At 40.9% G+C, this 72,089-nt stretch overlaps 2 protein-coding genes across 2 annotated transcripts in view; one reads left to right on the forward strand and one right to left on the reverse strand.

Annotated features, from left to right (window-relative positions):
• The window catches only part of slc25a26 (solute carrier family 25 member 26), a 54,957-nt gene extending 51,927 nt beyond the window's left edge, over positions 1 to 3,030 (forward strand). The window contains exon 10 of the mRNA XM_053484698.1: positions 2,651 to 3,030. Coding sequence (XP_053340673.1) covers positions 2,651 to 2,747 — 97 coding nt within the window. The 3' untranslated portion in view covers positions 2,748 to 3,030. The remainder of the gene's footprint in view (positions 1 to 2,650) is intronic.
• A 4,683-nt stretch (positions 3,031 to 7,713) lies between these two features.
• On the reverse strand, positions 7,714 to 46,952 carry lrig1 (leucine-rich repeats and immunoglobulin-like domains 1). The gene is made up of 18 exons (XM_053484110.1): positions 45,796 to 46,952; positions 30,603 to 30,674; positions 28,525 to 28,599; positions 25,150 to 25,287; positions 23,529 to 23,672; positions 21,258 to 21,401; positions 20,600 to 20,743; positions 20,334 to 20,477; positions 18,199 to 18,279; positions 14,719 to 14,790; positions 14,203 to 14,274; positions 13,925 to 14,088; positions 13,315 to 13,638; positions 12,145 to 12,426; positions 10,826 to 11,260; positions 10,601 to 10,732; positions 10,263 to 10,499; positions 7,714 to 9,648 (listed from the first exon to the last, which is right to left on the reverse strand). Exons 1-18 carry the CDS (start codon positions 45,999 to 46,001, stop codon positions 9,476 to 9,478), a joined length of 3,039 nt encoding a protein of 1,012 aa, XP_053340085.1. The 5' UTR covers positions 46,002 to 46,952; the 3' UTR covers positions 7,714 to 9,475.
• Between the last annotated feature and the right edge of the window lie 25,137 nt (positions 46,953 to 72,089).

A 72,089-nucleotide genomic window follows, 5' to 3' on the forward strand; every position in this document is an offset into this window, starting at 1 on the left:
TAGGCATGCTGGGACGTCCAATGAAAGATTAGTCGGTTTAATTTAACACCAATTATATATGTTTAATTGTATATAAATATGTATCATAAGTATATATGATTCAACAACATATATATGTATAGAAATGTATTTATTTATTTTAATGGACAAGTCTGTGCATCACCTTCTGTCAAGTTTTCCAATATTAAAATCCTTTCTGGCTTGCGTATGAGTTTCATTGCACCAGGGCACCATATGTTCTCGTAATTGTGCGAAAGATCTGCCAGATGATGCTACAGGTACTCACTCTCCTGAACATGTCGAAAAGAATCACAGTCTACCTAAAAGTCCACAATGTTGACATCTTATGATATAAAGTTCAGCATGCAGTTTGATTTATGTACAGTGTAATTACAGTGCAATTGTTGAGAAAGAGTCAACCTTAATTTCCTTAAAAAGACGTAAATGTTGATGTTCCTCATGGTTCATGGTTCATCTTGTCTTTGCTGTTTTTCTGCCTTTACATCGTCATAAATAAATAAAAGACTCTTGAACTGGGTTTAAAGACTTTTAAAACCTTTTTTATATTTTAGGAAAAAAAATAAATAAATTTGAAACATGCCTTGAACTCGATAGCTAAACTGTATAATGCTGAACTGTATTTTTCTATAATGATAGTGTGCTGCTATGAATGATACGGCTTTTCTACCTTCAGTATGCATTGTTTAGTATCCAATACATTTACATTAAGGCATTTGCCAGATGCCCTTATCCAGAACGACCAACATTTTTATCTCAATGTGCATCTGAGCAGTTGAGGGTTAAGGGCCTTGCTCAAGGGCCCAACGAGGACAACTTGGAGGTCATGGGTTTTGAACCTGGGATCTTCTGAACCGTAGTCCAAGCCTGCATTTATGCTTCTTCTTTTAAAAGATCCTTCAGCGTCGCATGTAAAATCTTCATTTCAGGGCTTACTTAATGTCGATAACGTCTACGTTTTTAACTTGATTAAAAAAAAAAAAAAAAAAACGTTTGATCTGCACTTGAGTCGTGGCTCAGATCAGGTCCAAGCCTCTGTGGGAAATACTGAATAGTTATACAGTCATTAATTTAGGTCCTGATTAGATATGCCAACTCATAACTGGATGTGATAACGTTGGTTTGAGTCAGTGAACAGGTGCAGGAAATGTGAAAGTCGAGAACTCTGACTCACTTGACCTACCGCCAAGGAGCACAGAAACCGAACGAAAAGGGCATGTCTAATAATAATTAAAGCAGAAGATTTCCTCAATACAGCTGGCTGCTCGTATGTTCCCTAAAACCCAGGATGACATCATGTTTTTTTTTTTTTTGTTTCACTTGACACAAGCTTTGAGTGAAGGGGTCTTTTGCTGTCATCACAGACCACTTGGAATCCGTGTCTTTCCACTTGGCAGGATATATATTTTTCTTTTTTTTTTTGCATGCTATCTGACCTGGTGGCATTAGACTGAGGTTGAGTTTCCAGAAGGCTTTTATAGTTTCCATTTAACCACCGCTGACTCAAAAGGCGATACAGCACGCAGCCCTGACGCATACTCACCCCCATTGCCTAACCTATTCCAAGATGATCTTGAGCACTAACAAGCCGAGGCGAGCACGTCGAAGGCCGCAAACACATGACCCCGAAAGGCTCGCGCAAGATTCTGCAAATGGCCGGAATAGTTGAGAGATAGCTGCCGTGCTTGGCACCTTGTACAGCTTTGCAGTTGACAAAACTAATGTATTAGTGGGCATGCCAGGGTCACTCGTGACCCTCGTTCTAAATCGAGGCTCGTAAACTGCCTTGTGCCTTGCCTTCTGACCTTGCTCATATCACCCACCCACCCTGCAACTCCAACAGGTGTTCCTTAGTTTTTTTTTTTTTGTTTTTTTTAGGGCTCAAACCGAGACGTTTCCCATCAGACACATGGAAGAGGTTTGAGTTCTGTGGAAAAGATTCGGAATGGGTTAAATATACAGAGATATAAAAAAAAACAGGCGAGGATGAGAAAGACAACGAGTGTCAGAGAGAGAGAGAGAGAGAGAAAGAGGGGTGGGGGCGGCTGCATGCTTGAGGGACGTGTGCGAATGTCATCTGGCTATCCGTCATGTGGAGAGGCCCCGAGGGCCAGCGCTAATACCAAAAGCAGCTGTGTGGAAAAGAGCCCCGAGGGGGAACGGACGCACTTTCATGGCCCGCTGCATCCTCCAGAATCAACGGTGCGAATTCCTTCCTGATCGGAACTTAAGCTTCCCAAAAAACAACAACAACAAAAACATTTGTTTTATTATTGCGAGGACCTCTTACAAAACATGTCAGATGTTAGAGGAGGGAATCCAGTCATGTTATCCTGGTCAAGAAATGAGTAATTCACTTGCTTATTTTTTTTTATTATTTCTTTTCACTTTTTAATGATCGGTTATGATGCAGCAGGTACTTATTATGCGTCACAGCTCCAGCTAGAGCCTCGCGTTCTTTCAGCTTCCCCGCCCCCTACTTCTACTTTTCAAAAGCATGCTTGTAGATGCCCTGGCGATTCTATATTGGCCCCAGGTCTGAAATACATGCGCATGATGCCGGTGTATAACCTCGACTCAAAAATTAATGATTTGCTCCACACTACTTAACTTCATCTGTTTTTTTCCGCAGGCTCTTCGCGGGTAGCATCCCCAGGATGACCTTCATCAGCTTGGGCGGGTTCATCTTCCTCGGAGCTTACGAAAAAGTGCGCCAGTTGCTCCTATAGAACTTTCGATAGCACCCTAATATCGGGCTGTAAGGAAAGAAAAAAAAATCCCTGTCTGATCTTAAGCCTGAAGCACCAGCTTAAAGGTCTTGTACAGGGGTGCTGGAACACCTGGCACTCGAGGACTCGCCAACCAACCAATTTGCATTCCTGATCATCAGTGCACAGCATAATGACTTTAACTACACAAGTTGCAGGTACTTTTTAAACCAGCGCTGCCGCAGTGATCACGTTCAGCATGGAAGTCTTCTGTTTTAAATAAATGTTATTAAAAGAGTTTTATAATAAAGCATGGTCATGGTTGTGATTTCTTTTTGAAGTGTAATGCAACTGCAATGCACTTATATGCTCTATATACTGATCCGATTGAGTCATCTCTACTGTAGGTCGTCATAATATAATCTATTTTCAAAATGAAGCCGAACCTTCTATTCTCTGCAAGCCGCAAAACATTTAATAGACTTCACTGTTTGGTTGCCAGCATTTTTCCAGTGCATTGGAGGATTTCATCAGCGCATTATGCTTTTACACATGAGCTCAGATCTCCTAAAATAGTGCACTTAATAGTGAACAGGGTGCAGATTTCTCTGCAGAGTTCTCAGGCAAACATGCTTCAGATTTGAGCCGGAATGTAAACCAGGGCTGTGAGCTTTGTTCTGAAAGTTTGAAAGGTTGTGTTGAAATATACAAAAATACTTCATTACTCCTTGCACTACTGTTGTATATTTAGAATCAAATTTTAATTCAACAGAGTCCTACTCCCCGTGGAAAACTATTGGTATTTTCTAGTTGCTCCAAATGCAACGCTAGCTAAGCCGGTTAAAGATAGTATAGCTTAGATTACTTACTCACTTGTGTCAATAAATCGAGTGTTTCGTCAGATTCCTAAATCCGGATCTTTATAGACGTGTTTATAGACTGCTCTGAGGCTCTGAGAATGAGTACTTTATTAAAAAGTAAGTGCACTTGGTGGTGAAGTTCCATCCTTTATCTACTGTTTACCACTCATGCTGTGTAGGGCCACTAGGGAACCTGGGGAACCTGGCGCACAAGTTGCATGCACACACCCAGGTGGTTTGGTGCATGCACGAAGAAAAAAAGCCCAGCCCGGACGTGAAAGCCGATCTCCCAACCCTGGAGGTGCCGGGCGACCACAATGCCATCCATTTTTAACTAAAATACAAATTTTCATCTCACTTAAACCCATGCCATGAAGTTTAACCAAAACATCACATAGTTAAAGTTCTGCTTTATATCGTTACATAATTATTGACAGCTGCTGCATCTTAAACCTGACTTATGGCTCCCTTCTGTGGGGACCGGATGATATTTTAAGTACGAATATGTTTTTTAAGCATTGGCACCATTTTTACAAAATAATAATAATAATAATAATAATAATAATAATAACGAGATCGCTAACAGGCCAGACATTTAGCATTTGGAGCAGAGCTACAGCCGTGGCCGAAAGTGTTTTAGAATGACACGAGTATAAATTTTCACAAAGTCTGCTGCTTCAGTTTTTAGTTTGTAGATCTTTTTGTCAGACGTTGCTTTGGTATACTGAAGGTTAATTACAAGCATTTCACAAGTCTAGAAGGTTTTTATTGATAATTACATTAAAAGTCAATAGTGTTGCCTCTTCTTTCTTTTTCAAGACCTCTGCAATTCACCCTGGCATGCTGTCAATCAACTTCTGTTCCACATCCTTACTGATGTCAGCCCGTTCTTACATAATCAATGCTTGGAGTTTGTCAGAATTTGTTGTTTGTCCACCCACTTCTTGAGGATCGACCAATGGGATTAGAGTCTGGGGAGTTTCCTGGCCATGGACCCAAAATTTCTATGTTTTTTTTCCCCGAGCCACTTAGTTGTCACTTTTGCCTTATGGCGAGTTTCTCCATCGTCTTAGAAAGGCATCGTTTGTCATCAAACTATTCTTGGATGGGATCACTAGCAAATTTCTTTGTTTTCCAAAGAAAAACACATTTTCATGCAATTCACAAACAATTTAACCCTTTCACAAACAATTAAAGTTACTATTGAGCTGTTGGTGTTCAGAGGAACCTTATGGTACGGAAGAAGACTCCATCAGGCCAATCCATCTTGTGGGAGACGCTCCAGGAAGCGTGGGGTGAAATCTCATCAGATTATCTGGAACAGCTAGAATGCCTATAGTCCGCCAGGCTGTGATTGCTGCAAAACGTGTTTGTTTTTTTGATGAAGGCAAAATTTGAAAAATAATTTCCATCAAAATCATAATTTTTATCTCTGACAACGTCAGCATGTCTTGTTCTTTTTCTATATTTTCTATTCAGACTAATTTTTCTTGGAAAACAATATTATTACCAAAAGTGATCCCAAACTTTAAGCGGTAGTGTATAGAGTACGTAGCAGACAATAATCCTGACTTCGAAATCGCAAGGGACGTAGGGAAGCTGTTCAGTTTCCAAGTCTTGAGTCTAGTCGCTTGTTCACTTCTTAGCAGTGAACATAAAGACCAGGAGTGATTTATAAGAGCATCAGTAAAACAATACGGGTAGCGTGCTGTAGCTCCTGGGCATTTTGATAACTTTATGAGGTAGAAGCCATGGAGAGAAACCGTTAGGCGAGTCTACAGGTGTAAACATCAGCATAGGATTTAGTCTTCATGAGTTGTAAAATGGAATATTATACGTACAGTACATGTTGTCATGTGATGACTGTACAGGAGCTGTCTCTCCGTGGAACGGTGCATTCATACTTAAAAAAACAACAACAACTCATGCATGCAAAATAAATAGGAAAAAGCGATAATAACGCAAACATTTGCTGACCTGAATTATCAACAGCCGTAGCATACTTTAGTGCCATTACTTGTTTGATCATAGCCCGTTCTAGCAAACAAAGCATTAGTGAACTGTATCTGAGTGCACGTTAGTTCAGTTTAAATATTGACCAATGTTAAATCCTGATAGAGGGCTAATGTTCTCATTGCAACGGAACTAAGGTCAAGCTTAATGTTTGCTCGTGTAAAGAGCTCGGCGACTTTGCAGAAACGAACCCAAGCAACAAGCTGAGACGTTCAAGAGCTTAAGAACCTTGACTTGTCCTTTTAGTCACAAGGACATCTTTAACTTCTGAGCTTCCGGTGCCTGGTAACAAAGACTGGGTTCAAACTTTGTCTAAAACTTTTGACAAATTTTTAGATGAAAAAAGAAAAAGGTTTAAAAAAAAAAAGAAAAAAAAAGGAAACTTTAGTGCCTCCTTTTTGAGAAACCTGATGAGGTAATGAATCAAAAAGAATATCGGTTGACGACCATGGATTAGTATATTTATATCGTACTATTAAAATGTGTCAAAGTGATGAGCATGTTTTTTTAGGGCTGTCTGAACAATATTATTATTATTATTATTATTATTATCATTTATGGCTGTCAGAATGCAAAAATCAGATGTTTCTCAGATTTAATATTATTATTATTATTATTATTATTATCATTTATGGCTGTCAGAATGCAAAAATCAGATGTTTCTCAGATTTAATATTATTATTATTATTATTATTATTATCATTTATGGCTGGCAGAATGCAAAAATCAGATGTTTCTCAGATTTAATATTATTATTATTATTATTATTATTATTATTATCATTTATGGCTGTCAGAATGCAAAAATCAGATGTTTCTCAGATTTAATATTATTATTATTATTATTATTATTATCATTTATGGCTGTCAGAATGCAAAAATCAGATGTTTCTCAGATTTAATATTATTATTATTATTATTATTATTATTATCATTTATGGCTGTCAGAATAAAAAAAACGGATGTTTCTCAGATCTATTTTAATTATGATTATTATTATTATTATCATCATCATCATTTATGGCAGAATGCAAAAATGTGATGTTTCTCAGATTTTTTGTTAATTAATATTTAGAGGCTGTCTGAAAACACAAATATGTTTTTCAGATTAAAAAAACATTTTCAGTGTTAATGTTTAGGGCTGTTTGAATGCAAAAATCTGATGTTTTCAGGTCAGATCAATCACTTATTTATATGTGGTCCAAGATCGGATACATATCCAATACGTGGTCATGTGACTTGAGAATTAGAGCATTCAGATTGGAATTCATGCGACCTTTTGCACTCGCTGATGTCATCAGTTCGCACCTGCAGCGTGGAGATTTCACCCAGCGCAAGCAACAGCTGCTAAAACAGCTAAAGCAAGGCGTCTTCCTTCCTTCCTCTACTGGACCTCAACATATATGATCGATTATTTGCTTTCTGTCCTCTAGAGCAAAATCTCAAGCATAGTTTCATTAAAATCACATCCAGTGTTTGAAATGAATGAATAGACTCATAAGTTTTTTTTTTTTAACCCAGTCGCACGATCGATGTGTGCATACGTGTCGTTTCAGTGAAGATGCATTATCATTTAAGTCACTTGTAATTATGAATGTGAACCTTCATGACATGCAAATCTGATCTGAATTGAACAAATTCTCAGTATTATTATTAATACTTACTATAAAGGCGCTCTTTCTAATGCAATACTGCTTAATTAAATATTACTCAGGGACTTAATATAGCTGAAAGCTTAATATACTATATTATGTTATATACCACATTCCTTCATTAAATTAAATAAAATGTTGATTTATAAAGTGCGAATTTATAACACAACAATAAATGTAAATTGTGCCAATCGTTCTTAATTACATAAAATTATTATTAGTGCTGTGTGTATAATAAAACGAATAAAACGCAATGTGTTGTGTTGGTGTGTTAACAATAACTTGTTAACCGGGGGAAACAATAAATAAATAAAAACTTGTTTTACGACAGCTTGTTCCTTTTCTATTTTGTTTTTACCATATTACCATTTATTTATGCTGTTTTAAAAACCTTTTTTTATTTATTTAAAAAAGCAAAGTTATTTATTAATAAACTCAATGGAGAGAACAAAGACGACAGAAGTCAAAGAGCAAGACTGTGATTTTAATAGACATGTCAACTTGCCACGCGTCAACATTCTCAGCACTGCAAATGTACAGTCGTTCAATAAATTAATCCGGAAAAAAAGGAAGGGAGGTCAATAAGTCGGCTACGCCACACGAGCTATGGTAAAACCTTTTCGTTCTGAGTTAGCTGGTTAGTGAAACGCTGCTGTAGCTTTGTAGACTAGACTAGTTAGTCGGGTAACAGAGAGACAGACATGCTGTAACCTAGAGCGCTAACTAGCTCTGACGCAGAAAACAGAAAGTGATTCCCTCAGTTTGGTTTCTGTAGAAAATAAAAAACAAACAAGCAAAATGAGTAGGCTTAAAAAGCCTCAGAGGTTTCAGTTATTTGCTCAGTACCTGTTATTTGGTTTAAAGAGGCTAGAGTTAGCATTAGCTAATGAGGCGTTTAGTAACGTTGACGTAGCATTATCTAATGGTGTTTACTGTAGATACTGGCCGTTCCCTGTGTGTAGACATTGAAACACCGGCTAAGACAGATAATGATGCCCTTTCCTCGTGTAAGTAATGTTTATCTTTATCCCTTTTGTCATGCGCTAAGATATTTCTCACAGTGTGTTGTGTTTTGTATTTTTTTCTTTCCCCAATGATTTAGGTACTTTTATTTTCTCAGAAGTGTCAAAAGTGTAACTGATTTTAAAAAAGCAAACAAACAAATTAAACCAGAACCGTACAGTTTAGACAGACGACCGGGTGACTGCTAGCATTTGGTGTACCTTTAGCAAACGGAAGAGCTGAATATTTCCTTTTCCCCACACCCTACCTCCTAAGATTTAAGGCTGTGCAAACGATAAAAAATTTTTTTTTTTTAAATCACAGTTTTATCCTCTACAGTCAGTAGGTCTCACCTGCCGGAATGGTGAAACCGGCTGCTTAAACGTTTATGTATTTAACCCTAGCGTAAAACGTACGAAACCTTCCTATGTAACACGCAGTTAAATTTCTGTCAGATCTCCTCTTATTCCTACCAAAGTGCTGATTTGCGTTTCGTCTCCCCTCCCCCTACTTCCTCGCCCTTGAGCTTATCGTACCGTACTGCGCCTAAACAGTGTCACCAGCAAACTGCATCGTTAAGGCCGTAGCTGAAGATTGTAGCGTCTATCTCAGATTCAAGTGCGGGAAAAACGTTTCCGTTTCGCCAAAGTAGAAAAGAGTCTCGGCTCCTGAGACATGGACGACAGACTCTTTGTTCATGCTGTAAGGCACCGGGGCTGGGAGGTTTATAAAAAGACAGGGAAAAATAGCATCACTCTGATCGGACCATGCACAGAATAGATTCAAATACTCCTCTGTAAAAGTTATATAATAATAATAATATAGATATAGATATATATATCTATATATCTATATATAGGAAAACTCTTATGTACAATTTAAAGTCCAACATTATAGCACTCTGTTGTATCATACAATATTCTCCCTACATTAACATGCTTCAAATGCAAGTCACATTATTATTATTTTTTAATAATTTTGCAGCGGTGAACGAAGCCTCCCTTAGGAGGATTTAAAACACTATGTACAGGTGTAACGCTCGGACCGGGGCACGGACGGCCCCTTATTCAAGCTTCGCCTTCAAACCCGGACGCCTAGACTCCGCGATCGGACGCGGGACGAGCTCCACGTGCGCCCCTCAGTGTGAGGTAGCAGTTCACAGTGCAAACAGGATATAGCAAATACGAAAGTTTTTTTCTTTTCGCTTGGTACTCCGCGAGGTGCTAGTCGCTAGCCCGCCTGAGGGGGGCGGTCTCGCTCGAGTGCGTGTGGCCGTTGGGTAAGAGAGTCTTTGTGAGCTCAGCGTCCGTGCAGGAAGAAGAAGTGGAGCTCGTCTTTATAGGGCGATGCTGGCTCTCGCTCGGAGATGAGGTTCCCGTCCTGCTGGCCACGGATCCTGAGGCGGGGAGAAAAAAAAAGATCAATTGAAGCAGTAGTCGGTAATCTGTTTTTAGTAATTAGTCATCGATTCGCAGAGAGATCGTTAAAGCTTGAGGGAAATTTTTTATCATTATAATAAGCCTATCCCAGGAGAATTAGGCCAGAGACGGGAATCGAGCCTGGCCGGGAATCGAACAAGGCACAATTGCTAACCACTACACGATACAATATGTGGCTAATTGGTAAATATCAAAAGATTTCATTTATGTACTCCTAAGTGAAAATTTTAACATATTACACTAAACCAATATAAACCACTTTTGCACTGATTAAAAATACAGCGCATCTGCACCACAGCCTCTAGACTCCCTGTCCTGTTCCCTCGTTCAGCCCTGAGGCCATGGAATGTACCATTTAAGCTCTCTGTGTTAAGAAAAACCAAGCCAAACTAAATCATTAAATCAATCTGATGTTAGAACAGAGAGTTCCTTTATTAGGAGATGATGGACGGCGAGAATTCCGCTTGTGGGCGGAACACAATAAATCAATCCCAGTTAAAGTATGACAGACGGACATTGGGCAACGGGGCTCTGCAGGTCGGTTTTCCTCCCTCTCTCTCACCGTCCTCACCTTTTCTATCGCCGTGTTTCTTGTGCGACGTCGGCGTCGCCTCCTTCCTGACGCTGGGAGTGCCGTTACATTGTCCCTCGGGTGGCTTGTGGCTAGCGAAGGTCGACGTCGGTGGAATCTGTTGGTACTCCATGCCTGGAGGGGGCACGATGCCCTGGCAGAAGTAGTCTGGTGGCCTGGAGTAACTGTTACCGTTTTCCATGCAGTCAGTACACAGGACTGGGACGTCAAACCCACCTAAAAAGTGACGAGTAAGAGAAAGAAACATGTTTATAAGAATAGAAGTAAGCCCCCAAATTAAACCTCTTACCACCCTACGCTGCCGAAAGAAGGCGTACCGTTACTGTGCGTGTGGCCGCCTGGCTGGGATCCTGCGCTGGACTCCACTCTTATGCACACGTCTTGCCTCTCAGACAGCGTCCCTTGTGAGGACAGGTAGCTTGGGACATCAGGAGGAACGATGGTCTCATCTGGAGGGGGAAAAAAACGACAAGGAAAAACTTCAGCCCTCGAGGCTTTACGAACGTCTAGAACGCCTACTCGGGAACTGTTTTATCACGCACCGGTGTTGACGCTGCACTCCTCACTCTTCTTCCTCGTCTGGTAGATGATGCACACCCACACCAAAGAGGTTGCCACAACGCTCGTCACCACGGCGATCACGACAATGCCAATGGTGACCGCCCCTGAGCTGGCGTTCAGGTGGCAGTTGGCACCAGGTAGCGAGATGACGGTCAGGCTGGACTGGGCGCGCTCGGTGCCCAGTGGGTTTGACATGACGCATGTGTAGCGGCCGGCGTCCTCCAGCGTGGTGCTGCTGATCACGAGGAGCTGGTTGGCGTGGGTGAAGTGGTGGCGCTCGCTAGGTTGCAGCGGCTCACCGCCGTGCAGCCACGTGATACGAGGAGGGGGGCTACCCATGGCTTTACACTGGAGCGCGACTGCCTCGCCTAGCGCCACACTCCGGTCCTCCATCTCCTGCAGCAAGTGGGGCATTTCTGATGGGAGACCAGAGGACACGGGTAAGATTTTTATTCAGCCAAAAAGCAGTAAACATTCAGCAAGATCGACCAAAAGGTAACATTCAGTAAGGGAAGCTTCAACTCAGGAGTTTCTCGTGCTGAGAAAAGCTCTATAAGACTATACGTAACTACAATCCATTAACTAAAACTGGCCCTACTTCCTCGGATGGACTGCATGCGTCTTTGAACCCAGAAGGTTCCAAGCTGCATGCAGTCTGCATGCAGTCAAAAGATGGCATTGTTTTATTGCGCTTAATATGTACATGGAAATCCAAATATGCTACTTTGCTACAACGATTGCTTAATAAATACACAATTGTGGTTTGAATTTAGTGCAACAAATACCCGATGCCTTGTGATTATTTTCCAAAGAAAAGATTAGACCCTAAATCGTCCAAGTGTAGTATCTGATTTGGCTTTGTGTCCGAGTGTGGCCTGTGTTTCCTGCAGGTAGTTGTGTAAGGCGGGGATTAGTCTGTGCGTCCGACATCCTGTTTTGTACTTGTAACCACAGACTTTGGGACCGTCCCTCAGGCTCGAAAAAAAGCTCTCATATCCCACTGCCTAAGCCCTCTATCATGTCCCTGAGCCTCTCTTTGACCTCCTCTGTGCTCTTTGACCTCTGACCCTAGAAACAAGGCCACAGCTGCACCAGCTAGACCAAAAGCTGAAAACATTCTTTTATGCAGTGGAGTGGATTAGGGGTTTGCCAAATCCCAGCAGCGTTGGAAGCCCCAGATGACTCTTGCTTGGATGTATAACCTAAACCCGACAGGGCTTTTAACTGTTTCTTAACTGATTCTGTCAGTGTCTGAACTGCTTACTTCGTCTAAACCCTTAAGAAAAACCCAAAGTCTTACCCAGCACTGTGAGCGTGACGTTGGCGGAGATCATTCCTGCTGTGTTTTTTGCCGTGCAGCTGTACACGCCCATGTCCTCTGGCTTCACGTGCATTATGAAGAACACGTCGTCATCAGGCATCACCTCCATGCGCCGCTCGCGGGCTGCCGGGAAATCCGTGCCTCCGTCCTTCTGCCAAGCGACCTGCGGAGGCGGATAACCTTTCGCAGCACACTCCAGACGAGCTTTCGCGCCAGCCCGGATGGTGAGGTCACGTGGGGTTTTCACAAAGGAAGGCAGCACTGTTTGTGAATTTGTGTGTGGGTGGGTGGATGGGGAAAAAAAGCAACAAATTAGCCATGGTCAAGTATAAACACCAACTAAATTAGCTGGATTAGACAAAAAAACATAAAATAAATCAATAAACAGAATAGAATCTCCAAATACAATCAATTTGCCTCTTCTGGTCTGGCTGATAGGCTGTGTAATGGAGTCACTGTCTGCGCCGGCATTGCCGCTAAATCGATTTGTTCCAAATGTGCTCGGACGGAGCAGGTCAGGAAGGACGGAGAAAGAAACGGAGCGGCAACTAATCACATTTCTGTCCTGAACCTGAATAAGTCCTGGTCAGTTTCTTAAATTATCAAATAAGTCCTGAAAGTAAATGCTATCAGGATGAAGAAATCTGAAACAGAACAAAAAAGGTGCATTTATGTTTTGTTTCACTTTGAGCTATTTTCCGCACCATAACTACGGGAACCTATAACAGCAGCCGAAAAACCTGGACTTGTGCTTTTTTTGGCTAGTCGTCCAGCAGGAAAGGTTACAGCTGTATGGATTGGAGAAGCTGTTCATTAATTCAGCGACTAATGTTTAGGCAAGTTGTTGTTCTTGTCCAGTGGTGGTGCACAATAAACAGTTCACACTTTTTCAGACAGCACACATTTTTCTTATCATTTGCGAAGTTTGATTGAAATAATAAAAAAACAATTGCGATAAAAAGATAAAATTAAGATTAAATTGTGATAGTTATAAAATCGCAATGTGTATCGAATCTGCACTTGGGTATCCGCACGTGATGATATCGTATCGGGTCCCCCCATGTTGATTTCCTAATGTAAATAATCGATGAGTAAAGCATATGATTAGGTTATATACAGTATTTCTAGCATATATAAAATAAAACTCACCGCTAATGCTGAGGCGTGCCTTGTTGGAGTAGGTGGAGCCGAAGTGATTGGAGATGACGCACTGGTAGCGACCCTCGTCCTCGAACTTGACGTTGCGCAGATGGAGGACGGTCGTGTACTCCATGATGCCTGCTCCGTCTCTGGAGGAGGAGTGGGCGAAGTTCTCCACGTGGGCATGAGGCAGCGGCTCCTGGTCTTTCCGCCACGTGAAGGTCATGGGGGAGCTGCTGCTGCTGACCGCCATGCACGTCAGACGCACGTCTTTTCCCAACACACCGGCTGTGGGTGTCGGGTGAACCGTGATCTGAGGTTTGGGCAGGTCTTCTGTTGGGGAGAAAAGAAGGAAAAGATTTAAGTGGCATAGAAAGATTCCAATGTCGTTCAAGTAAGAGCTTTTGACTAAAATTGGATGTAAACATGAGTCGTCCCCCTCCAGTCGTAAACACACATGCTTTTATATTTAAACATTCTGTCCTATATTTACATGAACGTCAAATCAAATGTTAGATCAAACTCTCCTGTAGAGACTGGTCCAATCCCAAACCTTATCACACAGTCCATCAGGACAGGAATACGTAATACAACAGAACTTGTATCGCTCAATGCCTACCACAAACGAAGCTCTGCGCTGGAGCCTGGAAGATGCTGGTTCCATTCAGGCTCTCGGGGTGTGCGCACGTGGCGTGGACGCCAGACTGAAGCTCTTGCGCCACCACCCAGTCAGGAAACCAGTGCAGCTGGCAATCGCACAGGAATCTGTCGCTCGAGATCTCGCTGGAGACACAAAAAGAGAGTTTTTTTTAAGGAAACAGGGAATGAAGACAAGGTTTCGTCACTGAAAACATTAACTTGCGCCATATGTATTTTGTGAACTGATCTAAGACTCACAGCGTGCGGAGGTTCTTCATATTGTTGAAGGCGTCTGGTAGAATGGAGAGGATGGCATTTCCGCCCAGGTTTCTGTTCAGATGCGACAGAGATGATTTTGGAGTGTCCCCAATGCACACATGGTATACACACAGTATATATCACACACATACAGATTCCATCTGTCTTGTATACACATGTACGCCAGGTTTTGTCTGTACAAAGGTTTACTTTTGCCCTGGCATAAAAGAGACTAGCATATTTCATGTTACCTTTATACCCTCAAGCTGATTCCCTGAGACTAAATTTCATTTCTTTGACAAAATGTTCGTTTTGAGAAAAAGGAGAAAAGGCTGAAGCTGGCTGGAGCGATACTCCGAGCAGCTGGCTGAGCGAGCAAGGAAGGGAAAGAAAAAAAAAACATACAGCCTCGCTCTTCTCCTTTTACAAAGACGCTATTAAATTGCTAGCAGCCCTCTCAAGCATCTGTTTTTGGCAGAGTGCGCCAGTGGCCGCAATGCATTCTGGGATACTCACAGGTGCTCCAGGGCTTCCAGGCCAGAGAAGGCTTTCTTGGCCACTGACTTGATCTTGTTTCCGAACAGCGTCCTGCGTTTGCAAGAGATGGGACAACGGGGAGGGGAAAAAACAAAAACGGGGAAACGTTTAATAAATGAAATGTCAGAGAGAGGGAGGGAAAGCACAATTAGTGAAGCTTAATCTGATAAGACACTGGAAATTCAAACTGTGCAGAGATTAGGAAGAGGATGAGAGAATGGGGTTCCCACACTGCCCTTCAAAGCTCACTTTTATCTTTATTAGAATGCAGCGGTGATGACAGGGCAGGGGCGAGCCCATGAAAAGAGGCCTCAGACAGAGAAGGGAGCAAGTCGGAAGCTTATAGATTAGTAAACCGCCTTGTCACGGGTTGGCTATCAAATGCTAAACAAGCTGCTGGCGACCTTCTAAGAGGTTAATCCTGCTCGTTCGTGATACACAAGATTTGAGGACCCCCAGGAATTTCTTGGGTACCTGCTTGAGTCGGGTCTGGTACCTGCTTATTGCTGACTGGTTTCTTTTCATTTAGCATGGGGTTGAAATCAAGATTTCAAGTTTTTTTTTTGTGTCATTTTTATGGTGGATGAACTTTAACAGCCGTTATCAACAATGGCTTTCTGTCAGCCATTTATTTTTTTTGTTTGTTTCAGTAATCTGGTTAACCATCAGTCTGTCAAATGAGAATTGCATGTCATCACTGTTTTCGGTCGTCTCTCCGGTTTCAACAAAGACAAGTTGGTCAAACAGAACTAAAAACACCAAGCTACACGTTTCGATGCGCTGTACGACAATTCCCAACAAGAAGTGCTAAGTAGGTTCAGGCTAACTGGTGGTCATGCTTCCAGAATCTTGGCCCTCGTTCTGTACGATTGTGGTGTTGGCAGGCTGGATGCTATTGTTTGAATTCTGGCTATGCAAGTAGTGCGCAATCCTTTACTTGGTCTCTCCTCCAGACTGAGACTAAGGCACTCTGTAATGTCTGTCATCAGGCTGAGTGTGTGCGTGTATGTGACAGCGAGACAGGAACTGTAAACTCCTAACAGAAAGAGACATCACTTTTCCGTCATCTCCTTTGGCCGCTAATCACCAGGGCAGCCATCCAGATTCTTCTGTGTCCTCGTCCTAAACCTCCACGCTAGGCTGCGTTGACGCTGCTTCTGCCTTGCCCTGAACATCTGTACTGATCTTTCGTTATTTTGCGTTTTTTTGTGCTTAGACTGATCTTTCTTTTTCCCCAGCCTCATCCTGAACGCCTGCCTTCAAGTCTTGTCACTTTTTGCATCTTTAATTTGAGCTGCATGAGTATTTAGCAGCTAGTAAAATAAGACACATCTGCACCGCCTGGAAAAAATATGGTATTATGTTAAGAGAAAAAAAAAAACTAAACTAAAATTGAATAATGAAAGTAGAGTTGATCTGCATTTAAACCTCAAGCGATCCACGCATGATAAAAAGGATTAAAATCGTAATCTGCCCAAAGGGAGATCAATGAACTTCATGGAAGACTGAAAGCAAATAAAGGGACGGTGGGTACTTTCTCAGGACGAACGACGGGAACAAAGCGTCGGCGAAGAATCCACTCGGACGATAAAACTACGCACCCGTCCCTCATCCGCACCGCTCTATGGGAATGTCCACAGGCACAAAGCAGGCGGAAGACCCTTCGATGTTTCGTTCCGTCATCCTCACTCTCGTTCCCAGGCCGGCTCAATCGCCTCTCCGGCAGGAACCCAGAGACTGTAGTGGGATTTTATCCTGGCTGCGTATCACTGGATGAAAGAAGCAGGGCAGGGGGCGAATGTGGTGTTTGATGAGGCCAGATGCCCCTTCACCTTAGCATTTCACACCCTCAGGATTAATTGGCACGACTGCGGGGACTAGACGAAGCTCGCTTAATTTGCTACAGAGAACCTTCTTAGAAGTCCCTCCAACTACTACTGTCCATCCCGAATCCACTCTTGGTATCCAAATGTTCTCATCCAAAGCATGGAGAGACCACGGTAGCCTCTGTAAGATGTTACGCCATGCTTCTGCTGTGCGGTAAAAAGATATAGGACTGCAGGTTTAGCTTCTGATGAGTGCAGGGCATGTGACAACGAGTTTAGAAAGAAGTTTTGCTTGGATGTGACATTGTTCTTTTGGTCACATAGCTCAAATTACTGATGATAGATAGCAAGTTTTTAGTAAAAATACTATTAGATCCTATAAGTACACCGGTCTTGAACAAATCTCTTTGGAACTTAACCAATGTCAGTGTCTTGCTGCTTAAAGGTGTGGGACTTCATGGGTCACAGGTTCACTACAGAGAAGATCCTGAGAAGCCCACCACAAGGACACCTAGTTCTAAAGAAGTTGGCCAACACTAAGGGCGTTTTCACATTAGGATGCCGGGATCGTTTTTGAGAACAGTTGACCCCAAAGTCTGGTTTATTTTGATTAGTGGGAACACAACCGTTCCGTGCTCAGAACCCACTTAAAGAAATGGTCTCGGGCACATATCCAATCAGATATGGAAGCCAATCGTACCTGAGAAGGGGAAATCTCTGTATGCGTGTGAAAAAGTTAACGTCCTTGTTCTCTTGTTTGATGGCGACTCACCTCGGAGGGTGAAAAATGGAGCACAAAAATCAATGCGAATGCTGGCCAGTGGGGAAGTGGCCATCAATCGATCCTGATCCTCGATCCTGCTGCAGTCACACGATAACGAGTTTATAAAGAGTTTAGGTCAACTTAGCTCAGATTACTGATGCTCTTTGATCTTCTGAGTTTTTAAAATATCAAACTACCTTTGATTCTTGGGCACTTGAGCAATGGAAGCGTCGATAGATTGAAGAGTGGGGGCAGGACACCAGTTGACCATAAAAAGATACTCAGAGCAAGCCCCGAACAAGCAAGACCTGTTACTAAAAACAAAAAATTTATAATAATAATGGGATGTCTTGTTGAATTCCATCCAGGTTATAAAGAGATCCAGGAAGTTCAGAGATTTTAATGTTGCACATACAAAACAAGAACCTGTGTCAATATGAATCAACAAAATCAGTGAAGTTCTGGATGTTTTTCTAACATGATGGAACTTTCAGCTCAACATGGAACGAATGCTCCGATCCCATCTTGTTGCCTCGTCTAATCATCTGCTGATTGGCCGTCTGGCGCAAACCGGCTGCAACAGCTATACCCAAATCTAAAAAATTTGCTCATGCTGCTTCCTCGTGTTACACAGGAACCTTTGGCACTCAACCTATGACCAACGATCTCCTAGTGTCTGTCCGATCGAACTCGCAAATCTGCAGTGACTCAGCCCAAAAAAGTGAAGTAATCCCAAACTGTCTGGTTTTGATCATGGAGAGAGGGCTTAAGGTTCACCGGCATGTTCCAGTTACTTGGCGAGATGAGGGATGGAGAGAGTGAGAGAGGAGAGAAAAGAGGGATGGAGGAGGATGGGGGAAAAAGACTCACAGCTTCCGGAGTTTCCTCAGGCCGGCAAAGGCACCGCTGGTGTCCTCGATTGTTCCAGAAATGTCATTGTGCTCGAGTTCCCTATAGACAGACAGAGAGAGAAAGAGAAAGAGAGTGTGAAGTGAGAGTGAGTGAAGCAGTCTTGGCCCTGGCTCATTTCTCTTTGGCAGACATGTGGTTGAGAGTCACAGGTTGAACACACTTGGTCTGAAGAGCTCTTTCCCTCCAGCTTCCTCCCTTTACCCCCACCCTTGAGCACTTTCAGTCTCTCTCTCGCTCTCTCTGCCAGCCAAACACATTCTTTCCTTTGTGAAGCATGAAGCTGCGGAAAACAGCCATGCACAGGCTAACGCATGCATAATGCATGACAGCTGAAAGCTACTGACACACACACACAAACAGTGAGGCCTCAGAATCTTTCAGCACCATGAAACTGTTGGCAGGATCATGCCAGACAGAGTGGGCAAGTTGCGACCGCGCCAGCGTCGGGATACAAGTTCCCTCGTATCATTGCGGCGTTGCTCCAGAGAGCTCACATGCTAGCTGAACTCACGCTCGAACTTCATCTTTAAGCATTTAAACGAAAAGTGTGTGTGTGTGTGTGTGTGTGTGTGTGTTCGGGGGGGATATTTCCTTTTCGAGACCTGCTTTGTGTGTATGTGCGCCACTCTAAACCTCCATTGCGATTTTTTGACAGCTCCCTCTTTCACACAACCTTGGCTCTGTTTCTCTTTTATTCTGCCTTGGCTGCCAGTTTCCTTTTCTTTCTGGCTGGATGGTCCTAAATGAACGGTGGGTCGTTAATGGTGGTGCCCAGGGCCTCCGGTTTCCCCCCCCCTGCTCCTTCCCCTCTCTTTCTCTCTCTCTCTCTGACCCGCCGCATTCCCAATTAAAGCTTGCCCTGCTCCCTTTCAGTGCCGCACACTAAAGCCATGATTAGATTAGAACTGTCTTGTCAAACAGTACTGAGATAAAAAGATGGAGAAAGAAAGAAAGAACAAGCAGGATGGCTGAGCAGAGCAGAGCAGAGTAGCAAAGCGCACATATTAACCCCACAGAAAACTCTCAGCGGAGGCGCAGAGAGGTAGAAAGATTAGCACATCAAACGGGAGGACAAGCCGCGGGATGAGGGAGCAATGAAGCGAGACGGACGGGGAGAACGGACAGAAGAAAAGGACGAGAAGAAAGAAGAGGTGGGGGTCAAAGAGAGACCCTCTCATTCCCACACGAGGAGCCCCCTTCCCCCCATGGTTTAGCCATCGGACGTAAAAAGGGGCGCTAAGGCCAAGGTCTGGCACCCTACTGGGAGAGAAAGCCTTCATGCAAAGGCGTAATTCTTTGAGAGAGAGTGAGAGAGAGAGAGAGAGAGAGAGAGACGTAACAAGAACAAATAATAGTACACAACACAAGAAACAGTAGAGGATAAGTGCGTGTGTGTGTGCACGACCCTTATATTTTTTTTAACCAAGCTTGAAAAAATAAAAGAAGTGCCTGGCTCTCCTGAGATGCCTGGCACAGGGAGCCCGTGCACCCAGGAAGCCCGGTGGGAACCAACGAGCCAACAAAGACGAAAGAACAGTAAAGAAAAGAGCTTTCATGAAAAGAAACAAAACCCAAATGGCAGCTTTTCCCAACACGTCCATGCAAAAGAACCGCTTTCGAAGCCATAGCTGTCATTCGAGATTTAGTACCTTTAAGGAAAAGAAAAGAAAACAAAAAAAAACAGGACAGCCCAGATCTACACGCAAGCCTCATCTATCTAGAGTCGCATCAGAGACGTGTTTTGAGTGTAGGTGTGTACGATTTTAAGGGCTAATCCGAACTCCAAACAAGTACAGTGAGTTCACTATAAAGCCACGCCCCCTAAATAAACACACTTGTAATCCTCATTTTTTGTTTTCGGATGACTTGCAGGAATCAGTAGTGCGACAGTTTGATCTATAAAATAATACCGAGACGTCTGCTTGTCTTAATGCTTGTTGGTTGTCACATGGACTGGACTGGGTTATTTTTTTTTTCTTCCCCCACCAAATTTTACAACCTTTTTCAAAGCCATGGTACGAAAGAACACCAAGACTCAACGCTACTCGATGTGTGTAACATAAATCATTCATAAAATGTCATGTTGCACTTACAGTAAGCGTAAGGAGCTGAGACCTCTGAAGGCTCCCTCTGCGATATAGCTGATGGAGTTGTGGCTCAGCTGAAGAGTCTGTAAGTTGGCTAACTTAACAAAACTGCCCTCGGCCAGCTTCGTCAAATTGTTATGGCCCAGATGCCTACAAGAAATGCCCCAAACCTCATTATTAAAACTTGACTGTGTATTCACTGCATTTGTATCAATATTTAACGCATTAATGTGAAAAAGAAAACAATAAATAAATAAATAAATAAAGCTTACAGCTCTCGCAGCCTCTCGCAGAAGCGCCATCCCTCGGGGTTGAAGCTCGCGATGGAGTTGTTGGACAAGTGGAGGTGTAGCAAAGACTGGAGGCCGTACAGAGAGCCACTGTTCACCTCTTTCAGACTGTTATAGTCCAAATGGCTGCGGGAGCAAAAAAACACCAGAGCTCGGTTATTACAGCTAAACGACTAAGCCGGCTGCAATTTACCTGTCAGGGCGCAGAAATGAAGACGGATGGCTCTAAATATGATTTAGCATTAAGGGAAATTTCACAAATTGCACTTGGCTTGTGAACGTCTTGAAGGCAGCAAGTTTGAACTTAAGAGTTCGGTAATGTCTCCCAGATTTAATGATGATTCGAACTACTAAGCCAAGACCGCGTCTTGGCTTTTATCCAAATTCAGCCTCGTTATAATTAAATACCAGACATGAAATTACCCTAATTAACAAGACCAAGAACGGTTCATAAAACAAACCAAATTGTATGCACTTAGTATGCAAATTTTTCCCCGGTCTCTATAAATATTCAGGACTTTTTCTCCCCCCCCATAGAATTGCTAGATAAACAGAACTGATTATGTTACTGAGTGTTTGATTTCTGATTACTGCCAGCACTGTCCTGTAAATATATCCAATCACATCAAAGAACACTCACAGGGTTCTCATGCGCGCCAGGCCGAAGAACGCTCCATCTGTGAGCTTGCTGATGTTGTTCCTCTGGAGCTTTAACACCTCCAGGTTGGAGAGACCCTGAAAGGTCAGGCCTTCGATCAAGCGCAGCCGGTTCCTGCTCAGGTCCCTGCAGAAACACACACGGAGAAACAGGGTGAAGCCCAGAATCTGACCTGAATGACTAGCAAATAAAATTTGTAGATTGTATACATATAAAAACACCAAAGTTGTGTAATATTGGATATTATAGATTATGTGTGTGTAAATAGTGTTCCAGTAAAGTAAAAAAAACTTTTAAAAAATGATCTCTAGCAGTGCCTCTTATTTATTTTCTTATTACTTGCATGAGAAATAAAATAGTTGGTTAAATGGTACAGTTTTACATCTTACTACTGTCTGGGCCGCTGATCTAGAAAATTAGTTAGGAACTTCTGACCAATCAGAATTCAGTGATTTAACTTCTTGACCAATTAGAATTTAGTGATTTAACTTCTCACCAATAAGAATTCAGTGTTTAACTTTCAACCAATCAGCATACATCGTTTAACTTCTTGACCAATCAGAATTCATAAATTAACTTTTGACCAATCAGAATGCAATGATTAATTTCTGACTAATTAGAATTAAGTGATTAACTTTAAACCAACCAAAATCTCTGACCAATCAGATTTCATTAATTAACTTACGAATTTAATGGTTAACTTTCGAACCAATCAGAAAACATCAATTAAAATCTGACCAATCCCATTGTAATTAATTTCCAAATAATCAAAACACTGTGATTAACTTTCAATGAATAAGAATACATCAATTAACTTTTGACCAATTAGAATTTAATGACTGATTTCCAACCAATCAGAAATCAATAGTGCTGTGGAATAAATCTAGATTTGCTCTACAAATATCAAGCTCATAACAAAAGGACATCAGTGACATAGAGCCAGTTAACATTCTTTTAGCAGGTGTTCATCCTCCTCCGTCTCATGTCACCATTCCATTAGAACCAAACGATCCCTCCAAAACACACACACACACACACACACAGCTCTGGCTTTGAGGAACCAGATACAACACCCAGGTGTGAAGGACTAAAGTGTGTGTAGCGCCTGAGAGCAAAGCGAGACACAAACATGCCGGTGGTGGCTTTGTGTTCTCCACCCTCCTGCTACACGCAGACGACAGATACAGTAACCCCCGAGCCTAAAGAACAAAGCATGCCGAGAGAGAGAGTGTAATGGAGGTGAGGGCACCCTCTTCGGATGAGCGGCACAGGTGTGAGGTGTGTGGTGTGACAACTGAGAGCAGAAAACATTTCCAGCACCATATTCACACATTTCTGAAAGAATCAGAACTCAGTCGTTTTTCACGAACTAAGTCACTTTCAGAATTTTTTTTTTCCCCCGAGAAGCTTGGAGAACATTTTCAAGAACTTTCCTGAAGAAACCCTTTCTAGATACACATTTAATTAACAACGGAACATTCCTGAACACTCATGTCTATCGGAGCTCAGGATCTAAAGTTGCATTAAACTTAAAAAAAAAAAAAAAACATTTCAGGCACATTTTCAACGACTAGGGAACTAATCCTCAAACTTCATTGTAGAATCGCTCTCAGAAACCCGAGAAACTTTTACCGAACTTTACGAACACGTTTTACCACAAGAACCTTGGAAATTTCTTCAAGAGTTCAGGAACTAACTCAAGGATTTTATTGCAGAAACGTTCTCGGGAATGTGTACAGAACCTCAGGAATAGGTTTCTACCACAAGAACCTTGGAGGTTTTTCAAGAACTAAAGTTGAACTTTCACTGTATCCCTTAATTTAAAAAGATTGAACTTTATCAGGAAATCAGGGACTTCAGGCTTGTTTCCATTATTTTAAGTAGAAACTTAGAAATGCGGAAACATTTTTAAGGAACTTTCCAATGAGGCCTTTTTCTCTTGAGGGATTTAGTTCCTGCATCAGGGTTTCAGGAAAGGTTTTAGATCCTTTAGACTTTTGATTCCTGGGCCAGGAACGGCTAGCATGGAGAATCCTACATGTAACAATTTGTTTTCTATTTTATTTCATCCACATGTTCTACAAATTTTGTTATACTCCGAGATATACTCTCAAAAAGACTAGTGTGGAAATCAGTCCCGGTTGATTGATGTATGCAGGTGAATTCAGGTCATGTTCAGTCTAAGGTGTGTACGTGTGTGTGCATGTGTGTGTATATATATATATATAAGTGTGTGCGTGTGTGTATACTCACAGCTGCGTTAGTCTGGGAAGCTCGAGGCCTTTGACAGGCAGCTGGGTGAGCCGGTTCCTGCTGAGCCTCAGGACCTGTAGAGTTTCGTTCAGGTTCCTGAACGCGCCAAACTCCAGGTGTACAATTTTATTACCGCTGAGCGACCTGAGAGAGAGAGAGAGAGAGAGAGAGATTCCATACATTACAGTCTAATCTTCCGTAAATGCTTCATCAGGATCAGGACGGATCAGGAGACTGGGAGTCCTGCGTAAGAATACACTCTGGATGGGATTTCGTGCACCGAGGTGATAAGACCAAAACGACAGTTTGAACGGATGTTAGTTTAAAACGCTTAACTGTATGTCTAAGAAACTTACATAACTTCCAGGTTTTCAGAATTCTAAAAAATATCTATTCGCAATTTCTTTTCCCCTTTTGTGTGAAAGATTTGATCATTTTTAACAACATTACTTCCCAACACATACAGTATGCACAGTGCAACTATCTACTGATAATTACTATCTATCTGTCTGTCAACCTATCTGTCTGTCTATCTATCTATCTATCTATCTATCTATCTATCTATGTCTGTCTGTCTATATATTGATCTGTCTGTCTGTCTATATATTTGTCTATCTATCTATCTATCTATCTATCTATCTATCTATCTATCTGTCTATTTATCTATGTCTGTCTGTCTGTCTATTGATCTGTCTGTCTGTCTATATATTTGTCTATCTATCTATCTATCTATCTATCTATCTATCTATCTGTCTGTCTGTCTGTCTGTCTATTGATCTGTCTATCTGTCTGTTTGTCTATTGAACTGTCTGTCTGTCTACATATTTGTCTATCTATCTATCTGTCTCTATCTATCTATCTATCTATCTATCTATCTATCTATCTATCTATCTATCTATCTATCTGTCTGTCTGTCTGTCTGTCTATTGATCTGTCTATCTATCTATCTATCTATATATATATCTGTCTGTCTGTCTATTGAACTGTCTGTCTATCTATTTATCTATCTATCTATCTATCTGTCTGTCTGTCTGTCTGTCTGTCTGTCTATTGATCTATCTATCTATCTATCTATCTATCTATCTATCTATATATATATATATCTGTCTGTCTGTCTATTGAACTGTCTGTCTATATATTTGTCTACGTATTAGTCTGTCTATCTATCTATCTATCTATCTATCTATCTATCTGTTATTGATCTGTCTGTCTGTCTATATATCTGTCTACCTATCTATCTGTCAACTGTCTGTTTATCTGTCTGTCTGTCTATCTATTACTTGTAAAGAAACGTATGAAAAAATAAATAAATAAAATAAATATTATAACACAAATCCGCGTCAAATTGTTAAAGGACTTTAACCTAAATATTACTAGATGACGGTTTATTAAACGATCTGAAAGACTGAGATCTCTAACTGACATGTCCGGGAGAACGTCAGACATCGCGGCCTGATGAATGTTCCAGTTTTGCGGTGTCAGGAACATAAAAAAAAACAAAGTGCAAGAAAATATGTAAAAAAAAAAAAGGAGGACATTGGCAAACATGTCAACAGATGGGAAAAGAAAGAATCATGCTGTAGAGAGAGAGAGAGAGAGAGAGACAGGAGGATTGACTCACAGCTCTCGGACACGGAGGCCGCGGGGGAAGCAGTGTTCTCTCACATCGATGATGTCATTATTACTCAGGTCCAGAGTCTCCAGGTGGGTGAGGTTTCGGAGACGGCTGCCCTGCACGCTGCTGATCTTATTATGGTGCCTGTGAGAGAGATAAGAGCGCGCTGTTAATATATCTGACACGGTTTATTTGTCATAATTAATACACTGGGAAAGAGATATGGCCCTGGGAAGTGAACTGTAATGCACAGGCCCGGAAAAAAAACTGGCACACTGAGAGGTTTTATGGGCGACGAGGGGAGAGAAAGAAAAGCTGACGTGGATTCTGATATTTGTCAGATTTGGGGTTTTAAAAATTGTTTAAAAAACAAAAACAGGACAATTATATCTCTAGACCTTTAGAGAATTAGGAATGAATTAATTTAATAGAAGTCTTTGGCTTTATTTCTTCATATCTACAGTCACTAAAGATATATAAAAAAAAAAAAAATGATCGTTTCCCCTCTCGTCTGTTCCAACCACTCACCAGGTCACCAGGATACTAATTACCAGCCTGCACCTGTTTCTCGCTGGTTCAGGCCTTAAGTTAGATGATTTTTTAACACAACAATGATTCATTGGTTACCGTGTGGCTTAACAAACATGAAGGCTGGAATGGAGGCATTAAAAATGCAAAAAACGTCCGGATCTTTATAAGCGAAATATAACGGAACCGGGGTCACTGTTAAATTACTCTCAATGATTTCCAGAGCAGTAGACGAACTTGTCATTACACAGTATAACAATGCTAACATAAACAATAATAATAATATCTTAATAGCAATTTTAATACTTTTAGCCATAAAGGCTAGATAACTTGGCTTAGCATGCAGGCTGTGTACCTGTACGTCTAAGTCATCGTGTAATCATTTGTCACAGGTCTGAGTTTATTTTGTGACATCACAAACTTGTGCTCATACACACACACACACACACACATGGCCCCTGAACCCAATCGGTGTCCAGTGGGTCATTAAAAGAATTTCGCACACGACGTGTCTGGCGTCCTGTCAATGATAATGATGCAAAAATAAAAAAATGTCATCAAATGACTTTGATTGCTGCAGTTAATAAGGTTTTGTCGGAATAACATTTCAGCACCGATTGGCCAAAGGTGAAATGAAAACATCTGGGATTGTTTAGGGCCAAATTTAGACGCGGAACGCATCATATTAAAATGGAAAACATGAATAACCGCACATTAGGAAATTTTCTCTTAATATGGGCTTTTTTCTTTGTAGGTCGTTCCCAGCCGGTCAAAGTGACAGCGCGGCGGCGCGGCTACCATAACAGCCGGCCCTCCAAGGGAATACGCGTGTTGGCTATTTGGGTCTTCTTGCTTCTCTCGCAGCCGTGAGAATCGGCTCGGGGCTGGGAATCGGCGCTTTGTTTTCCAACGCCTTCGCATTTGAAAAGCATGAAAGGTCGGAGTCTTTCGGTCAACATCTGGAGTTGTTGGGTTTGCGTCCAGTGCCGGAGAAAAGCAGCACAAAACCAGTACGCTTGAGTAAAATATACATACTGTTACCTAAAGATCCGAGGAGCGGCGCTCAGCATCATATAGTCTCAGTTACATTCCAGATGTGTTAAAGCTTAAAAGTGAGATTTTTCACGGAAAACGTTTGAACTTTAACTTCGTCTAAACCGGCTGCCCAGATGTGCTTATTGCCGCTGATCTGCTCGCAACTATTACGCCTTAACTTTATTATAAAAAGCTTTTGTTACTATATTTAATCCACTGGACTATTTGAGGCCTTTCCCACGAAGATGCACACACACACACACAAACACACACACACGCAACCCCAGAGCCGGCTGTTTTAAACCAGAGGACTGACGAAGACTGACGGAGAGCGAGAACGAGACAGAATAAGAGAGCATTCCTTCCACCGCTGCACCTGAATAAACAGAAAGCGAGGGGGACGTGATGGTGAGGGATGAGAGCGGGGGCGTTCCTCTTGCTCCTGGAGCTCTGAGTCTGCACTGAACAGCAGGTTAAACAGCTGCTGAGATTGGGAAAAAAAAATAATAAAGCGAGAGAGAGAGGGGCCTGGTCTGCTTCAACACAGAAACTGAACCTGCTGTGACTCCAGCTCTCGCCCGCCCGCCCGCCATCTTACTTCCGATCTCTTTCCCACCCGCCTCTTCATGCGCGTCATGATGACATCACGCATGACCCCTACCGCCTCCCGCCCCCTTCCTCTGATTCATTTTACAGTAATCCGTGTGTATGACTGACGGCCCCAGCTGTCGCCCTTCTCTCGGTAAAGATAGACTTTTTACCCAGCGTGCACCGGCGCTTCACGGCAACAGGCCGCGACCCAGGACGAAAAAAGCAACTCCGGCCGGGTTGGGGGGAGGAGGAGGAGGAGGAGGGGGGGTGGGGGTTTAGGATGAGCTCGCATCCCAACCTCAACCTGAGCGACTGCAGAGTCTCAAAAACCCCACGCAACCTGTAACACAAACCCAATGTCAAACAACTGCATTTCAGACGCTCGAGCTCATCCACGCTGTCAGCAAATCAGTGCGAGTAGGTTTTTTTTTATTTTTTTCGGTTGTTTTTTTTTCTCTCTCTGAAAGAGAATGATGAATAAATGTAAATCAATAAGGTTACACCATGACTGCACAGCCGAGAGCAATCAGGACAGGGATCATTTGACTGCTCAAATGGATGACACATTGGCAGGGGAGATATATTACAGAAAGAGGGAATGTGATATGGGAACGATTGATGCACACACACACACACATACTCACTCACGCTGTATAGAGCTAGAGATACATGAGGACATGAACTGTAGTGCTGTATACGCACGACTCTCTATACGCGAGTGTTTATAGAGTTTAGGATGATTATGACTCTGGACGGAGGTCCATGTGATAAAACACATCAGGGCATGCAGTTGTTGGAAAATAATCAACAACTGGATGATGCAGAAGTTGTCAGTTTCCTGTTTAAAGCAGTTGTTTTATGATACGATCATAAATCTCTTAGCAGAAGACAAGTCATCCGTCCGTGATTGCGTGTGATGTTGGTTCCTGTTTTTTTACGTTTCTCTCACGAGCCTCCTCACCTTCTGTCCGAATGCACCTTGTACCTTGTGCATGTTTTCAAACACTGACACTGGAGACTCCTTCCTCAAAACGTTAACCCTATGACCGAGCACCGAATCCCATTATGGACATTATACACGGTACAGGACGCAGCGCCGATCGAGTTCCATCCTGTGTAAAATTTCTATAAAGGACAGATCTTTAAGAGAGGGCCTGGAGCTTGGGCTAGTGTGTGTGTGTGTGTGTGTGTGTGTGCGAGAACACGGCTCGGAAGGTGTTCGCTTACAGATGGAGAGTGACGATGGCCGGCGAGGCGCTGCCAAACTCGGGGATTGATGTCAGCTCATTGTGGTCCAGTCTCCTGGGGGTCAAACACAAGAAGACGGTTTAATTACACGTCGAAACCAAGGCCAAGGTATTTTATCAGAGACGTACAGAAAGCAGAAATCGATGTGGAGCTGCTGGGTGTGTAATTGGTTATAAACAGGAGGTTGATGGGGATGGGGATGGTGGTGGTGGGGGGGGGAGGTCATAAAGAATTTTGATGAATTCTGAGAGAAGCACAGTGAAGTAAGACAGGAGGAGGAGGAGGAGGGCGGGAAAGAGTGAAGCGCTCTGGCCGGTGGCCAGCTGCAGCCCCTCTCCGTATAAAATATTTACAGCGCAGGTTAGTGAGTGGTGTCGGGTGATGATGGAAAGTCCTTATTATAGCAAACCTCCTCTTCGCTCCCAATTCCCCCCGCTTTGAGAACAATAGCCTCCGACAAAAAGCCTTAAGTGCCCAATAAAGCTGACTGACAGTTGGGCTATGAAATCGTTAACTACCGAACTGTAAGTGACACATGCGATTAGAGCCGTGTCTCTACAGAGCTTCTAAACACCTAGACGTGAAAAAAAATAATAAAATAACAGGCGCAAACGATGGCCTTATGGCCTAGGCTTTGTCGGTCTGATAAGGCTGAGTCAGCGCATGTATGTGGAAGAGGGTGGATAGCGCTTTTTAAACTCTCCAAAGGCCCAATGAGATGAAAGCACTGGATAACTGGGAGTTATAAGGTAGAGCTGGCTGATGGGAATGAACTGGCGAATATCACTGTCAGTTGTGTGGGAAAGGATAATAATTTGTTCAATTTTTTCAATGTTATAATAATAATAATCCTTTAAAATTTTTCCCAAAAACTCATGCTTCCAGTCTTATCAAATATATTAGTTTTATTATTAAGCTCTATTAAGGGCTATATATTGTGGTTATTAATGATTGCTAATGATGGAAAATGTTTATTTAAACACAAAAGATCTGTTTTATATTGGGTTCATAAACCGTTTACAGTTAAAAGAAAAATTGTTAAGAATTTCAAATGTTCCCTATTTTATTTTTTTTTTCACGGTAATGTTTTCTTTATTAGTAATAGTATTATTACTACTATTACCTACTAATTTTTTCTAGAAAATGTATATAATTTGTTACTGAAAAATCAACCTCTGGCTTTTTATTCACAAAATATGCTCACCTAATCTTTACTTTTACAGTTAAATGTGATTTTAGAGTAAAAGGTGTAATTTTCTTGCTATTATTGTTTTATAACATAGCTTTTGCTCTAAACACAGTTTTAACCAGTGGCTTTATATATATAGTCAATACATACGATGCAATTTTTTAAATTATAGTTAAAACTGAATAAAATGTATAACCTAGAATTGTCAATGTTTTCAATGTTTATAATATACTCACAGTACTGTATTATTATTATTGTTTGCAATAATTATATATATATATATATATATATATATATATATATTTTTTTTTTTTTTTTTTTTTTTAATAAAACTAAAATCTAACATTAGGTTTTTATTCATTATATAAATACGTACTACATAGGGTGCAAAATGTTTACTTTTATAGTTAAAAGTGAGTTAAAAGTGAAAACTGTGTCATTTTTCTTGCTGCTATTATTATTATTATTATTATTATATAAATATACTGTATAAACATAGATTTTTTAAAATAAAATTGTAAAATCAACCACTGACTTTATTTATTCAGTATATATGCTACAATAGCGCACGCGTAGCTATTACACTGTGTCCAGTTATCATAATTTAAAATTCCGCTGCAAAGATCAGCTTTAAGTTGTAAAAAAGTACTAAAAGTACAACGTGTGACTTTAGCTCCTCTTCTGTGACCTTACAGACATTCTGTAATGGGTTCATATCCGCCTTTTACGCTGATCTTAGATCGGATATGGAGATTCCAATGTTTGTGTTTTAATGGAAAAAGGTTTCATCGTGGTTTTCGATTATTTATCACTTCGCAGAGATGTTATGTTCCACAGAGACAGCTCGAAGGCGCAGATTTCCACTCACACTTCTTTAAGGTTGGGTAGATTGGAGAGGATGTCCGTATCGACCTCCGTCAGCATGTTGTGGCTCAGGTTTCTGTAACAGAGAGACAAAAGAAAAAAACAATACTGATCAATAAGGACCAAGGACCTAGTGCTGGTGTTTAACATTCTCTTGCCGTGGTTGATTTTCTCTCCCTGATCGCTCTCTTCCACCAACAGCTTTTAAAAAACAACAAAAGCAGAGTGCGCTGAAGCTTAACAGTCACACGGCTGGCGGGATCGGCGACGCTTCGCCTCGCCTCATTTCTCGGCAATTTTTTCTCATTTTTCTACCCTGGTCTGGAAAAATCTGCAAACGAGTCTGGCGGTGGACCCGAGCCTCCAGCTCTTCCTCCTGAAACTTCGAGGTTGATTAGGACTCCACTTAACTACCGCCTGAGACCAAGTGCCAGATGCACAAGTCCAGATTTAAAGTTTTGAATCGTATGTGCAAGACAGCCAGCAGCGACTGGAACAGCAGCGAGAGAACGCTAAGAACACGATAAATAAATTAATACAAATAACAGGTCATTTAGCCCGATAGAGAAGCTCTTATCGGATTCTATCGAAACCTGCAGCCTCGTTGCTGAAGCGGATTCCTTCTGTAGGAAGAAAATGCACTAGGACTAGCTTTTTAGCACGAGCTAGTGACATAGCAAATCTTTTTTACAATGTAAAGCTCTAAGATAACACAGGTTTAAAAAAGACTATTTGTTTTGTGACTGAGTCACATTGACGGCGCATCTTTTAGCTAGGCTAACGTCGCTAGGATGTTGAAACGCTGGCTAAGAATCCAGACATAATGTGACGTCACAGCTGAGAGAAATATAAATTCAAAAAATTATATATAAATAAATAAACAGACAGATAAACCAACGTAGACGATATTAGCACAAGTGCGCGTGTGGAAGGATCATAGCTACGAGGGTAGGAAACCACTGGCTTCTGCTTTCTGCGTGTGTGTGTGTGTGGAGATAATATCAGAGTGTGATGTGCCCCCGAGGCAGCACTTTGACAAGGAGGTGTGTTACGATCGCACACCGGGCCCTCCTGCTGCCATTGTGTGGCGCGGTGCTAAGCTGCCATCGCCGTTACAGAAAGCAATTACCTAATCACGCTAAAGCAAAGTGAAAAATTACAGGGTTTCCCTCAAATCTTGCCAGGAGGGGCAGAATACTGAAGACGGAAAGAAGAAAGAAAAGGAAAGTCAGGCACGGCTAATCTGCAACAGGGATCAGCGCAAATGTAGGACAAGCTTTTGCACGGCTAGAAAAGCGGCCATAATGAAGGCCGGGCTGAAGGAGGCTTCGTCAATGTAGCGCTCAAAGAGCCTCTGTTCGGGAGCAACGAGCGACTGATGGGTGTCAGATATCCGCCATTTCGGAAAGAGATAGAGAGAGAGAGAGGGAGAAGAAGCTGATTCAGTGCAGAAGGCTGTCTGGTGAAGCAACAGTGTCAGGCTTTTGTGGTGAACAGTTTATTACTTTTTAAACACAGGCATCAGACTGGGCTTCTTCATAAATCTTAGCGCGCGGAATTTATGGGACGGATCGCCCGAAGGAGGATTTCGACGGCTCTTTAATAGGTTTCCTGTGTAGTTTTGTAAATCTTAAACAAATCCTGGATTTTTATAGTAATAGTTGTTGAGTTGGTGAAGTTTTCCGTAAGGAGACGTTTATGCGAGGAGTCCAGGATAGCACTGTCGCCTCACCAAATTGCCTTAAGTGTATGCTCTGGTGTGTCTGGAGTAGATACATGGGATAGACACCAGGCCTCCTGCAACACTACATGGGATAAATTGTATATATGATGGATGGATGGATGGATGGATGGATGGATGTCTCAAAGATGAGATGAGAATGTTTTTAGATTGAAGGGATTTGTGATTCCACGGCCAAAGAATTGCAATTCTTCAACAAAGAAAAAGTGATGAACATCTGCTATAACAAAAGTGACAACAAGAACTGTTCATGTAATGTTACAGGAACTCGACTCGGGGAGTTCTTGCCACGTCCCCCCTACAATCCTGACCTGACCTAGCTCCGAGCAATTTCTACACGTTTGAGAGATTAAAGGAGTTCCTGAGGGTCCGGTGTTTCAGACGTGAATCAGACAGGCAGTCCGATCATGGCTCTAGAAAACTTTCTAACTTGTTGGTCTCCAAGCACTGGTGAAACGTTGGGGATTTTTTTTTACAATTTATTCTGCATGATGAAAAGTCCCAGGTTTTGACTTAAAAAAAAACAAAACAGAAAGTGTGCCACGATCTGTCGCTGTTGTCGAATCAAGTCACAAGGTTGTTCCTTGTATGGTTCCATGGAGGAGCTTGTTTATTTGGTGTTATGGTTTAGTTGAAACTTAATCCATGAATACCAATGAAGTCAGTTAAATATGCTGAGGCATGCCATCTGTGGCGGTTCCTTCACGGTCCTCTATTACTCATTAATGTTCTGTAAATCAGTTACTGCTAAATCACCTTCACACCAAAGTTCTGCTTCGGTAACCCGAGGGTTCTCGAGTTCACCGGAGTTTTAAACAGAGCCGCGTTTCAGGCTCATTCCGTCTTAAGTATCTCTCCTCACTGGTGGTTTACAACTTCGAAAAGGCCACGAGCTCAAGGAGGAAAGGAAACGAGTGTTTATATAACTTTGATTTGATCCGGCCCGGTCACCCTGCTTTGTTTTTCACCGGCTTTATCTTATCTGATGACGTTCACTTTCACACCTACTGCTTAACCCCGAGGTCGTAACTCAAACGGCTGTCGCAACCGCTGGCGTGTAGGCTTAGCAGAACACTCCCGGCAGATCTCAAAGCCGTGAAGCCTTCGTGTGTACGTCTGTTTCATCTGGTGGAAAGGGTAATCTAGCAATAACTAGCGAACAAATTAAAGTGATTGAAGCCGTTCCTCGGTGAAAGGGTTTAATGTTTAGAAAAGTTCTACCAAGTTTATGGGCTCAAACAATGCCGGAAAAAAAGAAAAGTGTTCCCGAGCTAACTGTTTTGGCATCTCAAATCTTTTCTTGAATCTTTTTGTTCCTTCAGGTTCCCCAGATTGGAGTGACTTATATACAACCCGAACACATCTTTTTGGCTATTGCACGTTAAATGCGCGCAATGTTATTTAAATCTGTTGCATGATGCTAAACTCATAATGAAAGCACTCGCACAGGCTCGCGCATGAGGCTTGCAAACTTCATCTTGTAAAAAAAAAAGTGAATGTGAATGCTTCCAAAAGCAAACATCTTCAACATCCCTTCCATTTAAAACAGTTGGCTTTCACGCCAGGTTGACTCACTTTTGTCTTGAGTCAAGAGTCATAAATACTACGTCTAAACCCTACCTCTGCGTAAGTTGCCAGTTCCAGGTCAGAGGATAAGTATGAATCCGGGCTTCCCAGAAACCACCCAGGCCTGAAATAAGCAGTAAAGTTTAAGACTGGCCTATAGATGTGACGAATTATTTAATAAAATTTATTGGAAATGGCGAAAAATAATGCTGTGGGTATCAAACATGTTCGAATAGAAATCTCAGGCCTGGCATCGCTGAGGCTCCGACACTGAAGTAATCAATCAACCCTGGCATCAGACTCCACCAGCATCAGGGTAACGCCCAAAACAACGACAAAATTTTTCAAGAACTTTCTCAGGAAACGACTCACAGAGGGAGGAGGCATTCGCACAGATTGTTTTTGTTGTGTGTAAACTGTACAAGTATTAGGATTGTAATTAGTCATTTGGTCTCCATTTCCCTTTGTAAAGAATTGACCAATGACTTCCTACACCAGGAAACGAGCGAGCGACAGGACAATAAAGGTCAAGCTTACTTGGACAAAGCCGACCAGACGCTGGATAACTTGTGCAAAAGTCTCGGCCACAAGCAAATAAATGCTGTACGGATGTCTTGAGAAAACAAAATCTTTAAACTGGTAAAGCTTATAAAGCCTGGAACACAGTAATTAAAGAAATAAAGTCAAAGATTGGTTTGAGCAAGATTTGAGAATCCTTTAGTCTCTGGTACAATTTGTGCAGCTTTATGAGGAAAGTTTTACTCAGCGTCCTGCAGAACCACACAAAAGTTCCTCCGGAGACTTTACTTGCTTTGCACCTGCTTCTTTTCTTGCATGCAAAACCCATTGAATTTTTTTTGTCTCCAGCTTTTAATTTTGTCCTGCATTACTGATGATAGAAAATCAGATTTTTTTTTTTACTTTCCCCTGCCTCAACAAGTCATAAAATAAAAAATCTATAAGTTTGTCCTTACAAGTTTTTCACAGTGCTCTACCATTAAATAATACACTATACGTCTCTGGGGAGCAGTTATACGGCAAGTTCAGCGCCACGTCTGTGCCGATGATCAATAAAAACGTCTTGCGTCTTGAAGTCGAGCTGCGGGAACAGCACCGTGATTCATGACATGGTCTGGAGATAGTGCCTCCTTATCGGACGATCTTTACGGCTGACACGCCGAGCGTGCACTTCGCTCCTGAGAAGTGTGAAGTGATGGCCGCGACGGGTCTTTATGACGCAGCTGGTAGACAGAGAAGCGATTTAACGCGTCCCCTTTCAGACGGCCATAAACTAGTCAAAGAATAACCCGGGCCGAGAAAAAGACAGAACCCGGAGCGCCACTGGCGAGACTGTCGGCTTTGCTCTTTCTCCCTGCATCACTTTCTCTTCCTGGCTTTCCTGTCATAAAAAGAGTTTTTACAGCCCGGCAACAGGGCTGATAGCGAATCCAGGGGCTTTCTGTCCTAGACCAAATATCGCAGAGAGAACGTCGGATGGATGAAAGCGTCTGCAAAAACGAGAAAATCTAAACCCGAGCGAGGCCGCTCCCAAAATCCGCGCTCTAACGATAAGTTAATTGCTAGATGATTAACGTGGACTCTGTTTTCTGCTTTGTTGTTGGATCTAAAGCTGAGGGGGAAAAAAAATCACATCTTGGGCCCATGTGCACAAACACTGAATAAATGAAAGGAGCCAAACGCACATGCTGCAACGGGCAAAGGGGTCTGCTCTTGCCCCGGGCACGGAACGATCTGGAGCCACGCAGACGCCAGCCAAGAGTCTGAAACGACGCACATACTGAGAGAGAGAGAGAGAGAGAGAGATAGATTAGGCTTGATTACATGAGCTTTGTGTTTCTTTTGTCTTGTGGAAAGAATCGTCGTTTTACGGCTTGTATGAGAAGACGGCGTCCAAGATTTATTGCAGAAGATAATAAATACAGCTGCGCCGGGAAAGCGAGGGATCGATGCTGAGTTTATTATGCTTGCGAATTTTTTGTCATTATCGCCGTGCCAATTTAGGCAGAAGGGATCGTAACGCACGTGATTGTGATTGTGTTACGCAACGATCTAATCGGCTTTGGACAGAGGCGAGATCAGACAGGGAGACAGACAAGACATACTTCCAGACACAGGACAGAGGACTGGCGGGGGCGTGGGGGCGCTGGGAAACAAGTGTGCGGATGGTTTGTGTTTGTTTTGAGACCTTGGCCTGATCAGTTGTCTTTCATCCATAACATAAAAAGTTCGTCATTACTCCACCTCTACAGATTCCATCCCTTTAATTATACGCATAGATTAAATACTTTACGCCTCACTCGCGGGTATTTTGGTAATCATAGTTTACCTCACAGCTAATTATAGAGTGTGGGCGGTAAATAACACGGCTTCTGCGCCTGAACCGAAGTATAATGATGTGCGGGGAAAGGTCATGAATCAGTCACTGGGTAATCGCCGCAGACGTCAGGTTTATTTAGTCGTGTGTTACTGGTTCCATTTCTAGCTAGCTTTTTTCTCGCCTGCTAACGAAGAGGCAGCCGAGGAAGAAACAAGGAGGTCGTTTTATGTTTGTGTGTTATTTTATTGTTAAAAATAAATTAATTATATAGTAAAATTTGTTGTGATAGATCGTTCCTCTGAATACCGAATTATTTTAGCAATTGAGCGGTTGAAATTCCTAGCTTTCCCAATAGCGACGAGACTTTCTATAACCAATGCGATTTTCGATTTGATTTGATTCTCTAGCACTAACTAAACTTAACTAATAATCTCTTAAGACACTGGGCTAAAACACTTTCTACCTCCATACTCCATCTTCTGCTCCATACTCCAGTGCAGTAGGTGGCAGTATTGCACCAACCGCTGATAAACTCAAAAGAGAAAAAAAGTAGACAGTTTCATTGGGCCGAAGTACCCTGCAAAGTACACTTCACAGGGTGTTCAGCCATGTTAAGTGTGAATCCAAACCGCTGGGACGAAAATGTCCTGGTCCTCACTTTACCGGGAAAAGGGAATGAGAAATTTCCCATCAGTCATTGTGTGTCTCGCGGGAGTGTGAAAAAAATTTTAGCTCGAAATAATTTCGAAAATGTGCAGTATTATATGGGCTAGTAATCTGTAATAAAAGAAAATCTCTGTACATCTTTAAATGATTATATTATCATTCAATAATTACACGGTACACACGTTTTAATAGCATATGTTTTATAATGGCATATTTTTCATAAACTGATCATAAACGGTAATCAGTTTTTGTTTCAATAAATATTCAATATGTGAAATTTCCAGAGCAGCAGCGACAGGTATCCGCGGGGATTTCTTTATGTTACCGTGGACTTCGCGGGGTGTCCCGAAGGGTGGAGTTATGTCGAGGTAAGTTCCCTTTTACCGACATTCCCTGCAAACGGAGTAGGGAGTAGGGAGCACCCTGTGAAGTACACTTCGGAATGGAATGCAGTTATATTAATCCTGAAGAAACTCATCTGAATCTGAATCGAAACCTGACCTGAATCAAATCCATCTACAAAAGATAACCCATAATATCAATGAAGACAAAGACGATGCAGTGTTGGACGTGACACGGAGCACAGGCCTGTTATTCAAGTCATGAGCGCTGAAAGTTGCCAGTTCTCTCCTACACACTAAGGTTTTTTTTACCAAGTTCTTGCCGATTGGGTCTGGTGTATGTTCCACGAGGCACCGTGCTCTCCGACATTCGCGTCACCCCCCCCCCAACCGCCACCACTTCTACTTTCTCCCTCTAATGTATTTTCCAGATCTCGAAACTCTTACCAGATGTAGAAAATTCACAGATGATTCATCCATCAAGCTCACTTTGTAGACATTCTCTTAAAACAAACCAAAAAAAAGGGCGATGGGAGTGTGTGTATGTGTGTGTGTGTGGGGGGGGGGTGTAAATATGAGGCACTTAGATATACAGTATGAAGTTTGGTTTGATTGTAAAAACGAATAATGTCCGGAGGAGACACTGGTTCGGTGAGCAAAAAACGCTTTTAATATTTTGCTTATTCATTTTTATTTAGACCGGGTGCCCGTGTCTACATCCCTCACCTTCTTCAAAAAAAAAACAAGCACTTTAAAATGATTTAGGTGATAAATCGACTGAACGCGACTCGGCTTCCAGCTAAGCGTCCTTGAAAACATGCGAGCTGCGTGCTCTGAGCCTCTCGAATGCAGGAGGCTGTTAATCTCAGTGCCAGGCAAGCCAAGCTAAACACAGCCTGGCCCTCGGCTAGCTCCGATAACGCAAACACACACTCACACATTCACATGCTCTCTCTCTCTCTCTCTCTCTCTCTCACACACACACACAGAGCTCCAGGCTACGGCGCACACCTGGAGCAAACCGGTTTGGGTTTCAACTTTCTCTGCAGATTGTTTCTCGCTCCACGTTGAGCTGTTCGCGTCCCACGTACGGACCGTTTGGGTTTCATCATCAACGTGGGTGAACGTGACACACTCTTAATTAAGAGCTGAGAGCCCAACACACACACACTCACAGACACCTCTAGACTGCTTACTAACAAAAAACACCCTACGAATGCAAATCACAGAAGGACTCGCCAGTGTCTACCCCCTTTGCTTAATGCAAAAAAAAAAAGCCACCCAGCGTGCTATTCTGGGTCAGGGGTCATGACCCCGTAGGCAGTATTCGAAGAAGGGTGGGGGCTGAGGGCGGGGAGCCAAACACTGAAGCCCTATTCTTACAACCCTGAGGGTGTGTATGAGTCACACCGAGCTCGATTAGCATAGTGTCCTTTTATCCGCTTGCAGTGGGAAACCGGGAAAATGGCCACTTGTTTCAGACACACACACCTAGGTGAAATAATGGTGTTTTAATGATTGAAAAGGATTATGGGATAGGATTTAGATTCGGCTAGTGGGTTCATTCATCAGTGGTCCCCAAGGTTTTGGAGGAAAGTCCGTCCAACCGAAAAATTCCTGCTGGGAATGTGTCTTAGATATCTAGTTATCTTAAAACATCATCGTTATCCTGTGGCCGGCTGTAACGAGGCACGACATCACGCTGGCGGACACTCCCGCAGACACCGACGTCCTCCGAAAGCCACCAATATGACTTCCTGCATCATGTCTGAAACGCCCGCCTCCCAGGAACTCCTTTAACGCCCCCTTTCCCTTTATTTAAATAAAATATGGTTGGTTTGATCACCAAACGCATTCTGTTGTAGCGGGACAGTGCACGTCCTTATACTGCACCACTTGCGCGTTACAGGAACTCGGGTGGGAGTTATTGCCGTAATCCCTGGTACAGTCCTGACCTCGCTCCAAGCCATTTCCACATGTTTGGATTATTAAAGGAGTTCTGAGAGAACTTTCTCCCTTGATGGTATCATCCAAGCACGAGTGAAACACTGGGATAAGTGTATCAGTGTAGCAGGGGATTATATACATAAATAAATGAAGTTTTAACGCTCATCAAAAGTTCCAGGTTGATTCTTCCACTCGTTCATCGCTCTGATTGATCACAAGGACGTCTTCGTCGTCAATTCTAATCCCGTGCCGTTGGGTTCGTATCACAATAAAACTTAGTCTTAACAACTAAAAAACGGCTCTGCATTGATACAAAGAGGTTTTTTTTTAATCAGCGACGACACCTGATATTGCATTACTGATTCACTGATTATTCAGATAATTCATCGTGGCAGCACTTAACATTAAACTGTCCAACATCCCAGTTTATAGCGGTTACCTTATTTGGCTGTAAAGTGCTCCAAAATATTCCTGAAGGAATAAAATATTGGAAGCTTTTTGAACTCCATGGCGACTATCTTCCATCATGATGATGATGATGATGATTATAAGACCGTTAGAGTGGACATTAAACACTTCCAGACATTGTAATGGTCTTCTTGCTAGCACATAAAATCAACATCTTCTTAAATGGCCTCAAGTGCAATTAAGACCTAGTTCAGTCTCCCAGTTAAGCTCTACACGTGATCTTTCCCAGCAGGCAATTGGGGAGCCCTGAGAAAGCAAGAAAACTATTTAGACAAGTGGAACATATCAGAGCTTTGTTTTTTTTTGTTGTTGTTGCTGCTTTGTGATTGATGCGTCATGGACGGACGCCAAAATGGCACCTCGGAATTACCTCTCAAGCTGAAATACCGGTCTATCCCATGGGTCAACTAGAAGCTGGTCGAAATGTATGTTTATTTTGGGAATTCTCAAATCGTACAAGAGCTGATACTTAGACGACTTTTACTTCATCATGTTGAGGTTCCTTCACAACCCAGAAAGCGGCGACTTTCTCATCCCGAAATCTCCAAGTCACATGATCGTAGACAACTTTGTTTAGTCGCTAATTAGACATGTCCAACCTGATTGGAAAGGAAGGGTGATGGGACTGACTTAACAACATATAGCTATATAGTCTGGTAAGATACCTGCGTAACATCGGCTACACGACTCGAACCAGTATTAGACAACAGAGAAGCAAAAACCATGCTACGTTTAAAATAAAAGATAAATAAATAATAAAACTCACGAGCGCATCGTCATCAGCGCGTCATGCTACGTCCTGGATCAGTTCAGTGCTTCAAAGATTTTTATTCTGAAGTGGGTGTGGCTTAATCTGGAACTCTACCCTTTCATCATGTTTTCTTTACTAACTTGTCATTGGAACTCGTGGCTGGCGGTACACACCTGGTCGTTCAATATGGGCAATTTGGAAACGCCAATCAACCTAAAACGCATGTCTTTGGACCTTTTGGGAAACCGGAGTACCTTCAGGAAACCCACCAAGCACAGGAAGAACATGAAAAATGGTAGGCAGGCAACAGTGCTAACCACTGGGTTGCCATGCTGACACTAAACAGACGTCTTCGCATGACGTTTAAATACTGGCTCTGATCATCAGTTACATCATTTAAGCTGGTAATTCGTAAAAGAAGTTATTTTCATATATATTTCAATACTGATTATTTAAAGCTTTGAGATTGTGAAGGGATTCATGGAAGGAAGATCAATAATCCACTGTTTATTGGCGAGGGCTTTGGCTAGGTGATATGAGGAACTGGTAAGGGGCTGGTAAGAACTTCTGCAAGGCTTTCATTTTGCGCCAGGCAGCCATGTCTGTTAGACAGGAAGGCAAGAGCAAGCCAGAGCATTCTCCCAAACTTCACCTCTAAACTGCTAACTATAGAAAGCTATTCTGATTAGCGCCAAAGTTGGGCTAGTGTCTAAAAACCTTGCACGTTCAATTCATGCCGCCTTAAGAGAGCCGCCTTAAGTGAGCTCCTCAACCCTGGAATCTTCCTCAGCACAATGCTCCATTTTTAGTTTAGCAAGTCTGTTCCTGAGAACGTTTTATTCAAGAGATGTGACCCAACAACGAAGCTGAAACGCTTTCCGTCACTCAACACACCGAAACAGCTCTGTCAGGTTTACGTGATTCACGTCCACTCATCCCTGACACACGCTTGGCAGAAATGTCTCCCCTGTTGTGTAAAAAAAACCAACAAGAAAGACAAATTGTCCTTAAGCCAAGTGCGCAGTACCTGGTTCCCTGACACCACCTACGTGTCCTGTGTTCTGTCAATAAAATCTCTCCACGTCCTGATATTATATTATAATAATTACACAGGTGTCACTGTTTACACTATAATCATGGCTGATTGCTGTTGTTTTTTTGAGTAATTTGACAAATTACTGCGTTTACCTGATTCGTTTCAGGTCGCGGTTTGACCTAAGGAAGAGACAGGAAATGGGTTGCATTTTATTTATTGTTTTTATCGTTTGAATCTTTGCGTTTACACTAAAGCACTGATTTTGGGTTCCTTTCTTGATTCCATTTGATTTACTTTATTTGGAAGTGAAAACAGGAAGCTTTAGAGAAGGCATCAGATTTAGTGATACAAGCTTCAGAAAGAAATATTACAACATCGAACTTAAACATTTCGAAATATTCCAGATAAACCGCTCAGTAACAGTGACGATATGTCCTGCAACTTACAACCAAGTATTAAGAACGCCAAAGAACAAGAACGCTGGGTTTTTTTTTCCCGCCACTGGATGAACTTACAGTATATTGACCTCAAGCACTCTGACATGGACTTGAACTCGGGTGTTAAATATACAAGGCGAAAACAAATGAGCTTTCTTACTGAAAAGGTTCACGATAACCATCTACGATTCCTCTCCGTCATCAGCCATCTAGAACTTTCCCATCCTGGACCAAACGCGTCTAGGTAGGTTTTTTTTTTTGGTTTGTTTGTTTTTTTGCACAGACAGCACAAAGCCTTTCCCTTTGAATACACAACACACACGGTTACTGAAATAAAACCCATAAAAAAATTATAGAAAAGATAAGGGTGTGCTGAACTCTTTTGGCTCGCGATCATGTGATTTTAAAGAATAGAACTGAAGGTGAAGGTAACGAGACAAACATTAAAAAAAATAAAAAAACAATAGAGTGGAAAGAAACAGATTGCTCAATTACCTAAAAAAGAAAAACAAGCTGTCCAAACATTACGCAAAATAACATTTTACTAGCGAAGCCGTGGAGCACAACAGTGGATCGCGGAGTACAACGCTTTCCACGGGGCGTTTGTGAGACTGTGATTCGTTCAGCTTTTGTCATGACCGTCATCATTATCTGAGTAAATTGTGATCTTTTAAAGCTTCATCAGCTTCCAGCATATTACAGAACTGCAGGCTATAATATTAATGAATAATATGAATTGTTCAAACTTTTTTTTTTATTCAGAGGTTCGGAGTTCGCTGCCTCCTTCATCCTTAGAACCTTAAGAATAATTGTTGAAACCCCCACGATTTCGCGGAAACCGCAAATATCCTCCGCAATTTTTTAATTACCCTTTCCCGCGGCAATATATAATTTTTTATGCGTTTAAACGCTAGACTATTAAGAACATAATGATTTGCTAATTTTGTAGCATAATATTAAAGTAAAATCAGCTAAATTTCCATATAAAATATACTACTGTATACATTTTTAGTACTGTAGAGAGAACACAACACCGTAGAGGAAAACAATGCGGCTTGGGACGGTGAATTATTACCGTATTTACCCTACAGTACTGATACCAAAGAAAACATGCTTGCATGAATTACAGTACGTTTAAGGTGGTAAAAGGTTCTTTAAATCCTACAGGTGGTGCACCTTAAACTTTTCACACTGTTATTATTTGCCAAGTTTGTTTAGAATTGTAACAAAATCAAAAAAATTATAAATAAATAAATAAATAATAATAATAATAAATCACATTGAATTGGGTTATTTATAAAATCGTGATATAAACCGAATCGGCATTTAGGTATCGCTGTGATATCGTATCGGCTGGTCCCTGATGATTCCCGTCTCTCTTGTAAAGTTAATAAATCAGTTGGTCATGTGACCAGGAAACCCCCCCGTATGTCTGAAAACGTGTCTGTCTTGAAGACTTTACTTTAGTGCTGGCACTGGAGACTCCTTCCCTACACATGAAATCTCTACTGAAAAACCTCCGACACACATTTTATTTTATTCGTCTGTTTACATGGTCATCCCGGACTACTGACAGAGCTTCTCTATTATCGCTTTATTACCGCTCTTCGAACGTGCTATTAAGTATTATAATAATAATCCGTCCCAGTAAGACTGATTGACTGCTCTGTAAGCAACTCACACAACGTTTAATCCAACTATTGTGCTCGGTAGTCTCTCCTGCTGTTCTTCCTGCAACCATCTCACACTTTTTTTTTGTATCCATACAAAAACAACAAAAAAACAACTGATCCGAAGTTGTTGTGATTAGCACGTAGACTAAGTAAGTAAGCCTCCATAGTTGCACGGTTTAGGACCGAATCAAAGTGTGCGAGAAGTTTATCTCATGACAGGATCAAAGGGAAACAGGTTTGAGCGAGGTGTGGTGCACAGGGACGCTGTAGTGGCGTATCTGCTCCGCGCGCAGCTAACAGGACCCGTATAATCTGAGTTGGTAACGGGCGACATGGTGAAAATAAATAAAGATAACTATAAACAAATAATCATACTTATAGATCTGTCATGATTGCAGTGATATGGCTCGTGCTTAAACACAACACACTCGCTTTTTTATTGCAGTAAACCGTTCAAGCAGTCTAGTAAGAGAATCTCTTATATGTTAATAAAAGAATGTGGAATGACATTTTAATGCAATCCTCCAACATTTCCAGAGTTTCGACTGTCACCCTGACGTATGTTACACCCGTCTGTAATATCGGTATCATAACGGCCGAGCAATCTCCTAAGCTCTAAATCGAAATATATCTCCACAGATTCGTACGTTTTGTTTTTTCACCTCGCTATTAATAACCTTAAACTTTTCTACAGGGTGACGATCAGCCGCCTGGTCTAAAACAGAATGTCACCTCGAAAAAGTCCCGCTTTCTCTCAACTGAGTGCCAAAAAAAAAAAAAAAACTAAGCGTGGGTGTTAAGATATGATTTGCTTCTTATCGCTGCATACGTACGGAGATGGGAGATCTAATCAGGCCTACAATGAAAGGGCGTGAGTTGTGTTTTTAGATCTCATGCTAGTCTTGTTATGTCTCTCAGGATATTCTTTTTCTGTCACATAAGTAACATACTCACAATAGTTTAAAAAGACATAAATACATTTGTGAGTTAAATCTGATGCACTTTCAGGACCAAGTATTTGGTTCATGTTTGTGTGTTTCTGTGTGTGTGTGTATATAGATAGATATTATACGATACATTATGTTGTTGTTACATAGTATGTTACGTTGTCATTATTCTGCAAAGCACATAATAGACCGTGCTGTGCAAAAGTATTTGCCCCTTCCTGATTTTTTTTAACGATTGAGAAAATCAAATATTAAGATCACCAACCAAATTATTCAGATCATCAAACAAAGTTTAACCGAAGTAAATACAAAATGCAGTTTTTAAATGATGAGTTCATTTATTAAGGAAACAAAGGTGTCTACACACACATTTATTTATATATATATATATATATATACAGTATGTTTATGTTTATTTATATATATATATATATATATATATATATATATGTTTGTGAAATGGTAAAATTTGTTCCATGATCTAAATCATAAAAAATTCAAAAAGGGGCAAATACTTTTTCACAGCACTGTAGACATATATGGGTGTGTGTGTATATATACGTATGTATGTACGCAGTACCTTCATAGTCGAGATATTGTGATACCTAAACATTGTGCGATATCGGCGTGACATATGTATTGTGATATTTTTCGTACGATATCGACGGCACAAGTACATATCGCTATATATTTTTCATGCAATATCGGCATTACAAGTATATATCGTAATATATATATATTTCATGCTAAATGAAAACGTCGTCGCAAGTAAGCACCGTGATATTCCTGGTCATATTTCACTCCATCCGTTTATCTGTCCATCTAGGGACCTTAACACTTCAACTAGTGGACCGTGGAGGCCAGTGGTCAACATTCTCACACTGTACAGGACTAATGGGCGTATCTTTGGACTGTGGGAGGAAACCAGAGCATCCGGAAGAAACCCACCAAGCACGGGGAGAACATGCTCACTTCATGCACACGGATCCTAAGCGGGAATCGAACCAGGAACCTGGAGGTGCGAGCCTCCTCACTGAGCCGCCTCATATTTCACTATTCTATTAATATGACACCATGACACACTTTTCACCTTTATATATGTATGTATATATATATACACTGTACTGAGTGTTACGTGAAACGTTTCAAACCGGTACAGAGTGTGTGTGTGTTGGGGGGGGGGGGGTGTCACTCAGAGCTAAGGCCTGCAGGTAACCGATCCCGGATGTGTGATCTCTTCAGATTTGGGAACGTTCGCTACAGATCAAACAGCACGCGATACTCACAGATAGACGGTGCGATTCGGCAGGTCTCGCGGGATGTCGGTTAATTTCCGTTGGCTGCAGTCGGCCGTGTCCGAAGTGCACGTGCAGGTGAGCGAACACGGCGAATCCGTGCACGAGCCGTGCGCGAGGAAGAGTCCCACTGTTGCCAAGGAGTAAAAAACATAATAATATATAGTAGAAATGTGTCCCGGGGCCGCCGCCGCCATTTTGTTTCCACTATCAGGATCTGATCGAATCTCTCCACGATTCTGACTCAGGTTGGTTTGTTTGTTATTTATTTGTTTTTTTAATTATTATTATTATTATTTGTCCTCCATTGCATTGTCTGGATGCAAGAAATGCATCAGTGCATGAAGCAAAAACAAACAAAAAAAATCAACAACCCTAAAAAAAAAAAAAGTAAACAAAATATCCCGGTTTCGCACCTTTCACACAAGTCCGCGCGCGCACACAAAGTTTTGTTGTTTGTTGGTTTGTTTTGCGTTTTGACTCAAAAGAATGTTTCTAAAAAGATTGCAGGAAACTCTTGATGTTGACCAGAGCCAGACTTGCGTCCGAGTCCAAAAGCTTGTTCTTGTCCTTAAAAGGTTGAAAACGAGATGTGAATGTGTGCACACGCGCGCGGCCGGTTCTCCCCCGATATCCGAACAGAAATCGCGATAATGAAGGTTTGAAAAATAAATCCGACAAAACGCAGGTTGTCCCAAGCGTTGGCAGAGGAAATGTGGACTGGATTCGGTGTTATTTTCTCGCGGACGTCGCGGTAATGTGCGTCCAAAAGACAACTGGAAGAAATCTCGTCCTCGGGCTCCATGGAGACATGTCCAGGGTCCAGTGCACGACTAAACAACTTGTTTTTCCCCCCTTCTCTTTCTTCAGCTGTGTCCCTTAAGTATGCAAGGGTGCTTTAAATAACAGACAAACAAATACACAAACAAACAAACCGACAGACAGACAGAGTGTCCGGGTGAACGAGCTCCGGGAACTTTCCGCGCTGAAGCTTCTCCTTAAAACCAGACACGATCCGATTATTTAACGCTTCTGATCCTAACACCAGAACTCTCTCTCTTTCTGTCTCCCTCTTTTTCTTTCCTTTCTCCCCTATCTGTCTTTACTTTCCCCCTTTTCTCTTTCTCAGGACGCTCGCGCTCTCTCTCTCCCTCTCTCTACTCTTCTGCCCCACGTTGAAAGCCTCGGACTCCATAAGACCCGCCCCTCTCCCCTCCTGATTGGGCGAACTACGGACCCCACAGCTGCCCCGAGGATCCCATTGGCCAGGCTTTCAGCTCGGCTCGCGAGCAACATGGCTGTCAATCAAAGCGTGTTAGCCCCGCCTACCTTCGCCACCGCGGGTGTGAAACCGCCCCGCCCCCTTTTACTCTCAACCGCAAGGAAGGAGGAAGAGTTTAGTGACATACAGTGAGGAAAGTACAGTGAGATATATCATATGTGGAAAAAAAATAACTAAGGTAAATTAAATGCAATACAAACTAATTATGTGTGTATACACAAAATGCAATGAAAACAATAATATTTTAGAAAAATATAACATTATTTATAATTTAATAAAGTAAATTATAAATGCATATTAAGAAATTAATTAATTGAATAAAAATAATTAAGTTATATACAATGCATGTAAAATGTAATGAAAACAAGTATATTGTTTAAAATGACTAAATATTCCTTAAGTGGATGAAAGTATGAGTGGGTGGATAGAGATAAATACAATAAGTCACTAATGATGCCTGAATGTGATATATATATATATATATATATATATAGTCGTTTATGCAAGTAAATTATAAATATATTTATATATAATTTGTACAAAATAAATATTTACATTACATTTAGCAAAAAGCTAAAATATTTTATTATATTCTATATGAATATTATATATGATATATATAATATATATGTAATTATACATATAATATATTTATATAATATATTTTATGTGAATATATATGTATATATGCAAGTCATAAATAAACTGCAATTAAAAATATTTGAATAAATATTGACAGGATAAATTACTTTTTTTGTTGTAAACCTTTAAATTGCAAAATGAAAATATTAAGATTTTAAAGGGGAAAAAAGGAATTTATGATAAATAAACAACGAATCCCAGGCCAGATGACAGACATTTGTTTTTATAATCAATGTTCCACAGATTCTTTAAATTCAAGCCAAGTGTGTTTGTAACAATAGACAGAAGAGACGCATTTGTCAATCAACAAGGTTTTTTATGTTCACACTGTAAGCCGTAAACAGTTTGAAAGACAGTTCTTCCAAATGAAGACAACATATTTATGACAATAACTAAAGCAGACAACGCAGACAATAAACAAATCAGTCTCAATCAAATTCACATCCCGGATGATGTGCTGTTGATTATGTCAAAGCCTGCAGCTGTGTGCGTCCAAGAAACATTCTCACAGTGCATCAGCTGTGCCCTGAAGTTGTAGATTGAACAAAAACAATAATTTACCAGTGTATGACTTGTGTGTAAATCATACGTAAGATCTCCTGGGCTTAATCATTTCTGCTCGAAGTGTGAATAAACACGGGCGGTTGACAGAAAGCAGTTCTCGGCTGCTGGAAAACAATCGTGGAATCTGAAGCCGTGCGTTTTCCCCTCTTTAACCTAAAAGGCATGTGCTTCAGGTATGCCAGCGTTCTATTTCCAGACGCCTGCTGACATGGCTTCCACGGTGATTTACCTGCCAGTTCACCAGCTGTAAATAATTTGCTTTACAAATAACTCCTGAGTGACGCGCGGGTCAAAGTTGGAGTTTAAGATTAGGATCAATAGAAGCTCACGCACCGTAACGTGACGTGCCGGAGGTCAGTGGGTGACTGGGTGAAGGACAGGCGTGCAGTGGGGAAGAAGCTTCGGGTTAGGAAGTCTAAATCCAGTCGAGTTCGCTGGGTGTGTCGGAGATTACATTGTCTCTAAAGGATTCTGTTTGTCCTTAATGAAGGTTTAATCCCTAGTGGCAGTGCTTTATTGGATACTTGAAGCTATACTGCTGTCTGTCTGTTTGTCTGCCTGTCTGTCTGTCTACTTGTCTGTCTCTCCGTGGCCAGTCTCAGTACCAACCATGCTTGTGAACTGAATATTCAGGTTAAGGGAATGACCAATAAAAGACAGTTATATATATTATACATATATTATACAGATATTATACATCTATTATAGTTCCTGTCTGTCTGTTCGCTCATCTCTCATTCTGCACATTTATATCTCTCTATGTCTGTCTGTATCATCTGTTTGTTTATCTGTGTGTCTCTCAGTGTCTGTTTGATCTCTGTCTGTCTGCCTGTCTGTGTATCTATCTAAAATGTAATAAACTTTATAAACTATGCCACAGACACTAATTTATACTTATGTGTGTGTATTTATTAAACGTAGAATTGTAACATGTCGTGTTATCCAGATGACCCCCGAGCAAGGGTCTACCGCTTATAACCTCCATCAGGAACGATTGCAACTGGTGTGTAATCATCACTCTGTGACTAAATTAACCTCCTGTCTTTATTTAACGGTGGAACGCGGGTGTTTACTCTGCTGTCTGTTAGTAAACCCAGCTCTAGCCGCGCTGCAGCTTTACGGTTTCCTCGCCGTGACTAACATCTAATTATGTGGTAAAACCGCTAATCCAAAACACTAAAACACTAAAAAGATAATGATACTCAGGCTTTATTGTAGCCAAGGCTTTAATTGATGCCAAAGCGTTTACGTCTCCGACGGGCGCTTTGTACTCGTACAGAAATGCTGCGAAACGTCCATTCGGTTCACATTTTTTATTTTTAAAATGTGTATTTAGATCTGGAGATGACATGAATGCAGTTCGTTCGCTTTCATCTGACAGAATGGGATTTATCTTTACATTATTGTTTGAAAAGTCATTTAAAGTCTCCACCTCCTCCAAACCAGTCTTTCAGTAATCAGTGCCCGGAGAACACATGGGCCACGTTTGGCTCGGTCAGGCCGGAATAATAAGAACTGTGTGAGTATGCTAGTCACGACCTAATGAAAGCAGCATATGATTGATTGTGTTTCTTTGTCTGCTTCTTTCTTTCTCTCTCTCACTTTCACTCTCTCACACACACTCTGTCTCTCGCTCTCATTCTTCGTGTGTTTATGCACTTGAATGTTTCCAGCCCTGTTCACGTACCGCTGGAAGGAGATGAAAGGGACTCCAGCATGCGGTTGGACTAAAGGTGCAAAGCGTAAAGACATTAGATGCACCGCAGAGAGAGAGAGAGAGAGAGAGAGATGCAGCGCCTGACCACACGTTTATCCCAGCTTTTCTACAGAGAATGGGTTGTGCATATGTGTTTGTGATGTTCACCGTGCCAGATTCTTAAAAGATAACCAGGCCATCTGTTCGAGTTATTCATCACCAGTAAATCAGGGGAGGCGTGAAATCGGGTGGGCTCACAGGGCTCGCGCAGGATGGCCGGCAGTGTGGAAATGCCTCGCCTAATAAGAAACAGAGTTGCAGCTGAAGAGCATGATCCATACGATCCATATGATCCATACGCCACATTCGTACACTTGTGTGCAGGCCAGACATCTTTCACATCATGTGTATTCCTGAAGCACAATAGATGAGGACTGTTTTATTTATTTATTTTTTTTAATTCCACTCCCAGCCACTGCTGAAGAAATTCTGTCTAATCTCTATGGCTCCTGAAAACATTCTGACCAATCCCGCCCATTCCCGGTGGAAGTCTGACCAATCTCACGTGGTCCTAAAGGAATTCCGTGTAATCCCGCCCACCCCCGAAATCGTCCTCACAGATTCCACCTACTCTGTAGAGAAATTTGATAAAGGCTGCCTTATCAAAGTGGAATTCTAGCCAATCCCACCTGCTCCCCAAGGAATTCTGAGCAATCCCGATTGCTCCTCAAGGAATTCTGACCAATCATGAACGAAAATCTAACCAATGCCGCTCACTCGCAAGGAAATTCTCACCAATCCCGCCCTATCTAGAAGATACTTCGGACACTCCTGCCCATTGCAAAGAAATTCCGAACATCCTGTCTCCTCCTAAAAGGATTCCAAACAATCCCGTTTGCTCCTCAAAGTCTTCCGGTCTTCCGATCTCGTTCTCGCTCCCCAAGCCCGATTCCACCCAAATTTTTAAATATTCCGAACAAGCTTGCCTGCTATCTAAAAAAATTTGACCAAAAGCTCTTGAAGAATTCTGGAAAAATTCCACAAAGTCCCAAAGGAATTCTGTTCAAACATAAAATTCAGACCAACCCTGCTTCTGCATAGTCCCAAAGTAAATCTGACCAATCGCAGATGCTTTTGAAGGAAATCCGACCCATTCCCCGGTTCCTACAGTATGTTCCTAAAAGAATTGCAACCAATTCTTCTTACTTAGAGGGAATTCTGACCAATTCTGCCAAGCCCCATTTGTTCTTTCCTGTCCCACCTCTGCATAAATACAACATTAAGACTTAATTTAAACTACTATCACAATTTTATCTTCTGAAATTCTGCTAAACAAAACATAGCGGTAGCCGTTTTATTATATCCTTTTTACCAATCTTACCTGCTCCGGAAAGTATTCTGACCAATCTCGCTCATTTCTGAAATCATTTTCGGCAATTTTACCCTATCTCTAGGATAATCTGAACAATCCGGCTCACTTCCAAAGGAATTTCGACCAACCCTGCCAGCGCCCATTGTAAAGCTTGTCCGCTCCCAAAAGAATTCTGGACAATTTCCAGACAGTCCCAAAGGTATAATAGTAACCAGAACAATCCCATCCAGCTCCAAAAGTATTCAGACACCCCTGCATGATCCAAAAGATAGTCTGACGTCCAAAGTAAATCTGATGAATCTCTATGCTCCTGAAGGAATTTCCGTGTAGGAGTAGACTGACATTTGCAAGGAAATCCTATTCATCCTATTTGCCCCAGAAGGAATTTCGACTCATACTGCCAAGTCCCAAAGTATTTATTTTTGTTTGTTCTTGTCCTTGTTTGCATCATGTCTGCATAAATTCAATATCAAGCCTTTACTACTAGACCAGTTTTAACCTCTGAATTACTGCTACACAAAGCGGTTTCGTTTTTTTCTTTTGTACATGTGAAAAATGATGGGGCAAGACGGAGAAAATACACACAGCACTTGTTGTGATCTGAAACTGAGATCATTGTAAAAAATCAGGGAAGATTAAAGATTTTTTTTTTTTTTTTTAAATACAGTATATTCATTGAAGCGGCATTCCTACAGACCTCAGAAATGAGGGATGTGTAACTAAGGCCACTCAGTCGCAGAATTCGAGGTCAACCGTGCGACTCAAGCGGTGCTTTTTTCTTTTTCACCCACACACAAAACCCCCGTGCAGGTGTCCAAACAAGCGGACAGGGATTCTTTATTGTGTGGCGTGCACTAACATTTACATTTCTTTCCATTGTTTGTTTAATAAGGCGAATGAATTTCGCTCGCTTCTGCCAGGCTCTATCGTTATTTTCTTTCTTTTCCGTCACGTTGAAAGAAGGCTTCCTTCACCCCGGCTGCACTGCTGAAGAACCTGTCTATTCGTCAGTTACGCTTCCTCATAGCCCAGTGTCTGTCAGAGGGCATGCATCGTCAAGCCAGCGTGTGTGTTTTTTGTCTGAATACCTTGTTTTCATTTGTTTCTGAAGAAAAATGTATTAGCACACAAAGCTGGCTACGGGCGACAGGTCCCACTTTTTCTTTTTCTTTTTTTCTTCAAGCCTCAATGAAGGACCAATAAAAGTTTACTTTTCTCTGACAGAGCTATAGAACATGTGCTAAAAGAAGCAGTGGCCCAGAACTGTTTGTTCAGCTCGGAGCGAGGAATGCTGGGAGCAGCCGAGTCATGAAAGGTGGCTTGTATAGAGCGTGGCACTCGAGGTGCGACTGCTTTTGTTTGGCAGCATTCTTTGTTCAAAGTTTTTTTTAGGCTGAATGGACCTGCGCCAAGGACTCTCTCTCTCTCTCTCTCTCTCTCGCACAATAAATACCCCTGCCCTGTTGGCAAGACTGTTTTCCATACTGTATTTCTAGCAACAGATCACAAGCTCACAATAAAGATAAGGTGATAATAATAAACCGCCAACCACACGCTGCTCCTGAAGCCCATCTCGGAAATCATCGTCATCATCAGACACCATGTTAGAGAAGTCCGGTTGTGGTTGACCATCGGAGTCGACTTTAAACATTTTCTACATTCCAGAAAAATGCAGTTTTTTTCTATAAAACTATTAAATAACACATATGGAATTAAGTAATTAAGTAACACCACCAACAGTCAGTTGTTATTTTAAGACCTAACCCTAACCCTAACCCTGTTCTGGAACAGTTTGTGTCAAGTGCATTTGCAAAACCCAACAAGCACCATGATGAATGGCTCTCATGAAGACCATCCCAGGAAATCAAGACCAAAACTTACCTCTGATGGACTGCTGCACAGGATTAGTACATTTAAAGTTACCAGCCTCAGAAATCACCAATTAACAAACAGCACCTCAGATTAGACGTTACAAAGCTTTACAGAGCATACGTAGAAGATACATCTCAATATCTGAATATCTGTTCAAAGGAGATTATTATGTATTTTGGATAAACGCCTTAAGCATTGTTTTACAGTGTAACAAAGAAATAAAAATCAGGAAAGACCATGGAACTAGAAGACGTGTTTAGAAGTTTGACTGGCAGTCTATACCGCGCCAATATTGGCCTAAAATTGGTAGGGTTGCTATAAAAAGTCCATCTTTGCCAGAGCTGACAGTGCAAATATTGGCCCAATCTGCTGTGGTGGTGATGAAAATTTATTATTGTCCAATAACTAGTTGGGTTATTATCAAAATCCTTTTTTCCCCCAAAATCGGCCTTAAAATTTATAGACCTGTTATTTGAAATAGTTTCTTTAACAATGTTAGGATTGATATGAAAAGTGTTCTCTTGCCAGCCCTGGTCAAAAATTGGCAGCGCTGTTTTCAAAAGCCTTGTACATAAGCCTTTTTTGCCTGTTGAACCTAACTTAGGCTGTTACATTAGATCACCATATATACACTCCATCCATCCATCTAGGAACCTCTGTAGTTCAACTAGGGACCATGGAGGCCAATGGCGACCAGGTATATACATTGCTCAGGCAAAAACCAACAAACACACACACAGCTTCAAAACAGTCAAATTTTTCTCCTGCATCAAGTAACAAAATCAACTAAAAAGATTTGAAGTGACTAGAATTGGGTTAACAACTTTTTAACACACTATTGAAACCTGTAAGTATAGTATAGTGCTGAACCCTCAACTTTGTATAAGAAATATGGTCGGGCAAAAAAGTTATGAATGGAGATCACTTCAATGTTTAGTAAAGATGCATGATAAAAAAAGCTATGCTCAGTTATAGTTACAGCATTCCCATATATACTGTACATAATATGACAAAAATTGTCTCAGGATTGGGACTAAACAGTTAAGAAAACCACTTGTTAGTGAGACATCATCAGAAAAAAAAATATTTAAATTTGCTAGGGAGCATCAAGCTTGGATTTTGAAAAAATGGAGGAAGGTTATGTGGTCTAATAAGTCCAGTCTATTCCAGAGCAATGTGTGCATCATGGTAAGAAAGGAAGTGCACCATGGTAAGAGAGGAAGTGATACACCCATAATGCATAGCATCCACTGTACATGCCCTAGATGCCCTGTCTAATGCAACCACCCCCAGTTTATCCAGCTTGGGACCTGCACTGGAAGCGCATTGACTCGTGTAACCCCTCAGCTGGGGTTGGTTTCCTGACCAGGATCTGAACTCGGATGCAGCAGTGAAAGTGCTGCATGCTAGCCCTATGTCCACTCATTGGTAGAACATGGATGAAAAGTCTTCCTAAGCCGATAGTATCCTGGAATTGTTGGGTATGTACAGTATGTGCAAAAGTGTTATAAAGCCAATGTTTGGCCCCACACTGGTGGTAGGGTTCTTACTGACCCAAAACTTCTTTGCACAGGAAGTGCCCCCCAAAATCAATTCTGTTCTCCTCTACTCTACAGACCAGGGCCAAATAAAAGGCTGCCAAGATGATATCTCAGATTTTATCCAAGATGTTGGCGCACTATGATTTCGATGAAGATTATTTCTGAATATATGTGGCTGTACATATAGATATAGGTGTGTCTCGTGACCACATTTGAACATTACAACAGGTCTCAGGTCAGGCATGGTGGAACAGGAAGCAGAGCAGAGGCATCCTGCGTGTCCTGGAGGTGGGCCGTTACAAGGTGAACAAGGTCAAGGCATCACGGGACACACTGTTAAACGCATTCCGAAGAAGGAGACAGAACTCGTTACAGACTCACATACGTTTAATAGTAAAAATTATTGATTTAATATCAACGCACCTGGATTATACAAATCACTCTTTCTAAAGCTAGGCATATTTCAGTCGTAAAAAACCAAATGTTTGTTTGCACACGACGAGCAGCGAATGCTTTCCTACCGCTGTTTGGCTTAGGCCGGGAAAAACATTCCAGCTAGAAAGTCCGCCGTCGTCTTTGAAGCATGCAAATAATAGACATTCATAGCGAGTTCATTACACCATGCTAATTTCTATTATGAACGATTAAACACAGCTCCATTCTCCCTACTGGATCACGGCCACGGGTTAGTGAGGAACGCACCGCGGGGTTCAGGGGGATAGAAGCCCTCCCTCCACTCACTAAAGGGCTATTCAGAAGACTGAGAGATGTACATCTGGTCCCTTAATAAAGTATAGGAATGTTCTTTCTTTCTTTCTTTTCTTTGTTTTACCTCTCTTTTTTTTTCCTCGTCTCTTACTTTTTTGCCTTAGCTTTTCTTCTTTTATCTCTTTTTCTCTTCTCTACTCCATCTTTGTAATTCTTTTGTCTTGCCACCTATTCTCCTGCATTTCTTTACTTTTCTGCATGTTCTTCCATTCCTTTATCCAAGTTTCTCTTTTCTTTTTTCTAGTTCTTCTTTTCTTTTCTACTTTACTTTTATTCCTTTTCTCTTTCTTATGATGAAGCAAAATTATCATCTATATTTTTCACGTTATTCATGACATTTGCAGATGATGATTAGTATTATTGTCATTATTATTTACGCCCACACTTACAGATGCATTCACAGTACGTGTAAAGTCTTGTACTTGAAACTTGTAGAGCAGATACAAGGTGATAACAGGTGCTTAAATAACTCGCTGTGCTTAACTTAATTCCTAAACAGGAGGAGGTTTTCGTCGTCACGGTTGCAGCTGGGCTTCTGCCTCCAGGTTCTCACTGGGGATAATGGGATAATGGCTGCCACCTTGATCACACTTGGATCTGGTGGTGGACCTGAAGGTGAGAGAAAGAGAGAGAGAGAGAGAGAATGTGGTTGGATTGTGGGAACTGGATGTTAAACTTTATGTACATTTTTATAGGTTGCTCTCAAATGGTAATGTCATCAGGACATACAAAAAAAACCCCACTAAAACTCTTTCTCCCTAACTTAAGAAAGAGTTCCATGCAACCAGTTGCTAATTAGCGCTTTGAGATAATGAGCAGCTCTTTTTTTTTTTTTGTCAGTCCAGGCATTTGTGGCTATGCATCTCAATTCAGTCCGAACCTCTCTTCCCTTCTTTGAAACTTCAATTGAGCGGCAACAAAAGTTCAGACCCCCTCTCAGCAAAGCCATTCAGCTTCTCCCCAGCCGTCCTCTCAGCTCCTCAGTGCAGCTCCGGAGCCCAGCTGGGAGCTTTTGACACAGGCCAGGGGCCCTCCTGTGTATGCTGAATTATGGGGGAACTGAGCAAAGATTTCCCAGAAAACCCTTCCTTCAAAGCCTGATAGCATTCTGAAAGGCCCATTATCCCCAAGCTCATAATTAACCGTTCCGTTCACACAGCACCTGCTTGAATGGCTTCAATAGCAGCCACTGCTTTGGTTGCAGGACAAAACAATTTGTACCGATAGCTGAATGGTTTTTGTTTGGTTATCGGTGGAGCTAGGGCGCTCCACACTGCTAATTAGGACTGGGGACTTTTTTTTTTTTTAACCTTTTCATTAAGCGCTGGAATGCTTCCTAGAGGAATGAAAAACCAAAGAAAATAAACCATCTTGTGTTTCCTTTAAGAGTAGCTCTGCCAGCGGATAATAAAAAGGTCTTGTTCCTCACCTTGTGGCATAAGGTATAATGAAACACATTTTTAATTCATGAAGGTTGTTCTTGTTGTGTTTTTCTTGGATCTTTATTATGTGCTGCAACACATATTCTACTTTGGTTTCACATAATATAAAAAAATGACCTGCAGTGTAATTCGAGGAGGCATATCATTATGCCAAATAGCTATCTGTTGTGATGAAGCCCTTAAAAAGAGATGCGCCCCCTTGCTGTGGCACCCATTTCTCTCATTTTCATTTAGAAAAGCCGACTCATTTCGTTCTTCCTTTCCAGAGAGCTCACTTTTTTTTAGAGCCTTTTTTTTTTTTAGACTTTGTGTCTTCCAGGAAAGCTGGATCTGACTCATTTTCATCTGAAATCACTTTAATTAAGAAAAAGCTCCATCTGTCTGATGTTCTTTTCTAAAAACATGTTTGTTTTTCTTGGTAGAGGAGCTATCTTGAGTCTTTAAATCCTTCTTTTCAATTTCAGAGAAGCTACCTCCCACTGTAACTTCCAGACTAGCTTCTTCTTTGTTGATACCAGAGTAGAAGTGTTAGCAGGTTTCTTCCAGATGTGCTGCCTGACCGAAGACTTTTAATTTAAACAATTAATTTGGGTCCTCTAAGATGCTTATTGTGTTTTTTCCCAAACACTTCCTTTTTATGAATAGCCTGCCTCATTTGGTTCCTTCTAAAGGTCCTGCTTCAATTAGGTCCTCAGATGTGCTGCATGATTGCGGACCTTCCCAAAGATCTGCTTCTTTCTTAAATTCTATGAACAGTTGGGCTCATTTGGTTCCAAAGATCTGCCTCAGTGGGTTCCTTCTAAAGCCTCAGTTGGTTTCCAAAGATCTGCCTCAGTGGGTTCCTTCTAAAGGCTCAATTGGTATCCAAATATCTGCCTCACTGGGTTCCTTCTAAAGGCTCAGTTGGTGTCCAAAATCTAACTCCGTGGGTCCCTTCTGAAAGCTAGTTGGTTTCTAAAGATCTGCCTCAGTCGATTCCTCCTAAAGGCTCAGTTGGTTTCCAAAGATCTGCCTCATGGGGTTCCTTCTGAATGTTCTGACTCAATTTGGTCCTTCTAGATGTGCTACCTAACTGTAGTTCTTCCTAAAAATCTGCCACTTTCTTAAAATTTCTTGAATTTTATAAGAGAGGAGCTGTCTCAAAGTAGGATGCCTTGGGTTTTTTCTCTTCTTTGCTTTTCTCAATCTGCTTCAAGTTGGCTTGTTCTGAAGACGCTGCCTCAAATAGTTTTTTCTTCCCCAATATCTAATACTATCTACTATTTTATTAACATCCTGCCATGGTTGGTTCCTTCTAGAGGAGCTGCCTCAATTAGTTCCTGACAGATTAGCTGTCTCAATGTGTTTTTCTTCCCAAAAATCTGCTGCCATTTTGTATATCTGCCTCAGTTGGTTCCTTGGAGAAGAACTGCCTCAGTTAGGTCCTGCCAGATGAGATGTCTCACTGCATTTCTTCCCAAAGATCTTTTACTTTCTTTGTATTTTATGAACAATCTGCGTCATTTGGTTGCTTCTAAAGAAGCTGCCGCAAATAATTCCTTCCAGATGAGCTACCTTACTGATGTTCTTTCATCTTTCTTTTTTCCATGATGTGCATTGGTTGTTTGCTTCAGGTGAGCTGCTTCAGTCATTCTTATTTTTAAAGATCTGCCTTGGTTGCTTCTCTCCAGAGAAGATTTCTTGCTCGGTTTCATTCAAAAAGAACAACTTCCAAACATCATATATTTTCACAACAACTTCAATAAATTTTCTGACCTAAAAAAAAAAAACAGAGGTAAAGGGTATTTATCTGTTGGACAGATTGTTGAAATGCAAATTCGTCATTTCCATGAGAAATCTGAAATACTTGTTATAAATTAAAGCACTTTGATGTCATACATATCTGCCGGAACGATCAGATGAGCGATTGTCTGCCATCGGACAATATTGAGTAATGTTTTTCTGGTTCTTGTGTAGGAAATGTATTTATGAGGGCGGTGAAAGGAAAGTATTACTACATCACCAAGGTAACACCACATTGCTATACATTCTGATGCACCAATACATTTAATACATTTAATAGTATTTGAATCATTGTCTTTAAGAAAGAGGTAGCTACAGTTTTATTTTAATTTAATTTGTATGAAATGTGAATGTGTATGCATTGAAATGATAAAACTGTCCCTGATGAGCAAGCCGAGGACGGCGGCGACATTGGCAAGGAAAAATTCCCAAAGATGGAAGAAACCTTGAGAGGAACCAGACTCAACAGGGCACCCATCCTCATTTGGGTGAAACGGATAGCAGGGATTGATCTTCATCATACTGTGTGAGACTGGAAGTTCAGTATAACAGAAGTGCTTAAGTTAAAATGGAGCCCGGTTCGTTATTGAACAGCTGTCTGCATCAGCCTAGGACAGGACCATCTTTGTGGAAAAGTGGAACCGTCCCCACTTTTTACAAACAAAACCAACGCTAGTGATGTTCTTCTCTGTCCAATCCATCAGGCGTCTCCAGTATAGCATCCCTTAGATTAAACCAAGCTCACATGTACAATAAATATTAAAAATGACTCATAGATAGTTACTTTTATATATAGTTTCTTTCCTGTGGCTGTTGTTTGGAGAGTAAAAGTAGAGCTCCAGGACGGATGTGAACGTTGGAAGTTGTTCAGGGTTGTATAGGAGGAAGCTTCTGATCTCCAGGCTGTTTTATCGATCAGCCATTTTTACCTTTCAATCATGACTTCTGATCGATTTTACAGATTGACTTCAAGACATGTCTCTGTGGCTGTATCTTAAGATTTAATTCCTTCGTTCTCGTTCGCATTGAGGTGTTACCTGGGTTGATATTGGGTTGGGGTAGGAGGTGTCTTTCCCACATTCCTGCATTGGATCCCAAATTGGTACGAGCTTGAGATTGTAGAAAACCAAAGGGACATTATAAGAAAGTGCGTGAAAGATCAGTACGGTGCACATCATGATCCGGCCAAATAAATTTCCTCACTGCTAAAGGTTTTAATAAGTAGTCACAGAATTAAAAAAACAAACCATCATACCATTTCTTAAGTTATTTAAAAAGTGGATTGTAAATGTTTGCAGAACTTGTATAGTAGGGATGGGCGTCATCAGGGACGAACCAATACGATATTATATTATCACAATTAATAGGTGCCAATTTGATTTGTATTGAAATTTCATAAATCTCCCGATTTGATATTATTGTTTGTTTTAAAATTTCGTAACAATACTACACAAACTTAGGGACTAATTTGCTTCTAGACACAGGAGGCTGTGCTGCCTGCCAGTGTGTGAATAGTTTAGAGTGAACCACCTGTAGGATTGTAGAGGAACTGCAACAGTTTACCAACTCAAATGCAAACATATATAAATTACAAAAAAAAGAAAAAATTAGTTAGAGTGGTGATAGTATGGTTTAATAGATACAAAAATCTATATACAATGGCTAAATCCAAGTTAAATACTAAACAGAACCAAAACTACGTGTGTAGTGTGTATCGCAACAAGTCAGAAGACCAAGAACTGTAAAGATTTGTGCAGGAAAAACAATTTAAAAGTAAAGTATTAAAGCTTTAACCAAGGTAAGCATTTCTATTGCTTCAAATTAATAGGTTAGAACTCTATGTCTGCTTTTGGTGCCACTGTTTAATAAGTAAAGGCCTTTTTTTGTGTATGAGATTTTTGTTTGAAAAATTAGTTCTATTAATAAATCTGTCGCGCATAATGATAAATGATTGTTGTTTATTTGTAGGTCTTTACATCAAACCGGCATGAAACAAATCCACAAATTGGGCTGTAAGATTTTTCTCTAATGCCAAAGTCACTCCAAAGAATCACACAGTAATTAAAAAAATAAGTAAAAAGGTGTTAGAAATAAAATAATGTAATGCTCCATACAGTGGAGTGTATGGAGCATGAAAATGGACAGAAGTTCCTCTAATAGCTTGTCTCAACAAAAAATCTCTCTTATTTCTATACAAAAGGGTGTAAGAGCTGAAATTTTGGAAATCTTCCACATTAAACAGCACTCATGGCGTGTACAAGAGCCTGCGAGTGATAAATGTGTGAGCGCTGCAGCTACGAGCAAAGTTCTGTAATGTCTAATAGGCATAAAGTGTTTCCAAATGAGTGGTGCACTGTAATTACTACATGGGCAAGGAGTTAATTGAACTCTGAGCTCGTACATCAATAAGACAAAGGCAGTTAGCAAAAAAAAAGCACCAACCAACAGCTGTATACATTATGCTAATTTGAAAAAATGGCAAATAATGCTTGGTTTCCGGTCCGCGCGAGACAGTGGTGTTATTCACGGCGCTCCCCAGCTGTGCAGAACCGCGGCCAGCAGATGGGCAATCAGCCATCATTAGCCATTATTCCTCATTTCTCTCCCAACTGTGACCTCTTGACGAAGTGATTATCTGTAACGCTTGCGGAGAAAAGCAATCAGCAGCCATCTGTGTGCCGAGGCAGAAACTCTCGCTCTCTCTTCATTTTTTTTCCCTTTAAAGTCATCCACCCAGTTAAGTCTTGTTAAGACAAGAGCTGCAAATTCTTACAGATGATCCTTCTTATCATTTAGTTTAAATAAAAAGATTCAACTAGTGAAACAACTTCCACTCCAATTATTATTATGGTTATTATTATTATTATTATTATTATTATGTAATTGTAATATTAGATAGGAGGCTACAAATGTAAACACAAATGACCACACACACACACACACACAACACTCACTTTAATGCAAACGGGGAGCTGGATTTGTGATTTTACAAAGTGTGTTCAAGTCAAACCGGGACTTGTAATAAACTTCCTGGTGAATGAAGGTGTAAAAGTGATTGACATTTACAAAACACTTCAAGCACGGTACAGTGATGAGACTCTTAGCTGCAGTAAAACATGTGAACAGTGCAAACATTTTAAAGAAGACCATATTTCCGTGAATGATGACCCTGGCCGAGGTGGCTCGAAATCCACTGCAGTCTTTCCAGTAAACACTTAGCAAGTGGAACACCTGATCCTTAAAAAACGACATCACCAACCTGCGGAAGAGACGCATCTGTCTGTAGGAATTGTACACACAATCATTCACCAACACCACTTGCATGTTACAGGAACTCGGCTGAGAGTAATCGCCACATCCCCCGTGCAGTTCTGACCTAGCTCCAAGCCATTTCCACATGTTTGGGCCATTAATGGAGTTCCTGGGAGGCCGATGTTACAGACGTGAAGCAGGCATTCTGGTCATGGCGCCGTCATACTGAGAAAACTTTACATATTGATGTGGATAAGTGCATTAGTGTAGGAGTGGATTATATAGAGAAATAAAGCGAGGTTTTACTCTCATAACGGTGTTATGTTATTCTGTGCAATTACACCTACAACTGGGTTTGTACCAGGTTTCTTCTGAATACCAAAACATAATAAAAGTCATTATTCTGTCATTTATTGTATGTTTTCTGTGTTTGTGTGATTTTTGTGTTTTCCATGAACGCCTTCCTTTCATGATTAACATTTCAACCCTAAACGTTTGGTTCGTTCGATTACACGTAGTGTGAAAGTCAAACATACCAAAAGAATCAGTTTCACTCTGATTCAGGCTTGTTCTAATGAACGATCTAATACTGTAGGTATAAAATCTCTTTAAGACATTTACAGCAAATAATCGGACTCGGATGAACCAAAGACGAAATCTTATCCTGATGTCTCTTCATGTTTGATACACAAGAAAGGGCTTAGCCCGACTAGCACACCTTATACCAGCTGCCCCCCGGCTGTATTTGAGCTTCTAACACGTGACCCAGGCGTTAAACACGAAAAGACGACAGAGCGGCCCAGGTGCGGTCTTTCTTTACACCTTACACAACTCGAAAGCAAACAAACAAACACCAGCATGCCTTTTTATTATTATTTTTTCTCTGCTGTCCGCGAGTCTTCTTTTCCAGCAGATGCACAAGATCCATCAAGCTGTTGTGTTGTGACGTGTGTGTGTGTGCGCTGTGGTGAGTGAGTGTGTTGTTTTACTGAAAGGCCGTGACACGTACACTGCTGTCTAATCCTTCATTCGTTTTTTTTTTTTTCCCCCTCCCTGGCATGTTTTGAGAAGCATCAACTCCTTTCCTGCCTCGTCCGTTCAGCTCTGACAAGCTAAACCGAGCACTGCTATTGAGCTCGGAGTTGACCTTTGACCCTGACTTCCAGGTGTCCCGTTCTGGTGAAACACACACCTGTGCGGTAGCTTGGGGTTTAGGCAGGAATGTCTAAGTTGTGTTTTTGTCTTCATAACTGACATTTTCGAAGGTTGTCGACACCTTCGACGGGCCGGAGGTGTCGCCGATGACAACTTCGAGACACCTCGTCTTTAAACTCGATCGATTTTGCAACCCACTGGGGTATTAACACACTTTAAATCTTCACCAGAGACATGATGTCCTTATTATTATTAGATGTAAAGATTAGCATTTGGTTTCCCACAAATTCACTTGCAGGCACAGTTACCTCCGAATTACCTCATACTGTGTAATTTTATTATATTATATTAACTTATTTAATTTAAACAGTTACTATGACTAAACTGTTATAATTTAAGGCAAAAAACAAACAAATTGATAATATGCACTGGAAGCAATGTGGAAAAACTTGCAGTGCGCTTTTAAGTAGCTTAACTAGCATATAAACTAGCATAGAAAGCTAGCATAAAACCCTATATTCCCCCTTATCTCAGGTAAATATGAAAAAAGACCTAAAACTAGATGTAGAATAAAATTTTTGTAAAAATCTGGGATATTCATTTCATTAATGACTGAGACATAGCTAACACAATAACAAATAGAAAGACTAGCATGCTAGAAACCTCACCTTAAATCTTGCTAGTTCGTTCACAGGAAGCTTTAAATCATACAGCTTAATATATATATATATATATATATATATATATATATATATATATATATTTAATTTTTTTAATTATTATTATAACTATGGATATTAAATCTCTATATATATAAAACTAAGGCTTTGTCTGTACATTGGTCAGAACTCATTTTTTCAATTATATCTTTTTTTCTGAAACCAGTCTCAAAGTTTTTTTTGCATGTCTCTCTGTCTGTATGTCTGTATGTCTGTCCAGCAGGATTTTGTCACAGCATCACACAAAACTGTCTGGACAGAATTTAATGGAAATTTTGCAGTACTTAGATATCAGCCTGAAGTTTATCCTGCACCATAAGGGAAATCTAAATGTTGAGTAGAAGCGATGTTATGTGTCAGATTTAATAATTTACTTTAAAATAAGCTACAGATCAGGGTAAACAAACACCTGCACCAATAGATATTACTTAGAAAATCTAAACTGAATATTTTTACTGGGATTAGTTCATACTTTCACTTTGTGCTGAAGTGGTATAAGTGAATTTTAACGCGCTAGAGTCGTTTTAAGACAAAAAAAATAAACTTCATCTATATCTACTTTTTCCATTTCTCATCTGTGATTCACTCTCTAATTAACAAACAGGGAGTGTATTTGTCTGACAATGAAAGAAGAAAGACAGACAGACAGACAGACAGACAGACATGTACGTGGGCTTCAACCTGAAATAATAATACCAGTGATTGCATTAAAGCTCATCAGCTTCTTTTCAGCTTTAACCTTTTAACTATTTCTTTAAACCCTTTTACCGTCGATGACGTGTACTAATGCTAGTCTCATCTAAATTCATTGTATTCCTGTGTTGATAACTGACAACCTAAGTAGTAATAAACAGAAAGACTAGCAAACTATCAAGCCTTTTATCTAATGCTAATCGTTTCATATATATTTCTTTTAATCCTTTGCTAGTTTTTGAGCAGGAACATTATCAAAGCAATTCAAGTTAAGTCTCTAAAAATAACATTTGCATAGGAATTTATGAAAAGACTTCAGCTTGATTAGATTCAATTTGGGTGCTCAAAAGTTTCTGGAGTTTAAAGTGAGTTCTACGAACTTCCAGCGTTGCCGTTATTAGTAATTTTACTATGTTGGCGATGTTTATCACATGACATAAGCACGCTGTTTGATATTAATATATATATATATATGTGTGTGTATGTGTGTGTGTATTGTATATATATTAGTGCTGTCAAAATTAGTGCGTTAACGCATGCGATTAATTTGAAATATTTAACGCATTAAAAAAAATTAACGCAATTAACGCGGTTGCAGTTTTTTTTTTTTTTCTGTTGTGGCCGACGTGTGTTCAACGTGCAAAGTAGTATGGATAAGACCAAGGAAGGACTTTTAGACGGAAAGTTTCAGTATAAAACTCTGCCGAATGGTCCTTTGACATATCACTTAAAAGCAAAACACCGCACCGAAACAATCTCTACAGGGCCTCGCCAATGTAAATTGCATTGATTGTTTTGAAATTCAAATGACACAAATGGCACATACCTGTGTTTTTATTTCTGTAATAAATATGGCTTTCAAGCCAACAGTTAATTTGGAGAATATTGATGGTTTATTGCAGGTATGTTGTTTACATGAGAAAATCTGTGTTACAAGTTAAACAAAAATTCCAATAAACAATCATATTTGAATTTAAATAGTTTCATTGTCTTGAGTTTACATTAATTATTTACATTTACATATCCAAAAAGTTTCAGTCTTTTAATTGTGATTAATCGCGATTAATTGCAAAAAAATTGTGCGATTAATTAGTTAATTTTTTTTAATCGATTGACAGCACTAATATATATATATATATATATATATATATATATATATATATATATATATATAAGCAGAAACCGTAATTTAATATCATAAATATGTGCCTACTATGAAATTTATCTTTTAAGGGTTTTTTAAGATCGAATCTAGTAAGAATAAATAAATAAATAAATAAATAAAAACCTTCAGGACACTGTTCGATAGATATATCTAAAGTAGTCAATGTAAGATATAGAGCAGCTTTAAAAACACACAAATTTGTGTGTGTGTGTGTGTGTGTGTGTGTGTGTTTGTTGGTGTATGTATACCCCTGGGGCTCACTTCCTCCTTTGTTACTAAATGAACTGTGTAATTTTTTAAACATGTCTGACCTGAAGGTGCTCGGTGCAATCCAACATGTGCTGCACATCAAGTGCCTTGCTGTGCACCGCCCGCGCACGCACTCATGCACATGCATGCACAGACACAGTGTACAGACATGCGTAAACACTCTCTCACACACCCTAAATGCAATACAAATCCCCAAGGACACACATACATGCACACACTCACACTATGTGAAACACATGCATAAGGGTTTTATGGTATGTGGATAAATGACTCCATGGTTGTGCTGTGACTGTTTAGAGCTAAACACGCTGACACACACACACACACACACATACACATCAAAGTCTTGAGTTGTCTCCCATCTGTACTGCATGAACGAACACAGGTTTTCCTTTAACCAGCCTCATAAATGAATAAATCCATAAACAGTAACTGCACCTTTAAGGAATGACAGTGAGAATATTGTTTTACACTGCTGTATAATTTAAAAGGTAAATAATTTTATTAAGTCATTATATAATTAGTAAATGTTAAGTAAGCAGTACTTGTTGGCGATTACTCAGACCTCAAAAGGTAATCCAGCTAATCCAGTCTGACGAGAACATATTAGAATATTTGCAAGTTTGCACCTATCTATCCGTATGTGTATATATACTCCTGACAGGTGATATGAATTAACATTGATTATCTCATTGCAGTGGCAGCGGCACCTGTCAAAGTTTAGGATATACAGCCTTAGGCAGCAAGTGAACAGTCAACATTGTGATTATTAGATGACTGGGTCAGATCATCTCCAAAACAACAGGATTTGTAGGGTGTTTCCAATATGCAGTGGTTAGTACATTTAGCAGACGCTCTTATCCAGAGCGACTTACATTTTTATCTCACTACACATTTGAGCAGTTGAGGGTTAAGGGCCTTGCTCAAGGACCCAACAGTGGCAACTTGGTGGTTGTGGGGTTTGAACCTGGGATCTTCCGAACTGTAGTCCAATGCCTTAACCACTGAGCTACCCCTGGTTAGTACCTACGTTGTGAAATCATTGAGTTTTGGGAAAAATCTTACTAACGTTACTGCTTAACTTCTGCCCTGTAACTGGAGACTCCTTCCATTATTGCTTAAAAAAGTGAAAACGTTACCTACCTAACGTTAGTACACGTTGTTAACGGTTAAAGAGTTTGTAGAAATAGTTAAAATGTCAAAGCTAATAATAATCTGATGATCTTTAATGTAATCAGTGATATTATTATTATTATTTCAGGTTGAAGCCCACGTAAGCCCAGTCTGTCTGTCTTTCTGTAAGGTAGGACTCTCTGTTGTGAATGTGTGTATCTTCTGCCTTGTTTGCACTAATACACTCCCTGTTTGGTAATCGGTGATGAGAAATCGAAAGAGTAACTCGGATAAAGATTTTTTCAATTTCTTTCTTAAAACTACTCCAGCACGGTAAAATTCACTTATACCACTTCAGCGCTGTTATTGTATGTCAGCCAAAAGGGAAATTATCAACGAATCCCAGTAAAATATTCAGTTTAGCTTTTCTAAGTAATATCTATTGGTGCATGTGTTTGCTTACTGTATATTGAGCAAGAAGCGCATTAGTAGCTTATTTTAAAGTAGATGATAAAATCCAGCACATAACTGTTCATAACATCGTAACAACTTTTACTCAACATTATGATTTCATGTATGGTGCAGGTTAAACTTTAGGCAGATATCTAAGTCCTGCAAAAGTTTCATTAAGACAGTGTTGCATGATGCTGTGACGAAATCGTGCTGGACAGACATACAGACAAACAGATTTTCTGAAAATGGTTTCCGGTCCTCTAATGTATTGAACATAAGGCGAGTTCTGACCAATGTACAGACAAAACTTCTTTTTTTTATTTATATAGATAAAGTACCCAATCCAATCACATGACCAGTTTTAGTACCATTGTACGTAAAATAGAAAATAATACATTATAAAATTATTATAAACTTACATTTCATGACAAATCTGTGCTTTTATAAGGGCTCGTTTCTGAAAATCTAAAATGCAGTTGAAGCTAAAGGCTTCACGATGGGAAAATTTACAGCATAAATCTAAAGCACATGTACGGCACATGTGTGTGATATTATACATTGCAATTCCAAGCTTTCTCTTAATACCGAATCTGCGCTGATCTGAGATCAGTTTTTATTGTGGGATGAAGCAGAGCTGAGTGTAATCCATCCATTTAAGTGCAATACACTGATAACTAAATGGGTTGTTAGGTTTGAGAGGTCAATTAGACAGCACAGAGAGAAGTGTCACAGTCTGTCACATTCTCCCTTAAACCATAATGGGTATGTGTGTGTGTGTGTGCGTGTATTTTGAGAGTGTATGGGGATCACATCATAGGGGTGGTGAAATCAATTTTTCATGACGGTGCCACCTCTGCTCTGGGCAGCGCTGAGAGATCGGCGTCTGCCCTTCACACACGCCTGAGGACCCCTTTAATAATTTACACTCGAACCGTCAATCATCGTGTCCGCCCCGGGTGGAACAGGAGAGAGAAATGTGTGTGTGGATGTAGAGGTGGATGTCATGGGTGGTCTGTGATAAGATCTAACCTCTGGACCAAACTTCTATTTTAATTATGACAACGTCTACGCTCTTCAAATTCAAAATTGGTTTCTCCAGCTTGCAAATGTGTACGCATTTGCATGAGGCAATTTGTATAAAAAGCTAAGGTTAGGTTGGAGGGGCGGAGTTATGGTTACAGAAAAGACACCTCTATGTAAAGCAGGTATTGTTTCACACAGGTGGACTTTTCAAATGAAGGCTCGTTCCTGGAAACGATGCAAGGAGCACAGCTTGGAAGATCTGTAAGTTAATTAAAGGTTCAAGATTTCCACACACACACACACACACACAGCAAGTTGGGAGAATGGTTAGGAGATGACAAATATCCAGTAAGCATTAGAAGTGAAGAGCGGGAAGTTTAATCAGAATATCCAGACTTGATCAAATTGATAGAACGGCTGTGGTAACTCAAAGATTTACTCTTTACACCCACGCTGAGCAGAAAAGCAACTCAATACACCAAGCATTGGGCTACAACACATCAGGAGATCACATTAATTTCAAGTTCCTGGTAGGCAAAAAAAAGGATGGTGCTGTTTTTCCTTAAGGATACCTGATTTAAGGGTACTTGATTTAATTCATAAATTAAACTTAATTAGAATCAATGATCAGGAGCCGAAACAACCAAATATGGACTCTCTATTGAGCTGATTTGTTTGGGTGGAGCTTTAACGCATCTGAATAGACACGAATGGTTTAATCAATGTGTGTGTTTGTGTGTGTGTGTGTGTGTGTGGGGGGGGGGGGGGTGTGTTGGGAACAGTCTTCCCATGTGAGCAATGGAAGCAGACCCGGAGTATAACCTTCTCTCACAGAAGTGTCACATATGATACTTCCTAAAGCCCAAAGCCAAATATCATCTGATCTCTCTCTCTCTCTCTCTCTCTCTTTCTGTTGGATGGCAGGCAGAATCCCCTATCTCTCTCCTCTCTCTCCTCTCTCTCTTGCTCTCTCTCTCTCTCTCTCTCTGCCTCTCATCTTCCAGCTGATCGGCACTTTTTCCTATTAACCCAGTAGAAGTGTTCGATTACAGAACACACATCATGGCCGATTTGTGTTCGCTGCCTTCTTAAAATACACCTCTTGCCCGGTGACACTAATACTCAAGCTCAAGCATTTATAAATTGCACCTTTAACCTTTCAGACATCACAAGACGACGAGGGGTGGATGTCCAGTACGTGATATACTCTGCGGGGCTTCGGTCTTTCATCGGGATAACTTCGTTGAGGACCCAAAAAAGGTCTTGGGAAGTTAATCAGAGGAGGATCACGCTAATCACTGTAGATGTGAACAGATACGTAATCACTAATGTCAGACTTTTCCACGTTGTGTAATGTGACAATGTGGTATTGATATTGGGATCAGATTTGCACAATAACGTAGGGCTACGATTTAAAAAAATAGTGTAGTTCTACCAAGTGCTGACTCCCTTGGGTCAGCACTTGGTAGAACTACCTTTGGCTGGAATTTTAACTGCAAGCTGCTTCTGGGAAATGCCTCTATCAGCTCCGCACATCTGGATCCTGATGGTTCCTGAACACTCTCAAGCTCAATTTCTGTCAGATTATCTGGAGACAAAAAAATAAAATAAATAAATAAATAAAAGTCTTGCCACAGATTGGGGGCTGGGCTTTCACTTGTAGATTTCTACACACTGTGTTACTTGTTTTTTTTGGCCACTCCAGTGGAGGAACTTTAGCATTATTATATTTGTTGTTCTGTAGGAAGGGTGAAGGAAGAAAAGAAGGAAAGGCAGGAATGGGAGGTAAACCGACATCTTAATTCTGTCTTAGACTAGAATAGACTTTCTTCTAGGCTTGCCTTGTGTTAGGCTCCACCTTTCTAACCAACTCCACAGCATGATGCGTCCACCACCATGCTTCACACTAGGTCACATTTGGTATGATCTCAGCTAACAGCTGTCCTTCAACCTGTGGATCTCTTCAGCTTCTTCAGAGATACTTGCCTCCTTGGATTGCAGTGCTTTTTAAACCCAAACCCTCCTTGAAACTTTTAGAGAACATTGTTCTGTTCCTCTTTTTGTTTTAAATAGCTTTTTGGTCTATACGATCCTATTTTATTATTTACAAAACTGGAGCTTACGTCTATTTATATTGCGATCACAGGAAAGGCAGGTTGAATTTATTCAACTAAAACGATAAACATAGGAACCGTTTGCCTGTATTCGCCATCAACCACCCATTCGATTTTACATTGTGGACCCATTTGTATTCCTTTACTAGAAATAATGTAAATATTCCAGTCTTATGTTGGAAATATACAGCTTTCCCAGATTTCTATGTTAAAGCCTAGTCAGCGTTTGATCCCTCGTTAAGCGCTTTGCTGTCTCTGCTATTAGCATCAAGGGAGAAGTTCCGTCTTCGGATCTTTCCTAAGTATTAATACAGCGCTTCCCAACCGTAATATTCTGCTGGAGTTTTTTTTTTAAACCATGGCGAATAGGTTTAGCAGGAAAGGACCGACTTTTAATGCTACACGGTCTTCTCCCAGAGCTCACTGTTCCACTCGGTGTCAGCGACAGCAGCCTTCTTCCAAACGGGCCAGAATTAATCGTGCTCCTGCTTCACTTTTGGCAGCGCTTCGCCTCCTACACGTCTCCAGCCCTTAACTGTTTATAACCACAGAACAGCACGCAGTGTAGCGTTCTGCAAATTGTACAGTAAATCAAAACGGACAGCTTGTATAGAAATGTGGATTAGCTTGCCAATTGCTCAAAAAAAAGAAAAGGCAGCACTTTAAAACATTTGTTAATGTTTGAGAAGGGAATAACGAAATCCGTCTCATCGTCAGGGTTTGAAACCATGACCGTGTAGACATGAGATTACCAAGTCTTTAGCATGGTCTGGTTTGACCCTTATTGGCTTTTTTTTTGTTCTTTGAAATTATGTGAAAGTCATCATCATCATTATCATCATCAGAAGAAGAAGAGGATTATTGCACAAATGCATTACCCACCTGTCATCAACCGAACCCGAACATTTTACACACGCTGCCAGGAAAATCCTCCAGAGTTGCTCAACAGAAGAAACCATGTAATCTGGATAAAAAGGTCCATACTCGTCATCTCTGATTTCATTCTTCCATCTGTCTTCTTATTGTCTCTTTATCTTTTCTTATGAAACACATCCCTCTCAAAGAGCTGCTCCTATGGGTAAAAGCGGAAAAAGTACTTAAGCACATGTGCAGGCTGTACAATTTCCAGCTTCTTTACTACTTTAACAAAGTTCGTATGTAAAAGATGGGTATTTTATAAACATTACGATTATACACATCTTTGGGTGGAGGAATGTATACTGTATACTGCATACTGGAGGAATGTATACATGTATACTGTATATATATATATATATATATATATATATATATATATATGAGGAATGTATAAATGTATACTGTATATATATATATATATATATATATATATATATATGTAAAGACTT

The sequence above is a fragment of the Clarias gariepinus genome, chromosome 23, assembly GCF_024256425.1.
Source record: "Clarias gariepinus isolate MV-2021 ecotype Netherlands chromosome 23, CGAR_prim_01v2, whole genome shotgun sequence".
Classification (NCBI taxonomy): domain Eukaryota; kingdom Metazoa; phylum Chordata; class Actinopteri; order Siluriformes; family Clariidae; genus Clarias; species Clarias gariepinus.

Excerpts from the sequence above, each read along its gene's own strand:
- lrig1 (XM_053484110.1), bottom strand. The coding sequence starts at position 46,001 with ATGGCGGCGGCGGCCCCGGGACACATTTCTACTATATATTATTATGTT. Across the intron at positions 20,478-20,599 it reads TGCGAGAGGCTGCGAGAGCT|GCATCTGGGCCATAACAATT; the intron begins GTAAGCTTTATT and ends CATTTCTTGTAG. Across the intron at positions 12,427-13,314 it reads GGCACGCCTCAGCATTAGCG|TGCTGCCTTCCTTTGTGAAA; the intron begins GTGAGTTTTATT and ends ATTCACAAACAG.